We start from the raw sequence: 62065 nt of genomic DNA, 5'->3' as shown, positions 1-62065 counted from the left end.
GCTGTTTTGTCATTTAGTTGGTCATTTCTTCAAATCCTTTAGAGATCATTTTCTCAATTGAGCCAAGGCGTCTGAGCATTTTTAGGGCTTGGATAAATATTGCTATATTCTCCCAAGAGATCCCGTCTGTCTCTTTGTGCCCCGTTGAGGATGATGAGACTGCTGTGCTTGTTTATGCTGGAGCAGGATGACCCGTCTGGAAGTTTAAAGGTGACCACTGGTCACCCAAACAGTGTGACAGCCTCATGGGTAAGACAACAGACACAGCTGCTCTGATAGCGCTGCTGTCCACGGCACCAGCTTTAGAGCAAAGCTGGACGCAGTTAAGAGGAGTCTTCAGTAGCTCCATCACCAAGCACACAGCACTGAATTTTCCCTTTCCAGATACTCCACCCACTGTAACCACTGGGTTCCTGCGTACACTAGGCATTGTTCTAGGGGCTGGAAACAGCAGGGAGCAGCAGACATGCAAACTACTACCTGGTGGGGCTGATATCCTAGCGTGCAGACTGCTACCTGGTGGGGAACACCAGGGTGCAGACTACTGCTTGGTGGAGCCCACCTCCTAGTGTGCAGATGGCTGCCTTCTGGAGCTGACAGTGTACAGACCACTGCTTGGTGGAGCCCACCTCCTAGTGTGCAGATGCTGCCTGGTGGAGCCGACCTCCTCGTGTGCAGACAGCCACCTGGTGGGGCCCACCTCCTAGTGTGCAGATGGCTGCCTTCTGGAGCTGACAGTGTGCAGACCACTGCCTGGTGGAGCCCACCGCCTAGTGTGCAGACGCTGCCTGGTGGAGCTGACATCCTAGTGTGCAGACAGGTGCCCAGTGGGGCCCATCTCCTAGTGTGCAGATGGCTGCCTGGTGGAGCCCACCTCCTAGTGTGAGTGAGAGGTAAAAAGCAGAACAAGATAGGTCCTACACTAGCTCTGGAGAAAAAGCAGGGAAGGGAAATGGAGCAGGGGCAGGCAGGGTGGTAGCAGCAATTCCAGGGGCTTCTGACAGTCAGCGCTTGAGCCTACCACAGTCTCACAGCCCAGAAACCCTTCCTCTCAGGAGGCCCAGCAGTTCATCTGGGAGATAAGGGAAAGTGAGCAAGTAAAACAGGTAAACAGCATTTTGGGTTGTGAGCAACGCTACAAAGAAATTAAATGGGACAGCATGATGGAGAACTGGAGGGTCAGGGGAGGCAACTAGCAATACTGCATTGGTAAGTGCAGAGTCCCTAGGTGGCACAATGGTTAAATAAATGGTGACGTGCTGGATTGCTAATGGAAACGCTGGCGATTCAAACCCACCCAGAGGCACCTCAGATGGGCCTGGCAACCCCTGGAAAGGTCACAGCCTTGAAAACCCCATGCAGAAGTTCTACTCTGCACACGGGAGGTCGCCAGAAGTAGGAATCGGCTGGAGGGTAAAAAACAGGAAGTATGGTAAAAAAAAAAAAAAAAAATGTCCTCTCAGGGCACAGTGAGTTATTAATTCCCTTCCATTCTGCACTATTCTTGGGTGTGTCCACATCCTACTGTCAATGTATTTACGAGGATGGGTTAAAAATAAAGGATAATTTTGTGGTGCAGTGATTAACAAGAGCTCAGCTGCTAACCAAAAGGTCCCCCGCAGTTGGAATCCGCCAGCCGCTCTTTGGAAACCCTATGGGGCAGTCAGTTCTCCTCTGTCCTATAGGGTCGCTATGAGTCGGAATGGACTCCACGATTTTGTGTGTGTGTGTGTCCTACATATTTAGCACATTTTACTGATACAATTTTAACCCAACTCTATGAGGTAAATAACATCCCCACCGTACACACAAGATCACAGGTACAGATAGGCTAAACTGCCTGGAATAAAGACGGAATTTTCAGAACAACTTTGTTGAGGTGTAACTTAGCACAGACTTCGCTGGTTCGAAGCGTACGATTCAGCAACGTTTCAGTAAACTCACGGCGTGGTGCAATGAGCACTGTCACCCCACGGGACCCTCGTGTCCCTGAGCCCCCCCTTCCCGGCCCAGGCCCACCTGCCGGCACGCGCGGTGCAGGCTCCGGCGGGCATTGGCCCAGGGCTTTCCGAGCCGGGTCCCGCCCCACCCCTCCTACGCCGCGGCCCTGGGGCGGGGCGGGCGGCCGCCGGGCCTCTCCTGCCGCCGCGAACACTAAAGCGAAAGCCGGCCCGCGGCGCCATGGCCGTGCGTAGCCTGGCCCGGGACCTGCAGGACGAGGCCACCTGCCCCATCTGCCTCGACCTCTTCTCTGAGCCCGTGTCCCTCGGCTGCGGCCACAACTTCTGCCGCGCCTGCGTCGACCGCAGCCGGGGCGTCGGGGACGCGCCCTTCCTCTGCCCCGAATGTCGCAAGCCCTGCGCTACCCGCAGCCTGCGGCCCAACCGGCCGCTGGGGAGGGTGGCCACCGCGCTCCGGCGCCTCGGGCCGGCGCAGGGTCGCGGGGGGTCGTGCGACCTGTGTGCCGAGCACCTGGAGCCGCTGAAGCTCTTCTGCAAGAACGACCAGAGCCCGGTCTGCGTGGTGTGCGACCGGGCCCGGGAGCACAGAACTCACCACGTGGTGCCCGCGGAGGAGGCGGCGCAGACCTACCGGGTGAGCACAGCGGTCGCCGACGACCGGCCCCGCGCCACGCGCCGGTCCCTCCGCTCCCTGCCTGCCCGTGACCCACGGCGCCGGGACCCCCGGCCCCTCGGCGCCTAACCTGTGCCCTGCCCCGGCCCCTCGGCGCCTACCTGCGCCCTGCCCCGGCCCCTCGGCGCCTACCTGTGCCCTGCCCCGGCCCCTCGGCGCCTACCTGCGCCCTGCCCCGGCCCCTCGGCGCCTACCTGCGCCCTGCCCCGGCCCCTCCGCGCCCAGTTCCATTGCCTGCGAGGAGGTACCCTCCGCGCTCGATCCCCTCCGGCCCCGCCCAGTCCCGCCTTGCCTGGAACCCTACTCTCTTGACCCAACTGCACCACGTCCGGTTCTGCCCAAGCCGGGATCTGCCTCTCTCCCACCACCCCACCACCACCTCTGGACTTCTAGCCAGGGCCTGGCTATGTCCCCTTCTCTCTGGCCTCTGTTCAGCACTGCTCATCCCGACCCGCCGTGACTCCCCTTACTGCTGCCTAGCTCAGACTTTGTTTACCAGTACATGCACATGTACACACAGGTCCCCAGACGCCCCCGCACTTCACCCCACACCCTCTGTACCGTCCTCACACCCACCTCGACCCTACCGCCCCTAACTGCACGGGCCCAGCAGCCTGGTCCAGGTTGCTGCTCACAGAGGTGGTCAGCTCGCTTGCGGAGTGCCAGGTCTGTCATAATTATACAGACACTGATAATCTGTTTCTGCACTCCACAATAGCCCATTCACCTAACCTAGCATCAGCTGCTTGCCAGGTACCGTTCTAACTTCTTTACCTGTGTTAATGCAGCCAGTCCTCATAACAACCCTATAAGGTAGGAGTTAATACCATTTCCAGTTCATAGATGGGGAAAATGAGGTACAGAAGGGTTCCCATGTCTAATTTATAGACAGGGAAACTGAGGTACAGAAAGGTTCTTGCCTCCTGTCACACAGCTGGGATTCGAACCTAGGCAGCCTGAGTCTAGAAGAATTGCACGTTTATATGCGTTTTTCCAGCAGGTTGGGGCCCTCTTTTCCCTCCCCCGGCTCTTCGTTGAGAGAAATATCAAACCTACAGAAAAGCTGAAAAAAACATTGCACATTTAACACTGGTAAACCCTTTGCATTTTGCCATCTATTCATTCTCATTCTCTCTTTCTCGTACTTAGATTTAGGTTAAACATTCTGTCAAGAATGCTGCAGAGGTGAGGTTGTATACACTCCAAAGGGCATCAGGTCAAAAGGCCCGTGATGCCAGCTTGATGCTGTTTGACCGCTTGGTTAAGGTGGCATCTGCTTGACCTCTCCATCGTACAGTACGTTTTCCCCTTCCTAAGGAGCAAGCCATCTGTGGGATGATGCTTTGAGACAGTGTGACTATCTCCTGTTGGTTAACACCTTGTCACCCGGTGGTCTTAACAGGCATTGATGCCTGAATTGATTATTACCGTGGCACTGCACAGTCTTCTGGTTTCATTTCCTCAACATTTATTAGCTAGCATTTTTCTGTGAAGGAGAGCTTTCCCTTCCCATCACACCCCCTTTCTTTTGACTATCAATATGGAGTCATGGATTTTTATATTAACTTAGTGTGTCTTAATCTATTACATCATTCTTCTTGATGCTCATATTGTCACAAGTTTGACCAAGGGGAGTCCCTTCTAAGCCAGTACCTGTGTCTTTCTTAAGTAATTTTGGGCCAGACCTAGAATCTGCCATATTATCTGTTAGTGGGGAATGATGTTTAGAGACCAAGATCTGGGCGGTAGGTATGCTCATTGCTGCTGAGGTTAAGCACTCAGCTGCTAACCAAAAGGTCAGTGGTTTGAACTCACGCAGTGGCTCCGTGGGAGGATAGACCTGGTGATCTGCTCCTGTAAAGATTACAGCCTAAGAAACCTTATGGGCAGTTCTGCTCTGTCATATAGGGTCTGTATGAGTCAGCATCGACTTGATGGCATACAGCAACAGGCCCTTTCAATTTGCAGAATTAGGAAATATATGTATGAAATTTTGAAATCATGAGTTCATACTGCAACCTTCAAGTCCCATTCTGCAGGGGTCTTCCGTACCTTCCCGCACAGTTTGGGGTCTTCTCCGAAGGAAGCTACGCTCTCCTTAGTACCTCTGAGCCCCAGCGCTCAGTAAGTGCTTGCTGGATGAATGGATGAGCGTAACCGTAGTTTTCTTCTTTTTCCTCTGCTCTGATCCTAGGTGGAACACCTACTTAAGGAAGCATAACCTCTCTGCTGTCTCCTGCAGGGCACGTTTCCAAAGATCCTGGAAGACTTGAGGGAAAAGATGAAAAAGGCTCAGAAGCTGCAAGCTGAAAAAGTGAAAACGTCAGAAGCCTGGCAGGCAAGTGGCTGGGCCAACCTGGAAAACCTGCCCACCTAAGGGGCTCGTCCTCTGCCTGGTGCTGGCAGCTCCGGAGGATCAGTTGGGTAGCGGTGCTGACTGGTCAGAAAGCCCACTCCGCCAGCCACTTCGGTGGGCTGTTCGAATTGCGGCAGCAAAGCTACGGGTTAGGTTACTCACGTACTTTGAGCTTTTGCGGGAAAGCCGCTATTTGGAGAGACTTTTTGAAAAAGAAAAAAGATTGAAGCATTTGGGGGGAAAATTACATTTGAAAAATACCTTTCTTAGATTTAGGGTTAGATTACATATCCTAGGCCAGTGGCTTTGCAACATTTTTTACTAACATTCACTGTAACCAGAAACTTCTAACCCTCGCCCTAAAACACACCTACATATGAAAATATGTATGTAGTTGGAGGAAAAAAGATTTTATTGAATAATCTCACTTGTATGCAGTACACATGATTTCCTATTCTGTGCTGCTGTAGTCAGTTTTGTTAAAAGTAAACACACCTGACTTCTACCCCATGGATGGATTTCATGATAACTTAAGGGGTCACTATGACTCAGAGTCGACTTGACGGCAGTGGGTTTTTTAACGGAATGACTGACGATATTGAATATCTTTTCATGAGCTTGGTAAAATGTCTGTTCACATCTTCTGTGATTTTTTCATTGGCTATCTGTCTTCTTCAGTCGTAGAGTTCTTTGCATGTCCTGGATACAAGTCTTTTATCAGATATATGATTTGCAAATATTTTCATTTTCTTAAAGGCCTCTTGAAGCTCAAAAAAAGAAAGTTTTTTTATTTTGATGAAGTCTAATTTATCCTTTTTTGTTTTCTCTGATGTAGCGTGCTTTTGGTGTTGTATCTAAGACATATTTCCCTAACCCAAGATCAAAAATATTTTTAGTATGTTCTTGTCTAAAATTTAAGCCCGTTAGGAAGCTCACTCAGGGTGAGTCCCCTAGGAATGCTGTTGGAAATCTGGCAGTGGGTTTAAGTTTTAGCTCTTACTTTTAGGTCTGTGGTATCTTTTTAGGTGCTTTTGTGACTGGTGTGAGGTAATGGGCAAAATTCATCATTTTTGCATGTGTATAACCAATTTTCCCATCGCCATTTGGTGAAAATCTTTCTCCATTGAATTACCTTGGCACTTCGATTGAAAATCGGTTAACTCAATTCAGTTCCATTGACCTGTATGTCCATACTTAACGCTAGTACATACTGCCTTAATTATGTAGATTGTGATAAGTTTTGAATCGTAACATATAAGGCCTTCAGTTTTGTACTTTTTCAAGATTTTGACCATTCTCAGTCCTTTGCATTTCCATGTTTGTTTTATGATCTAATTTTTTAATATCAGGGTGAGATAGTTATCTCATTGTAGGTTGTCTTTCTTTTTTTTTTATTGTACTTTAGATGAAGGTTTACAGAACAAACTTGCTTTGCCTTAAACAATTAGTACCCGTAATGTTTTACGACATTGGTTGCCAACCCCACGGCATGTCAACACATTCCCCTTCTCGACGTTGCGTTCCCTATTACCAGTTCTGCTGCCCCCTCCTGCCTTCTCATCCTTGCCCCTGGGCTGGTGTGCCCCTTTAGTCTTGTTTTATGGGCATGTCTAATCTTCGGCTGAAGGGTGGACCTCAGGAGTGACTTCATTGCTGAGCTCAAAGGGGGCCCGGGGGCCATACTCTTGGGGTTTCTCTAGTTTCTGTCAGACCAGCAAGTTTGGTCTTTTTTTCTCTGTGAGTTAGAGTTTTGTTCTACATTTTTCTCCAGCTCTATCCAGAACCCTCTGCTGTGATCACTATGGGTGTAGTCAGTGGTGGTAGCCAGGTACCATCTAGTTTATGATCTGATTTTTAAAAAAAGCCTGCTGTAATTTTGATAGAGATTGCATTGAATCTATAGGTTAATCTTGGGAAAGTTGCCATCTTTACAATATTATTTAATCTAGGACATGGTGTATCTCTCTGTTTATTTTGGTCTTTAGTTTCGCATAGCAATGTTTTATAGTTTTCAGTGTACAAGACTTGGATTTGTTAAATTTATTCCCTAGAATTTAACTATTGGTACTATTGAGAATGGAATTTCTTTCTTAATCAGTTTTGGATTGTACATTGCTAGTATGTAGACATACAATTGATTTGTTTTTTTTTTCAGTGATTATTTTTTTATTTTTAAAAAATAGACTTGACGTTTTAGGTTTACAGAAAAATTATGCAGGAGGTACAGGATTCCAAATGACCCCCCACCGAGTTTTTTCTGTTATTAACATCCTGCGTTCCAGTGGTACATTTGTTACAGTTAAGGAAACAACATTGACGTATTAGTACTAGCTATGGTCTGTGGTTTACATTAGTTCTGTGCATTTTGACAAAGGCAGGATGTCTTGTCTCCATCATTATGGTATCATACAGGGTAGTCTCACTGCCCTAAAAATCCCCTGTGCTCCACCTCTTCACACCCCGCCCTGCCCCAGTTCCTGGCAACCACTGATCTTTTTACTGCCTGTATGATTTTGCCTTTTCCAGAATGTCATGTAGTTGTGATTGTACAGTACATAACCTTTTCAAATGGCTTATTTCACTTAGCAATATGCATTGAAGAGTCCTTGAAGTCTTTTTGTGGCTCATTTCTTTATATCGCTGAGTAATATTCCATTGTATGGATGTACCACGGTTTGTTTCTCCATCCACCTGTTGAAGGACAGCATGGTTGTTTCCAATTTTTGACAATTATGAATAAAGCTGCTATAAACGTTTATGTGAATGTTTTGGTGTGAACGTAAGTTTTCAACTCAGTTGGGTAAATACGTAAGGAGTGTGATTATTGAGTTGTATGTATGGTAAGTCTGTTTAGCTTTGTAAGGAACTGCCCGACTCCTCTAAGCATCTGTACCATTTTATAGTCCCACCAGCAATGAATGGGAGCTCCTGTTTCTCCACGTCCTCTCCATTGTTTGGTGTCAAGTTTTAGTCATTCTAATAGACGTATAGTGGTGTCTCGTTGTTGTCTTAATTTACAGTTTTTTAATGATATATGAGGAAACCCTGGTAGCGTAGTGGTTAAGTGTTAGGCTGCTAACCAAAGGGTTGGCAGTTCGAATCTGCCAGTCGCTCCTTGGGAACTCTATGGGCAGTTCTACTCTGTCCTATAGGGTCGCTATGAGTTGGAATTGACTCGATGGCACTGGGTTTGTTTTTTTTTTTTTTTAATGATATATGACATTGAACATCTTTTCACGTGCCTGTTTGCATTTGTTTATCTTCTTTGGTGAGGCGTCTGTTTAGATCTTTTGTCCATTTCTTAATTGGGTTAATGGTTTTCTTATTGTTGGGTTTGAAGAGTATGTTGTGTGTTTTGGGTACAAGTCCTTTATCAGATAAGCGTTTTGCGAATATTTTCTTCCATTCTCCGGCTTGTCTCATTTATTCACTTAACAGTGTCTTTAACAAAGCAGAAGTTTTTATTTATTTATTTTTATGGTGGTGAAAATATACACACCAAGATACTCACCATCGCAACAACTTCTGCATTTACAGTTCAGTGACATTGATTACATTTTTCTTCGTGTTGTGCCACCATTATTGCTATCCTTTTCCAAAATATTCTACCACCATTAACATAAACTCAGCTCTGCCCTAATAAAAACTCCCCCCTCCGCCCCACTCCTGGAAACTGTTAATAATCCTTGGTTTCTATATATTTCCTTGTTTCATATAAGTGAGACCATATAGTGTTTGTCCCTTTGCAGCTGACTTATTTCACTCGGCGTGTTTTTAGGGTTCATGCACATTGTTCATTTCTCCTTACGGCTGCATACCACTCCATGGTATGCATGTACCACACTTTGTTTATCCATTCATCTGTTGATGGACATTTCGGTTGTTTCCACATTTTAGCTATTGCGAAAAGTGCTGCAGCGAACACTGGTGTATAGGTTTCTGCATTTGCTTTTTCTGGGTATATGCCTAGGATGGGGATTGAGTTTTTAATTTTAATGGCATTCAGCTTCTCAATTTTTTATTTCCTTGTGCTTTTGATGTTCTTTCTAAAAAAGTCATCGCCAAACCCAAGGTCACCTAGATTTTCTCTTGTGATTTCTTCTAGAAGTCGTATAATTTTTCATTTTACATGTAGGTCTGTGATTTCCTTTGAGTTAATTTTTGCGGAGGTGTGAGGTCTCCAGATTCATGTTTTTGCATGTGGATGTCCAGCTGTCCTGGCACCATTTGTTGAAAAGATTGACCCTTTCCCATTGTGTTATCTTTACTCCCTTGTCAAGGACCAGTTAACTATATTTATGTGGGTCTATTTCTGGGCTCTCTATTGTTTCTTTGATGTATTTGTGTATTCGTTTGCTTATCCTACATGGTCTCAATCATTGTAGCCTTTCCATAAGTCTTGCTATAGAGTAATATCAGTCCTCCAATTTTGTTCTTCTTGAATTTTCTGGACCTTTCCCTCCCCATATAAACTTCAGAATTGGTTTGTAAGTATTCACAAAGAACTTGTTGGAATTTTGATTGGGACTGTGTGAATCTATACATCAAGTTGGAAAGAATGGACATAATAATAATACTGAGTTTTCTATCCATGAACCTGGAATACTTTTGCATTTGTTTAGATCTTCTTTGATTTCTTTCTTCAGAGTTTTGTACTTTTCCTCCTGTAGATCTTGTACATGTTTTGAAGAAAACAAAAAGAAGTGTGAGGAATCAATCTACCCCAAATTAAGGCCTGCTTATTAAGCTACGGTAACTAACACAGTGGTGTTGGTGGATGGGTAGACATATTACGTAAATCCATATTTTGTTAGATTTATATCTCAGTATTTCATATTTATTGGTGCTACTGTAAATGATTGGGTTTGGGTTACTGTAAATGATGTTCAATTTTTAATTTCAAATTCCAGTTGTTTATTACTGGTATATAGGAAAGCTGTTGACTTTCGTAAATTTTGTATCCTGCAAACTTGGTATCCCTTATTAGTTCCAGGAGTTTTTTTGTAGATTTCTTTGGGATAGTCTTCATAGACAATCGTATAATTTACAAAGATACTTTTAATTTCCTCCTTCTCAGTCTGTAGAGCCCTGGTGGTGCAGTAGTTAAGAGCTCAGCTGCTAACGAAAAGGTTGGCAGTTCGGATCCACCAGCTACTCCTTGGAAACTCTATGGGGCAGTTCTACTCTGTTCTATAGGATCACGCTGAGTGGGAATCTACTCAGCGGCATTGGGTTTGGTTTGGTCTCAATCTGTATACCTTTTATTTCTTTTTCTTTTCTTACTGCATCAGCTGGGACTTCCAATATGATGTTAAACAGGAGTGGTGAGAGGGGACATCCTTGTCTTGTTCCCCATCTTAAGGGGAAAGTATCTAGCTTTTTTACCATTAAGTATGATGCTAGCTGCAGGTTTCTTGTAGATTTAATTTATCAAGTTGAGGAAGTTACCCTCTCTTTGGTTACCCTAGCTGAATAAAAAAAAAAAAAAAAAAAATTTTTTTTTTTTTAAATTTTGGGTAGAGTGATTCCTCACACTTTATTCCTTTTTTTTTTCAAACTTGTTGAAAATTCTATATCCCTATACCTTTCTTATATTAGTTTTACATTAAGTTTGTCTCTATCTACAAAAACCTTCTTGGGTTTTAATATGAATTGCATTAAACCTATAGATGAATTTGAGGAGACTTGACATCTTTACAGTGTTGAGTCTTCCAAGTAAATGAACAATGTGTCTCCATTTATTTAGGCCTTTAATTTTGTTCATCTGCACTGTTACAGTTTTCGACTATAAATTCTATGAATGTTTTGCTAAGTGTGTATTTACGTGGAAACCCTGGTGGCATAGTGCTACGGCTGCTAACCGAAAGGTCGGCAGTTCAGATCCACCAGGTTTTTCTTGGAAACTCTATGGGGTGGTTCTACTTTGTCCTGTAGGGTCGCTATGAGTCGGAATTGACTCGACGGCAATGGGTTTGTTTTTGGTTTTTTTATTCTTATGTGTTTCATTTCCTTTGGAGAAAATGGAAGTGGTGTTGTGTGTTTAATTTTGGTTTTCATGTATTTGCTGTTAATATACAGAAACGTGATTGATTTTTGTATGTTGTTGTTGTTGGGTGCCATAGAATTGGCTCCACTCATAACAACTCTGTATACAACAAAATAAAATGTTGCCTGGTACTGACTGTCCTCACAACTGTTGCTATGTTTGAGCCCATTGTTGCAGCTGCTGTGTTGATCCATCTTATTGAGGGTCTTGCTGTTTTTTCTTGACCCTCTAGTTTACCAAGCATGATGTCCTTCTCCAGGGATTGGTCTCTTCTGGTAACATGTGCAAAGTAAGCAAGAGAAAATCTCACCATCTTCGTTTCCAAGGTGCATTCTGGCTGTACTTACTCCGAGACAGATTTGTTCGTTCTTCTGATAGTCCATGGTATAGTCAGTGTTCTTTGGCAACACCACAATTCGAATGTATCGATCCTTCTTTGGTATACAGATTTTTATACAGATATCAAATCTTGTGAATTTGCCGATCTCATATATTAGTTTTAGTAGATGGATGTATGGGTTTGTGCATGTATGTATTCCATAGGATTTTCTACATAGTGAACCAAGGCAGTATTACTCCCTCTTTTCCAACCTGGATGCCTTTTCATTTCCTTTCCCGATGGCACTGGTTGAATATAAGCAGAGGGAACAGACATGATTGTCTTGCTCCTGATAGTAGGGACATGCAGTCAGTCTTTCACCATAAAATACCATGTTTCCGTAGTTTTTCCTTAGATGTCCTCTACCGTAATGAGAAGTTTCCCTTTTATTTCTAGTTTGTTGACAAGTTTTGTTTTTTTTGTTTTGTTTTTAATCATGAATGAGTGTTGGAGTTTGTCAAATGCTTTTTCTGCATCTGTTGAGATTATTATGGGGTTTTTGTCTTCTATTAATATGATGTATTACTGTTATGTTAATTGATTTTCAGATATTAAACCAGTCTTACATTCCTGGGGTAGATCTCACTTGGTTCCTTGGGTTGCAGGATTTGGTTAGCTAATATTTTGTTGAGGATTTTTTTGCACCTATATTCATAAGGGATATTGGTCTATAGTTTTCTCATCGTGTATTTTTCTGGCTTTGGGATCAGGGTAATACTGGCCTCACAGAATGAGTTGGGAAATGTGCCCTCCTTCTCTGTTTTCTGGAAGAATTTGTGAAGGATTGGTATTATTTCTTTTTAAAAAGTTTTATAGAATTCTTCAGTGAAGCCATCTGGAATTTTCTTTGTGTGAAGATTTTAATTAACTAGTTTCTTTAGTATAACAATTATCAGTGTATTAGATTTTCTGTTTAATTCAGTTTTGTAATTTTTGTCATTATAGGAGTTTGTTCTTTTCATCTATGTTGTCTAATTTTTTGACAGAAAACTGCTTAAAATATTCCCTACAGTCCTTTTAATTACTATAAAGCTGGTAATGATGTCTCCTCTTCCATTTCAGATTTTGGTAATTTGTACCTTCTCTCTCTCTCTCTTTTCTCTTGGCAATCAAGCTAACATTTTCCCTTGCAGTTATTTTTTTATTTTTTTCCTTGTCTTTTGAAAGAAACAACCTTTGATTTTATTGACTGTCTCTCTTGTTTTTCTATATTTTGTTGATTTCCACCCTGGTCTTTAAATAATTTCCTTCCTTTCGCTGGCAGTGGGTTTAGTTTGTGCTTTTTTTTTTTTTCTAGTTTCTGAAAGTTGAAACTTAGGTAATAGATTTGAAAATTTCCTTCTGTTCTAATATACTCCTTTGCAATTATAAATTTCTCTCCAAGCACTGCTTTAGCTGTTTCTCATTACTTTAGATATGCTGATCTCACTTTCATTCAGATCAAAATGTTTTCTAATTATCTTTGTAGTTTCTTCTACAAATGGATTGTTAGAATTGTGTTGTTTAATTTCCAAATATTTTAAAATTTCCCCAGTTCCCTTCTTTTGTTGACTTCTAATTAATCTCTGTTTTGGTCAGAAATATACATACTATGATTTCAGGCCTTTTAAAGTTGAGAGTTGTTTTTTCACCTAGCATGTGGCCTGTCTTCCATGATGCTTATTCTACTATTGTTGTTGAGTGTTCTATAGATGTCAGTTCGGCCAAGTTGGTCGATAATGTTTAGTAAGTCTTCTATATTCTTGTAGTTTTTTTCCTAGTTATTCTATCCACCATTGAGAGGGGCCTATTGCAGTCTCCAAGTGTTGTTGAATTGTCTATTTCCTCATTTAATTCTGACAATTTTTTTTGCCCCTATTTTTTTTTTCAGTTGTACTTTAGATGAAGGTTTACAGAACAAACTAGATTCTCATTAAATAGTTAGTACGTATATTGTTTTATGGTATTGGTTAACAACCCCATGTAATTCTGACAATTTTGTTTGATCGGTTTTGAGGCTATATTGTTGGGTGTGTGCATTGGTGATAATTGTTGCATCTTCCTCATGAATTGACCTTTTATCATTATAAAATATTCTCCTTTGTTTATAGTAACTTTTTTTTGTTTTACTCTGTTTTTTATTATATAAGTATGACCACTCCAGCTGTCTTATAGTTACTATTTGCAAGATGTATTATTTTCTATTCTTTTAATTTCAACCTATTTGTGTCTTTTAGTCTAAAGTGTGTCTCTTGTAGACACCATTTATTTTTATGTTTAGTGAGTGATAAGCTCTGCCTTTTTATTGAGTATTTAAAGTATTCTTGTTCATTGTTATTTTATGTGGTTACATATTGACCCACCATTTTGCTGGAAACCCTGGTGGCGTAGTGGTTAAGTGCTGTGGCTGCTAACTGAAAGGTCGGTGGTTTGAACCCACCAGTCGCTCTGAGGGAGAAAGATGTGACGATCTGCTTCTGTGAAGTTACAGTCTTGGAAACCCTAGGGGGGCAGTTCCGCTCTGTCCCGTAGGATTGCTATGAGTCGGAATTGACTTGACAGCAATGAGTTTGGGGTTTTCTAGGTCAATTCCTTTCTCCAGTATTGTCTCATTTCTTCCTTGTTCTTTGTGCTAGTATTATTATATATATTAAATTTTTATTATACAATTTTATAATTGTTTTTATGCAGTTGTCTTTTAAATCAGTTAAGATACAACAAAAACTTATTTATATTGTCCTTTGTATCTTCCGATGTAATTATTTTTTACCATTGCTCTTATTTTTTCATGTAGATTTCACTTTCATCTGGTCTCAGTTTCTTCCAGCCTGAGGAACTTTCTTTAATATTTTTTGTAGGGCAAGCCTACACGCTGTCTTCTGGCCTCTGTCGTTTCTAAGGAGAAGTCAGCTGCTAATCTTACTGAGGTTCCTTTGTATGTGATGAGTTGTTTCTCTCTTGCAGCTTTCAGTATTTTCTCTTTGTGTTTCACCTTCATCCATTTGTCTTGTGTTTATCCTCCTTGGAGTTCATTGAATTTATTGGATGTGTATATTAACATTTTCGGCCATTATTTTTTCAAGTATTTTTCAACCCCGTTCTCTCTCTCTCTTCACCTTCTGGAACTCCCGGTACACACATGGGAATGCATTCAGCTTCAGGGAGTTTACAAGTCTGCCTGGCGGTTGCTTTCTGTGTTTTAAAGACTTCCCATTCACCCAGGAAGAAGATGCTTGCTGAAGTCCTCTTTGATCTCTGTGTAGTCTTGCACATGCACCACACAGTGCTCTAGACCAGCGGGGAAGAGTATTATTTTATCAAGGCCTACATTGGCTATGCCATTCCCCTGACCTCCCTGTTAATTTTCTGTCTGTTCTGATCTGCCATTTTGTTTGCCGCACTAGTATTGCTGTCATGTTGGTCTTCCCTGATTGTTTGCCACTCAGATTGTTACTGTTTTTGACAGCATGCCTGGCCATGGAGTTTTTTTTTTTTTTTTGCACTTTGCTCCAAAGAAAGCATCTTTCTCCGCAGGAGAGCTGCCAATCCTTACAGGCTACCCTGCCCTGGTAGAACGTCTCCATCACGGAGCTGGGGTAGAGATGGGGAAAGTAAGCAGCTCCAGGCTAAAGCGCTCCCATTCCCACTGGTCTTCACGAAGTTCAATAGATTTTCTTGAATAAACGTTTTCAATTTATTATATGCTTTCGGAGTCTTTCCAGAGATGTTTGATGCTTGTTCTGACAAGTTTGTCTAGTGTTAACGTTGCTTTTCAGGGAGAGAATTTACTAAGTTCCTCACTCAGCCATTTTTAAAAGCATGGTCTGGTATGAAATACCAATGGTCCCAATCATTGTTATCACTCTTAACTTTATGTGTGAATGTATGTCATATGTCTTCTGGAAATTTGCTTTGACCTTTGTATCCAGGGGACAGTCGATTATAGATCAAAAGCCATCCCAAGGGGTTAGAGATAGTCAGAAACAAGGAGGAACATTTTGATTCAGATGAAATCTGGTTAAAAACAAATGTGGAAGACTAAGTTTAAAATGAGAGATCTGGTGGGTATTTCTCCTTGGTGATGTTTGTCAGGGTGTTTTATATTTTTAATATTGGTGACCTTATCCATCATGAGGAAACCCTGGTGGCATAGTGGCTAAGTGCTATGGCTGCTAACCAAAGGGTCGGCAGTTCACATCCACCAGGCGCTCCTTGGAAACTCTATGGGGCAGTTCTGCTCTGTCCTGTAGGGTCGTTATGAGTCAGAACTGACTCAATGGCAATAGGTTTGGGTTTTTTTTGTATCCATCATGAATGTGCTCAGCTGCTAACTGAATGGTTGGCAGTTCAAGTCCACCCAGAAGTGCCTCAAAAGAAAGGCTTTATAATCGTCCAAAATACCAGCCATTGAAAGCCCTGTGGAGGACAGTTCTCTGACACACATGGGGTCTCTGTGAGTCAGGGTCAACTCAACAGCAACTGGTTTGGTTTTTTCTAACCCTCCCTACATGCTGTCCATGTATTATTTTCCATAGATCATGATTAAATTCATATCCTGAGTCTTAGGACTCTTTTAATTTTCTAGCAGTGAAGTCACCTCCTTTCCTTCTGAAGGCTGCCATGTAGGTTACGAATATGTCCTTGGTTGTCTTAAGGCCCAGTTAAGATGGAGCTTCCCTCCTCTTGAGGGAGTGAATTCAGCCAGGAACATTCCAGCTACTAATCTGGCATTCAGATGAAAGAACTGAGACGACATGGCTGAGGGGCTCTGAAGTCAGAGACTAGAGACATTCAGGTGAATAGAAACCTGTAGAAAGAGGACATGACAGACAAAGCCAGGACAAGGTGAGGACAGAGGGGAAGAAATGGGAGAGAGAGAGTGAGAGTTTTGGAGATAAATTCTCCTGAAGACTGAGAGAAACCCAAAATAGCAGTGGCTTAACAACATAAACTTTTTTTTTTTTTCATTTCTCATAAATATAGGCTGACAGGGCTCGTTTGGCTACTCCATTCTGGAATACCTAGTGTCCTTCTGTCTTGTTACTCTGTCCTCAGTAGTTGGATTATACCTCATTGCTCATAATGGCAGCTCCAGCTCAGGCCATTATGCTGACATCCCAGCCAACAGGAAGGAAGAAAGGAAATAAAAAGGCATATCCATGCATTTTTGAGGACACATTCCAGAAATTACACACATCAATGCAACATTCCATTAACTGTTATTTAGACACATGACACTGTCGTCTCAACAAAGGCTGGGAGGGGTTTCTCCCAACCATCCATGTGTCTGGCCCAAAACCTAGAATGTGGTAACTATAGGGAAAACAGATTTGGGGAACCACCTACCAGTGTTTTCCATATCACCTTAAAGCCCTATTTAACATTATTTTTTCTTTAATTTAGAAAGCAAAACAAGAGGCCGTGTCAGTCTTTTGTGAACGCAAAGCCAGTTGCATGTGATATATGAGCTGAGAAGCATTCATCCCTTTATCCATTAATCCAGTATTTTTTGAGAAACTTTCTTCAGTAGGCACTCTCTGAGGTTCTGTGGAGGGAGCAGGCTAAGAGTAGGGGTGGGGAAGGGTCAGATCTAGGTATATTTCTGGTATCAAAGATAAATTCCACAGTCTCCCCTGATGTTATTCCAGAGAAGCTTAAAAGATGTGGCTTGGTATTCTCCAAACTGACTCGATGGCAATACATCACTGGGTTCCTTGACTGCAGCTTCCCTGGGTGTTGATCGTGGATCCAAGTAAAATGAAATCCTTGGCAACTTCAGTATTTTCTGTTTATCATGATGTTGCTTATTGATCCCGTTGTGAGGATTTTTGTTTTACCTTGAGGTGTGATCCAAACTTAAGGCCATAGTCTTTGATCTTCATCAGTAAGTGCTTAAAGCCTTCTTCACGTTCAGCAAGCAATATTGTGTTATCTGCGTAACGCAGTTGTTAATGAGTCTTCCTCCAATCCTGATGCCCCATTCTTCTTCATATGATCCAGGTTCTTAGATTATTTGCTCAGCATACAGATTGAATAAGTGAAAGGATACAACCCTGACACACACCTTTCCTGAATTTAAGCCATGCAGTATCCCCTTGTTCGAATGACTGCCTCTTGGTCTATGTACAGGTTCCTCATGAGCACAATTGAGTGTTCTGGAATTTCATTCTTCATAATGTTGCACATAATTTATTATGATCCACACAGTCGAATGCCTTTGCATAGTCAATAAATCACAGGTAAACATTCTTCTGGTATTCTCTGCTTTCAGCCAAGATCCATCTCACATCACCAATGATATCCCTTGTTCCATGTCCTCTTCTGAATCCAGCTTGTATTTCTGGAAGTCGGCTGTAAATGTACTGCTGCAATGGATTATTATTTTTTTTTGTATGATTTTTATTCTCCTTTAAGTGAAAGTTTACAAATCAAGTCAGTCTCTCACACAAAAACTTATATACACCTTGCTATATGCTCCCAGTTACTCTCCCCCTAATGAGACAGCCCTCTCTCTCCCTCCACTCTCTCTTTTCATGTCTGTTTCACCAGCTTCTAACCCCCTCTACCCTTTCATCTCCCTTCCAGGCAGGAGATGCCAACATAGTCTCAAGTGTCCACCTGATCCAAGAAGCTCACTCCTCACCAGCATCCCTCTCCAACCCACTGTCCAGTCCAATCCGTGTCTGAAGAGTTGGCTTTGGGAATGGTTTCTATCCTGGGCCAACAGAAGGTCTGGGGGCCATGAGCATCGGGGTCCTTCTAGTCTCAGTCAGATCATTAAGCCTGGTCTTTTTATGAGAATTTGGGGTCTGCATCCCACTGCTCTCCTGCTCCCTCAGGGGTTCTCTGTTGTGTTCCCTGTCAGGGCAGTCATCGGTTGTGGCCGGGCATCATCTAGTTCTTCTGGTCTCAGGATGATGTAGTCTCTGCTTCATGTAGCCTTTTCTGTCTCTTGGGCTCGTAATTACCTTGTGACCTTGGTGTTCTTCATTCTCCTTTGATCCGGGTGGGTCGAGACTTATGGATGCATCTTAGATGGCTGCTTGCTAGTGTTTAAGACCCCAGACGCCACTCTTCAAAGTGGGATGCAGAATGTTTTCTTAATAGATTTTATTATGCCAATTGACTTAGATGTTCCCTGAAACCATGGTCCCCAAACCCCTGCCCCTGCTATGCTGGCCTTCGAAGCATTCAGTTTATTCAGGAAACTTTTTTGCTTTTGGTTTAGTCCAGTTGTGCTGGACTAAACCAAAAAGTTGTGGGTTATCTTTCCCTTCACCTAAAGTAGTGCTTATCTACTGTCTAATTAGTGAATACCCCTCTCCCACCCTCCCTCCCTCCTGCCTCTCGTAACCACAAAAGAATGTTTTCGTCTCAGTTTAAACTATTTCTCAAGTTCTTATAATAGTGATCTTATGCAATATTTGTCCTTTTGCAACTGACTGATTTTACTCAGCATAATGCCTTCCAGGTTCCTCCATGTTATGAAATATTTCACAGATTCATCACTGTTCTTTATCACTGCATAGTATTCCATTGTGTGAATGTACCATAATTTATCCATTTATCCATTGATGGGCACCTTGCTTGCTTCCATCTTTTTGCTGTTCTAAACAGTGCTGCAGTAAACATGGGTGTGCATATATCTGTTTGTGTAAAGGCTCTTATTTCTCTAGGATATATTCCGAGGCGTGGGATTGCTGGGTCGTATGGTAGTTCTATTTCTAGCTTTTTAAGGAAGTACCAGATAGATTTCCAAAGTGGTTGTGCCATTTTACATTCCCACCAGCAATGTAGAAGTGTTCCAATCTCTCCATAGCCTCTCCAACATTTGTTATTTTGTGTTTTTTGGATTAATGCCAGCCTTGTTGGAGTGAGATGAAATCTCATTGTAGTTCTGATTTCCATTTCTCTAATGGCTAATGATCGTGAGCATTTCCTCAAGTATCTGTTAGATACCTGAATGCCTTCTTTAGTGAAGTGTCTGTTGATATCTTTTGCCCATTTTTTAATTGGGTTATTTGTCTTTTTGTAGTTGAGTTTTTGCAGTACCATGTAGATTTTAGAGGTCAGGCGCTGATTGGAAGTGTCATAGCTAAAAACTTTTTCCCATTCTGTAGGTAGTCTTTTTACTCTTTTGGTGAAGTCTTTGGATGAGCATAGGTGTTTGATTTTTAGGAGCTCCCAGTTATCTAGTTTTTCTTCTGCGTTCTTAATAATGTTTTGTACACTGTTTATGCCATGTATTAGGGCTCCTAACGTTGTCCCTATTTTTTCTTCCATGATCTTTATCGTTTTAGATTTTATATTTAGGTCTTTGATCCATTTTGAGCTTGTTTTTGTGCATGGAGTGAGGTATGGGTCTTGTTTCATTTTTTTGCAGATGGATATCCACTTGTACCAGCACCATTTGTCTTTTCCCCATTTAACTGTTTTGGGGCCTTTGTCAAATGTCAGCTGCTCATATGTGGATGGATTTATGCCTGGATTCTCAATTCTGTTCCATTGGTCTATGTATCTGTTGTTGTACCAGTACCAGGCTGTTTTCACTACTGTGGCGGTATAATAGGTTCTAAAATCAGGTAAAATAAGGCCTCCCACTTTGTTCTTCTTTTTCAGTAATGCGTTACTTATCCAGGGCCTCTTTCCCTTCCATATGAAGTTGGTGATTTGTTTCTCCACCTCATTAAAGAATGTCGTTGGAATTTGGATCGTAATTGTATTAAATGTATAGATCGCTTTTGGTAGAACAGACATTTTGATTATGTTAAGACTTCCTATCCATGAGCAAGGTATGTTTTTCCACTTATGTATGTTTTTTTTTTTTGTTTCTTGCAGAAGTATATTGTAGTTTTCTTTGTATAAGTCTTTTACATCTCTGGTAAGATTTATTCCTAAGTATTTTATCTTCTTGGTGGCTACTGTAAATGGTATCGATTTAGTGATTTCCTCTTCAATGTTCTTTTTGTTGGTGTAGAGGACTCCAACTGATTTTTGTATGTTTATCTTGTATCCCGATACTCTGCTGAACTCTTCTATTAGTTTCAGTAGTTTTCTGGAGGATTCCTTAGGGTTTTCTGTGTATAAGATCATGTCATCTGCAAATAGAGATAATTTTACTTCTTCCTTGCCAATCCGGATGCCCTTTATTTCTCTGTGAAGCCTATATGCTCTGGCTAGGACCTCCAACTCGGTGTTCAATAAGAGTGGTGATAAAGGACATCCTTGTCTGGTTCCGAATCTCAAGGGGAATGCTTTCAGGCTCTCTCCATTTAGGATGATGTTGGCTATTGGCTTTGTATAAATGCCCTTTATTATGTTCAGGAATTTTCCTTTTATTCCTATTTTGCTGAGAGTTTTTTTTATCATGAATGGGTGTTGAACTTTGTCAAATGCCTTTGCTGCATCAGTTTATAAAATCATGTGATTCTTGTCTTTTGTTTTATTTATGTGGTGGATTACATTAATTGTTTTTCTAATGTTGAACCATCTCAGCTTACCTGGTATGAATCCCACTTGGTCATGGTGAATTATTTTTTTGACATGTTGTTGAATTCTATTGGCTAGAATTTTGTTGAGGATTTTTGCATCTAAGTTCATGAGGGATGTTGGTCTATAATTTTCTTTTTTTGTGGTGCCTTTACCAGGTTTTGATATCAGGGATATGGTGGCTTCATAGAATGAGTCTGGGAGTATTCCGTTGTTCTCTATGCTCTGAAATACCTTTAGTAGTAGTGGTGTTAAGTCTTCTATGAAAGTTTGGTAGAACTCTGCAGTGAAGCCATCCGGACCAGGGCTTTTTTTTATTGGGAGTTTTTTTTATTACCTTTTCAGTCTCTTCTTTTGTTATGGGTCTTCTTTTGTTATGTTTGATTACCTTTTCAATCTCTTCTTTTGTTATAGTTGTTCTACCTTTGTTTGTGTTAGTTTAGGTAGGTAGTGTGTTTCTCGGAATTCATCCATTTCTTCAGGTTTTCAAATTTTTTAGAGTACAATTTTTCATAGTAATCTGATATGATTCTTTTAATTTCAGTTGGGTCTGTTGTAATATCGTCATCTCATTTCTTATTCGGGTGATTTGCTTCCTCTCCTGTTTTTCTTTTGTCGGTTTGGCCAATGGTTTATCAATTTTGTTGATTTTTTTTTCAAAGATCCAGCTTTTGGTCTTGTTAATTCTTTCAATTGTTTTTCTGTTTTCTATTTCATTTAGTTCAGCTCTAATTTTTATTATTTGTTTTCTTCTGGTGCCTGAGGATTTCTTTCTTTGCTCTCTTTCTCTTTGTTCAAGTTGTAGGGATAATTCTTTGATTTTGGCCCTTTCTTCTATTTGTATTTGTGCATTTATTGATATAAATTGGCTTCTGAGCACTGCTTTTGCTGTGTCCCAAGGGTTCTGATAGGAGGAAGTGTTTTCATTCTCATTGGATTCTCTGAATTTCTTTATTCCATCCGTAATGTCTTCTCTAATCTAGTCTTTTTTTGAGCAGAGTATTCTTCAGTTTCCAAGTGTTTGATTTCTTTTCCCTGCTTTTTCTGTTATTGATTTCCACTTTTATGGCCTTACGGTCAGAGAGGATGCTTTGTAATAGTTCAATGTTTTAGATTCTGCTAAGGCTTGCTTTATGACCTAATATGTGGTCTATTGTAGAGAGTTCCATGTGCACTAGAAAAGAAAGTATACCTGGCTGCTCTTGGGTGGAGTGTTCTGTATATGTCTGCGAGGTCAAGTTGGTTGATTGTGGCATTTAGATCTTCTGTTTCTTTATTGAACTTCTTTCTGGATGTCCTGTCCTTCTCCGAAAGTGGTGTGTTGAAGCCTCCTACTATTATTGTGGAGCTGTCTATCTCACTTTTCAATGCTGATAGAGTTTGTTTTATGTATCTTGCAGCCCTGTTGTTGGGTACATAAATATTTAATATGGTTACATCTTCTTGGTATATTGTCCCTGTAATCATTATATAGTGTCCCTCCTTATCCTTTATGATGGATTTAAATTTAAAGTCTATTTTGTCAGAAATTAATATTGCTTCCCCTGCTCTTTTTTGATTGTTGCTTGCTTGATATATTTTTTTTCCATCCTTTGAGATTTAGCTTGTTTGTGTCTCTAAGTTTAAGGTTTATCTCTTGTAGGCAGCATATAAACGGATCCTGTTTTTTAATCCATTCTGCCACTCTTTGTCTCTTTATTGCTGCATTTAGTCTATTTACATTCAGCGTAATTAGGTAAGAATTTAGTGCTGTCATTTAGATGCCTTTTTTGTGTGTTGTTGACAGTTTCTTTTTCCCACTTAATTTTATTTGCTGAGTAGATTATATATTGTCCTTTCATCATATTGGTTGTTGTTGATTTTGTTTCTGCTGAGTCTTTATTTTTTTCTTGTATTTTATTTTGATGAGTAGGATAGTTTGTCTCCTTTGTGGCTACCTTACTGTTTACCCCTGTTTTTCTAAATTTAAACCTAACTTTTATTTCTTTGAATTGCTGTATCTTCCTCTCCATATGGAAGATCTGTGATTACGTTTCTTAGTACCTCTTTATTGTTTTAATGTTGTCTTCTTTTACATAATAACATTACTGTTACCCTTTTTTGAGCTTTTTTTTTTTTAAAATCTTTTTTTGTTTTTTCGATTTCCCTGTCTGGGTTGACTTCTCATTGCTCTGCCCAGTGTTCTATTCTTGGGTTAATACCTGATATTATTGATTTTCTAACCAAAGAACTCCCTTTAGTATTTGTTGTAGTTTTGGTTTAGTTTTTTTGAATTCCCTAAACTTCTGTTTATCTGGAAATGTCCTAATTTCACGTTCATATTAAAGATACAGTTTTGCTGGATATATGATTCTTGGCAGGCAAGTTTTTTCCTTCTATATGTTAAATATGTCATCCCAGTGCCTTCTTGCCTGCATGGTTTCTGCCGAGTAGTCCGAGCTTATTCTTATTGGCTCTCCTTTGTAGGTGACTTTTCGTTTATCCCTTGCTGCTCTTAAAATTCTCTCTTTATCTTTGGTTTTGGCAAGTTCTTTTAACATCCACCTTATGTGGAGTTCGGTGAGCATCTTGGATAGATGTCTTTTCATCTTTCACGATACCAGGGAAGTTTTCTGCCGACAAATCTTCAACAATTTTCTCTGTATTTTCTGTTATCCCTCCCTGTTCTGGTACTCCAATCACTCGTAGGTTATTTCTCCTGATAGTCCCACATGATTCTTAAGCTTTCTTCATTTTTTTAAATTCTTTTTTCTGAATTTTCTTCAAATGTATTAGTGCCAAGTGATTTATCTTCGAGTTCAGAAATTCTAGCTTCTCCTTCCTCAGTTCTGCTCCTCTGACTCTCCACTGAGTTGTCTACTTCTGTAATTTTATTGTTAATCTTCTGAATTTCTGATTGCTGTTGTCTCTGGATTTTTCCAGCTTATTAAATGTTTCATTATGTTCCTGAATAATCTTTCTAATTTCTTCAATTGCTTTATCTGTGTGTTCCTTGGCTCATTCTGCATATTGCCTCATTTCCTTCCCGATGTCTTTAAGGTTTCTGTATATTAATCTTTTGTATTCTGCCTCTGGTAATTCCAGGAATGCACTTTCATCTAGAAGATCCCTCAATTCTTTGTTTTGAGAGCCTGTTGAGGTGATCATGATCTGTTTCTTTATGTGACTTGATATTGACTGTTGTCTCTGAGCCATCTGTAAGTTATTGTATTAGTTTATGCTTGCTTACTGTGTCATAGCTTCTTGCTTTGTTTTGTTTTGGTATGCCCAAATGAGTTTCTTGAGTGAGCTAGCTTGATTATTTTAGCCTTTGGAGCTCTGGTGTCCTGTCCCAAGCTGGCTAGAGCTGTTATCAGGTATATCAGTCTAGGAGTCCATTCACTTTTCTTGTATGAATTCAGCTCAGGGATCCAGGTAGCTGATCATCAAGTGTGTGGTACAGGCTCTGTCCTACAGTCTTAGAGGGGCAGGGGTGATTGGCATATATATCGGAATCTGACTGCAGCAGGGGGTCACGCTCTGAACAAGGGAGGGGGCTGAGAACCGACTCCCCGAGTTTCTCTGAGGAAAGTGTGTCCCTGTTCCCTAGAGTGTGCAGGTGGGTGGGTTCTGCAGACGGACCATGGGCACCCAATGTTTTTGGTTGTAAGGACTGGGAGGTACCAGTTATCCTTGGATTCCTTTTGCTGGTGACCGGATGACCTGAGTGGAGCTACCAGTCCTTAGGTCTCTGATGTGGGTAGTTGAGGCCCTTGTTTAATAGGCAAAGCAATGTCAAACATCAAACACCCACCTCTCCACCACACCGCTGAAATGGTTGGAGTCTGCCAAAAAGGGCCTCTTCTCCCGAAATAGGCCCACACGGGTCCATGCAGAGGGGAAAGATGCTCGAAGTCCATGGACTGTTTATGTCTGGACAGGAGCCGCTGCTGTCCGGAACTTCCCCCTGTTAGTGGAGTTGGCAAATTATCTCTTCCCCAATTGCAAATATTTTCCCTCTCCAAGGTGGGAAGATGTCTCTAGGCACTCAACATGGCCTATCTCAGGCCAGGGAATTCAGCCGCTGAAGCCGGCTTGGGGGTGTGGGGACGCAGTAAAATATACCCAAGTACTTAGCTTTTGCTGAGAGCACTGTTCTTCTCAGTTTCTGGAGGTGTGAGTAGGCTGTGTGGCTGGGCTGCTTCTCCCTGAGGAAACTGTGGCCCAATGCTAGTACCAGCCCGCTGCAGCCGCTCTGGGAATGTTGCCTGAGGGTTCCCCGCGATTCACGTCCAGTAACTCCTCTCCGCTTCTGAATGGTCTCTTCATCCGCCTGCCCCTCAGTTCATTTTCTAAGCTTGCCTTTGAAGCTCAGGGCTCCCAGCGTGTCACGAATATACTCGTTTTACTTGTTTTTTCAGGTCTTTGTTGTAAAGAGGGCTCGCTGGAAGCGTCTGTCTATTCCGCCATCTTGGCTCCGCCTCCTGCAACTGTTTTTGAATGCTCTTCAGCAAAATTTTTCTTGCACGTGGCATTAATGATATTGTTTGATAATTTCCACATTTTGTTGGATCAGCTTTCTTTGGAATGGGTACAAATATGGATCTCTTCCATTCAGTTGATAATAGTGCTTATGAAAAAAAAATATTATAACCCCATTTTACAGATAGGGAAACTGAGGCTGGAGGGGTTAAGTTACTTGCTCATAGTGACACAGGAATAATTTTATAGAGGCATGATTCTTACCCAGACCATCTGGCCTTGAAACAAACGAGAATAATATTATTACTCTGGGCATCAGAATTTTTTCATCCATAAAAGAATCCTCTTCTTCTGGAGAAATAGGGAATCACTGATGGTAACAGCTAGGTTAGAGAACTCAACCAAGAAAGATCCTAGACTTAGAAAATATAACTGGATTCAGAAAGTGTCTTGGTTATCTAGGGCTGCTATAACAGAAATACCACAAGTGGATAGCTTCAAGAAACAGAAGTTTATTCTCTCACAGTCTAGTAGACTAGAAGTTGAATTCAGAATGTCTTCTCCAGGGGAAGGCTTTCTGTGTCTGTTGGCTCTGGAAGAAGGTCCTTGTCAGTCTTCCCCTGGATCTAGGAGCTTCTCTGCACATGTGCCTTGGATCCAAAGGATGTGCTCTGCTCCCGGTGCTGCTTTCTAGGTGGTATGAGGTCCTTATGTAGCTCTGCTCACTTCTCTAGTTTATATCTCAAAGGAGATTGGCTTAAGATACAATCTGATCTTGAAGATTGAGTCCTGTCTTGTTAACATAACTGCCACTAATCCCATGTCGTTAACATCATAGAGACAGGATTTACAACACATAAGAAAATCACATCATGTGACAAAATGGTAGACAATCACAAAATACTGGTAATCATGGCTTGGCCAAGTTGACACATATGTAAAACATATTCAACCCATCATATCATAGCAAAAGGCTTAAATCAGCTGCAAGTCCAAAATCCAAAAATTCCTCTTCATCTGCAAGATCCAGAATATAAGTTATCTGCTTCCAAAGTACAATGGCAGAGCAAGCACAAGCTAGACATTTCCATTACAAATGGGAGAGATTCGAGAGAAAGAAGGCATAACAGGCACAAGCAAGTTAGCAGAACACATTACATTAGCCCTCAAGCCTTGAAAATAATCCTCTGTTCTCTGAGACCATTTACACAATAGCCCTGCCCTCCAGACTCTAGGTACTGGCCGCACTCTCCAGATTCTGAGTGGAGGCCTCTCGGCCCTGGGCTTCAGCTCCACCTTCCAGGCCCACTGGGGCTGGCTTCAGGCACACCATTCTCCTAGTCCCATCTGAGTGGCAGCTCCACTGTTAGACATACCAGGGGCCGTGGCTCCACCCTTTGGAACTCCAGAGGTCGTGGCCATACCCTTCGAGACTGAGGCAGCTTGGCTTCCTGTGTTGCTTGTCTCTTCAGCTTTTGCTTCCTGGTTCCTTGGCCTCTTGGTCCCTCAGGCCTCTCAGCCCATGTCTGCCTTGCTGGGGCAAGTGTAGCTCCACCAGTAAGTGCCTGGAGGCACCCTACTCCGCCAGTAAACGTTAGCCAGGTCGGCAAGCCTAGCTCCACGGGTAGGTACCTAGAGGCACCCCACTCCGCCAGGAAGCCTCCTGTGCACAGGCCCTCAGCTCTCTTGCTGTGTGGGTTGGCTTCACTGTTGCCTCGTGCTGGTCCCCTGGCTCTGCTGCTGTCACTTCTCATCATCTGTGCCGTCTCCAGTGTTACAGCTCTCCTCCCTTCCTTCTTAGTCCTCGCGAGAATGTCCTTTGTTGTCCATAATTCCACCAACAGTCTCTCCAGGGCAATCTAGGCCTTTACCGTTGTTGTTGTTGGGTGCCGTGGAGTCAGTTCCGACTTGTAGCGACCCTGTGCACAAGAGAACGAAACGCCGCCCAGTCCGGAGCCTTCCTTATAATCATTGTCGTGCTTGAGTTCATTGTTGCAGCCATTGTGTCAATCCGCCTTTACCATTAGACACGTTAATATTCCTCCAGCCTCTGTCCATACAGCTTCAAAGCCACTTCCACATTTTGGGTGTCTGTTAGAGCAGCACCCTACTCTCTCGGTACCAAATTCTGTCTTAGTCATCTAGTGCTGCTATCACAGAAATAGCACAAGTGGATGGCTTTAACAAACAGAAGCTTATCTTCTCACAGTCTAGTAGGCTAGAAGTCCAAATGCAGCTCCAGTGGAAGGCTTTCTCTGTCAGCTCTAGAGAAAGGTCCTTGTTACCAGTCTTCCCCTGGTCAAGGAGCTTCTCAGTGCAGGGACCTCAGGTCCAAAGGATGCACACTCCTGGCTAGTCTTTCTTGGTGGTGTGAGGTCCCCATGTCTCTCTGCTCACTTCTCTCTTTTATATCTCAAAAGAGATTGACTTAAGACATAATCTAATCTTGTACACTGAGTCCTGCCTCGTTAACCTAATTGCTGATAATCCCATGTTATTAACATCATTCACTAAAGCCACTGCCGTCGAGTCGATTCTGACTCATAGCGACCCTGTAGGACAGAGTGGAACTGCCCCATAGAGCTCCCAAGGAGCGCCTCGCGGATTTGAACTGCTGACCTCTTGGTTAGCAGCCGTAGCACTTAACCACTACGCCACCAGGGTTTCCATTAACATCACAGAGACAGAATTTACAACACAAAGGAGAATCACATCAGATGAAAAAATGGTGGACACTTACACAGTACTGGGAATCATGGCCTAGCCAAGTTGACAAGTATTTTGGTGGGACACAGTTCAATCCATTGCAGAAAGTATTCGGAGAGTTAAAAGGCAGTCAGGGATATTTTAAATTTATTTCCAGCTGGACTTCTAGATAGACAATGCTGTGACCAGGTCAGACTGCCAGTTGGAAAGATCATGGGCTTCCTTATTTTTGTTGGGTGTGGGCCAAGGCATAAAATGTGGAGGCAGAGAACGAAGAAAATAAAGACCGGAAAGAAGAGGGAGGAGGTAATTTGTCAGAGCTAACGTGGGGGAGGGTCAAGAGAACACGTAGGAGACAGCAAGGCGGGAACAAGGATCGCTTTGGAAGCCACCACTTCTAAGAGAAGTACAATACAAGCAACATTTTAAAAAAGCAAAAGGAAACAGGTGAAACTAATTTTAATAATACATTTTATTTAACATTTGTAGTTATCGTATCAAGGTATCCTCAGTATTAAGATCATTAATGAGCTATTTTACATTTTCTTTTTCGTGCTCGGTTTTTGAAATCTAACGTTTGATTTACACCCATAGCACTCTCCTTTCTAGCCAGTAGCCACATTTCAACTGCTCAGTAGCCATAATGTGGCCAGTGGCTGTAATATTTGACAGGGTGGGTTTAGAGCCTTCAGTTCAAATAGCCATGCTATCAGATTGGGTTTTAATAAAAACAAAAGGAGTAGACTCAGCTCATTCAAGGTCTAATCTGAGAGTTGAAAAAGGAGCCTCTCTGGGGAGGGAGCCAAGAATCGTTTGCTGTCAGAGAGCGGTTAAAGCTGGTGTCTCTGTGGAGTGGTGAGCTGATTAACGGGAGCTGCCTGCTCTGGGTGAGTGGGGTGATATAGGTGTGCCGATTCCCTTGGTGTAAACTACTCTGCCTTGGCTGATTCCCTGACGTCACCGAATGAGGAGCTGGGAACAGATGCTCAGCAGTGGGCCACGTACAGTATGCCTGCCGTGCAGCTGCAGCGGACATAAATAACCTCAAGAGCGCAGATGGGAAGTGTAGCAATTAGGAAATCATGCCTTTTGAGTATGCATTAGCTCTATTTTTAATATAATTTATGTAATTGTTCTTACTATAACTTATGTCATTTAAAAAGCTCCAGTAAGGAGTTCCTGGGTGGCGCTGGCGGTTAAGCACTTGACTAGTAGCTGAGAGGTTGGCTGTTGGAACCCACCCAGAGGCGCCTTGGAGGACAAGCCTGATGATCTGTGTCCACTGCACCACCGGGGCTCCTCCAAAAGCTCACAGCCATGAAAACTCTACAGAGCAGCTCTGCTCTGCACAGATGGGGCAGCCACAAGCGGGAATCGGTGCGATGGCAGCTGACAACAAGTTTAACTGATTTAATTTCTAATAATGGTTGTTTCACAGCCAACCGGCAGAATTCCTGAAAATTTAACCATCGGCTCTTCCAGCAGGTTCAGAGAAGTGTTTTCTGTTGGTGAGGGCCTGTCTGTAGGTACCCCATGCCCCTGCTGTGGCCTGATTCTTCCCTCACCCCCAGGTGAAGGTGCAGGAGAGGAAGCAGAGGACAGTGGCCGAGTTCGAGAAGTTCCGGCAGCTGCTGGCTGAGGAGGAGCTGCGGGTCCTGCGGGAGCTGGAGGAGGAGGAGGCCGCCGTGGTGGAGGTGCTGAGGCAGGAGGAGAGCACTCTGGCTGCGCAGGGCCGCTCTGTGGAGGAACTCATCTCCGAGCTGGAGGGGCGCACTGAGCGCCCTGCCCTGGGGCTGCTCCAGGTGACACTTCCACCGTGGGCAGGGGGTGGGAGGATGAAGGAGAGGTGGGAGAGGCTGGGCTGCAGCCTTGGGCAGGTAGTACCTTCGTGGTTCCAGCTATCCTTCTTCCCTGACTTACATGGGAAGGAGGATGGGAGAAGAGCTTCCCTATGGACCTAGAAAGGAGATGCCTGGACTGACTGTGGTCAGTTGTTTTCTGGCTGTGCCCTCCTCCTCTGGCTCCAGAGCCCTCCCAGGGCCCATCTCAGGTGGTGGGACGGTGTATCACAGGCAGAGGCAGCTCTGTGCTCTTGCCCGGTGGCCATGCCCCTCCCTGCATGTGGCAGGCCCAGAGTGGAGACTCCCAGCCACCCGTGACCCCAACTCCGAACTTGGTGTGGTAGAACAAAATAGCGAAAGCTGTGGCAGCTACTTTCCCAGTATTTCATATGATTCAGACTTTATTTGTGGGTGATTCTGTGTGATTCCCTAAACTGTTTTTGGAAGAATTACTTTTACATAAGAATCTAAATAATTTTTTGTTGCCTGCATGATGCAAACGGTTAAGCATTCGGCTACTAACGGAAAGGTTGGCGGTTTGAACCCGCCCAGAGGCACCTCAGAAGAAAGGCCTGGCGATTGCTTCTGAAAGGTCACAGCCTTGAAAACCGTACAGAGCAGTTCTACTCTGCACACATGGGATCGGCCTGAGTCGACGTGGTGGCACAGAGCAGTCCTACTCTGCACGCATGGGCTTGGCCTGAGTCGACGTGGTGGCACAGAGCAGTCCTACTCTGCATGCGTGGGCTCGGCCTGAGTCGACGTGGTGGCACAGAGCAGTCCTACTCTGCACACATGGGCTTGGCCTGAGTTGACGTGGTGGCACAGAGCAGTCCTACTCTGCACGCGTGGGCTCGGCCTGAGTCGACGTGGTGGCACAGAGCAGTTCTACTCTGTACGCATGGGATCGGCCTGAGTCGACGTGGTGGCACAGAGCAGTCCTACTCTGCACGCATGGGCTCGGCCTGAGTCGACCTGGTGGCACAGAGCAGTCCTACTCTGCACACGTGGGATCGGCCTGAGTCGATGTGGTGGCAGCTAACAGCAAGAACCCTTTAACGCACAGCTGGAGACGTGCTTTTGTGAATCATGTCACTATAGATGTTAACTGAAGCTGTGGGCTTGGGTGGGATTGCTCTGGGGGAGAGCTCAGTGGACCTGAGGAAGGCCACCAGGTTAGGGCTGAGTAAAGGATCCTACAAAAGGCGCTGAGGAGTAGCCAGGAGAGGCTGGAGGAGAACCAGCAGCCATTAAGGAAAAGTGTTGTGAGGGCAGAGAGGGCCCTGAGGCATCACTGCATGGTCCAGAAAGATACAGACTGAAAACCACCACTCAGTTTACAACATGGAGACCATCAGTGACCACAGCAAGAGCTGTTTAGGTTGAGCAGAGAGGAAGGAAGTCAGGCTGGAGTAGGTCAAGGTATGAGTGGGTGGTGGAGGACACAGAGATGAGAATGGACAAGTTGTACAAGACATCTGACTTTGAAGGGGAGGAAAGGGAGCCCCTGGAGGCTGGTGGGGGGTCAGCCTGCAGAGGAAGGTTGGCAAGGCCCAGATCGGGAGGTCTCTGCAGAAGCTCTCAGTGATCTTGAGGTCAGGAGAGTGGTGGTGATGGAACTGACCATTCTCTCCGCTAACCCAGCGTTTTTGTCTTCTCCACAGGGTATAGGAGAGATTCTGAGCAGGTATGTTTTCCGTAGGAGCCAAAGGGTGCTCTTTGTAAACCACGTGGTCCCTGGATCTTGCTGGCCAAAGTGGTAACAAGCCATGTCCTTCTTCTAGGATTAAACGTCTGGAGCTTCAGACCCCAAAGGCCATTTCCATGGAGCTAAAGACTGTGTGCAAAGTTCCAGGGCTGGTGGAGACCCTGCGGAGATTCCAGGGTAAGAGGCTGCGTGGGCTGTATTTTAGGAGGCCTTGGGTGGCAGAAACAGCTAAGCACTCATCTACTAACTGAAAAGTTAGGGGTTTGAACCCCCACAGAGGCACCGAGGAAGACAGGCCTTGAAAACCCTGTGGAGCAGCTCTGTTCTGCACACATGCAGTCACCATGAGTCGGAGTCCACTTGATGGCAGATAACAAGGGTGTATTTTGGGACCTGAGAGGTCTCAGATGCTGTGATGCCAGGGCCAGCTAGCCGGTCCTCTCTGTGCAGTGAGTCTCTAAGGAACATTTCCCAAAGATCCCAGCCTTGACCTTAGATGGAGGCCATCTTCCAAGGTTTAGGGTCCAAGGAAGCCCTTTTTTTCCTCCTTTCATTTCCCCCTTCTGTGTAGCACTTCATCCTGCTGTTTTGTCCCCATCCAGCTCTAGCCAGACATAATCAATGTCATGGAGCTTCCTGGCTCAGAGATGATGGCAACAGTTGGAATTAAAAAGTAGGGACAGGGGGGCATTAGCTTTAAGGCCTTCATTATGTAATTATTAAGCGCACAGTCACAATTCACTCATCATATAGTTATTATATGCCCAGCACTAGACTAGCACCCTAGACAGAGTGGTAGACAGTTTGTGGGGTCGTAGTTGACGCAGACAGTGAACACATGGACAGGTAGCTCTTTGTGTGTGTACTCTGAGGAGAAGCATCAGGTTGTTAGATGGGGGACCACTCACGGGGTGGGGGAAGGCCCTGCCAGGGTGGTGACCCTGGGGCAGACTTTGTTCCTGTCCCCATGGCACCTCTGGAAATGGCTCCTGAAGACTTTAGTGGCCCTCTTGATGGCCAGCCCCAGTGGCATCTTGTTCTTTTCCAAGGTTTTTATTTTGAAAACTTTATAACTTACGGAGGTGTTGGAAAAAAAAAAAAAAAGCGAACTCTGTTTATTCTCCACGCCTTTTGTTTTGTCCTCACAACCCAGGGTCTCTCTACTGAACTAACTCCTGTTTTCTTTACCGCTTCCTCAGTTTTCAGGGGTGACCCCCTCCCACCAGCACTCCTGGCCTGAGCACTCGCAGTTCCAGCCCTCACTCTCTATTCTCTCCACACCCCCCGCCCGTGGAAATCCCACCTTACTCTCCTGACTGTCCCCTCCCACTGCCGGTTCCAAAATCCTGTCCATCTTGTCCTGTCACTCCAGTGTCAGCTCTGGTTGCCAGGCGACCCCTGTGGCCTCTTCCGTAGACCTGTGGATGTGGTACCAAAGCATGTCCATTCTCCAGGGCTCAGAAGTCTAGAGTTCTTAGTCAGCCACCGTCTTTTCCAAGATGACCAGCCTTTGAAAGGCCAAGATATAAGTACAGCTTTACAGATGGCAGGGTGAGCCCAGAGCAGGGGGAACGAGAACCCTTTCCTGCCCATTTGGGGTACTGTCCTCCCCTCAATTTGGGAAGAAGCCTCCCTCAGTAAGTAGCTCCAATAATAAAAGGCCCACATTTATTGAGCGCTTACTGTGTGCTGACCATTGTGTCCAACTTTTCCTGTGTGTAATCCGCAGTGGTGGTGACCCTGGACCCCAAGAGCGCACACCCCTGCCTCACCCTGTCTGAGGACCAGAGGTCCGTGTTGCAGACCCGGCCCTGGAATGGCCAGCCTGGTGCAGAGGGGCTGTTCGGGGTCTTCCCGAGCGTGCTGGGCTCCGAGCAGCTGTCTGCTGGGAGGCACTACTGGGAAGTGGAGGTGAGAGACAGAGGAAGATGGCTCATTGGGGTGTGTAAAGAGGACGCCGACAGAAAGAACTCTCCCACCTGGACCTCTGGCTATGGGTTCTGGAGCAAGGGGGACCTTTTTCCTGCAGGTGTCTTCAGCCCCCAGAAAACGCCCCACCCTCGGGTTGGGGTTTTCCTAGACTATGAGGCTGGGGAGCTTTCTTTCTACAACGTGAATGAAGAATCCCACATCTACACCTTGCCTCGGGCTTGCTTCTCTGGGCCCCTGCGGCCCATCTTCATCACACCATCCTGGTGTCAGACCCGTCTGACCGTCTGTCCGAGGCAAGGGAACGAGGCCAAGGATACCCCCTCTGCTAATGGAGAGAAGCCTCTGAGGGGCTCGTTGAGGCCCCCTCTGTTTGTGTTTGGAGGTGCCCCTGCCTTAGACCTGGGTCTTCCTTCACAGCTGAACCCCTGAGCTCAGAGCAGCCCAAGAAGGAGATGCATGCTGGAGGAAGAAGTTAGGGGATCTGACCAGCTGGGTCTCCCCATGTGGTGGATTGCTAATTCTTCACAGCTCTTTGCTGCAGATAACTCCATTTCTTCTCTTTTCTGGTACTTCTACTCTCGGTTGAGGGAGCACCATGGACTCACATACGGATCGGGGTGTCAGCCTACCCCCGTCACGGGTGGTGTTGGGTGGCTGAGGTGGGCATCCTGAGTGGGTGGGCTCAGGGAGGGTGGGGCAAGTGGATGATGAGTCCTGGTGTCATGGTAACGCCCGCAGAGTTAAGGCAATCTCAGTGCAGAGAACAGGAACCAGCTACCACAGGATACACCGGCCAGGGCCCCTCCACAGGGCTGTGTTCCATTCTATGTCCACATTCCGAGAGGAACATGGAAAGCAGAGTTTTTCAGAGGAAGGCAACCGGAGGAGAGAGGAATGGCTGCAGACCTGGGTTGTTTAACCAGGAGAAGAGAAGGTTTGGGGACTTGTTAGCTGTCGTCAGATACAGGAAGGCCTGAGCTGCCCCAGCCCTGGAAGGTTGGACCCTCACCTGTCAGTGATACTGGAGAGAGAGGGTGCAGTGTGGGGCGGGGGCTGCGTGAATGGTGGGAGGCTTGTCAGTCCCAGTGCCCCTTTTCTTAACAAGGATTTCATGTCCCCCTTTACTATCAAAAATGAAAATTATAGATAACAAATCCTCCCCATAAACAAACAAAAAATCATCATGAGCCCTGCCTATAATATAAAGAAAAAATAACAAGGAAGTGTTCAGTAGTAGAATAGTGTCTTCCCATATGTTTGCTTGGTCGCAGCTGTGCCAGGAGGCGTACTGGAGCCATCAGAAAGAAAGAACTGCCTGTGAGAATTACTGAGCCACAACTGTGAGCTCTGTGTGTGTGTGAACTGTAGCCACAAAGCCCTGGCTGAGGACAGAAGCACTGAGGTTGTAAATGCCACAGGCAGCGCTACCCTCCCTGAGGTGCTTTTCTGGAACGATGAATAATTCTCCGTCGCATTCCAAGCTAAATGAAACAACAGTCTTTCCTCAATTAACCAGTAATTGCGTTCCTTATAAAAGCCACAAAAACATTCTGTGTTTGTATATGTAGAACAGCTGGGGCTCAGATCGTTCTAAGCAGGGTTCTGCCCTAAATGGATGTCAGGAACAAGTCTGCTGTGTAGTGTTGTCCTGCTCATTTATCGGGTGTGGTGCTGGCTGCAGGTCACTCAGCGCCCCCCAGTGAATGGTGAAGCAACATACCCTCATGGGTTCTCACCACTTCCACTGAAACCCCCGGGGTTGTGATGACCTCTAAGAGTCCTCTCTCAGGTATGAATGACTGTATTTGTAAATACAGTTAGTATATACTTCAGGTAGCAAAAGGGAACCCTACAGTAGGAAGAGACATACAAGGAACCACGCCTTCACCTCTGTGCTAGAAGATTAACCTTGCTCAAAGAAAGGTATGGCTCTTTGCCCCTGGCTCCCAGGAGGTAACCTTTAAGCCCTTGGAATATGTTGCCTGTTAAGAGTGTCTTTGTTTACCTGGAGGCCTTGGGCGACACCAAATAGTCTATACTAACAGCGTGATTTATGGTGGGAGACTGGGGTCACGCGTATCAGTTGCCATCTGGAGGGATTATGTGGTGTCTGAACTCTGGGCACCAAGCCTTGGGTGAGCTTCCATTGTTGACAATACTCTGTGCACGTTGTCCCAGGAGAGAAGGAAGTACTGTCTGTATGACACCCCTGGGGGGGCGGGGGGGACAGCTGGAAGCTGGCACCTGGACTCTCCTGGGCCCTGCCCTCTGCTTCTTGCACCTTTGCTGATCTCATTCTGTCCTTTCGCTATAATAAACCATAACCATGTGTGTAACTTTCTGCTGAGTTCTGAGTTCTTGTAGCAAATCACTGGACCTGAGGGTGGTCTTGGGGACCCCGAACTGCATTCTCTTTTCCATGGCCTCTGCTCACACAGAGCTCTGACCTCAGGAGGCAGCATATTCTATTTTCAAACACCTCTTAGAAAGTTTGATTTTTCTCATTCTGAGATGAGCTCACTTCCACTTGGAATGCAGATTCCTTTCTGGGAAGTTGTATTTGTCAGGCCTTATGCTCCAGCTCACCCACCCCTTCCTGGGAGCCCTCTGGTCCTGCTGACTCCTGTGAAGGGAAACTGGTTCATGACCATCATTTGTAAAGTCAGTCATTTCTCAGAAAATGAAAGCTTTAAATGACAAATTAAACTTGTAATATTATAGGAATTGAATCAAGAATTTGTAAAGAGAAAACTTTTAAATGTCAGAAAATTTTTCCCCCTAAAAACCATCCCCTTCAGTCCTAATTTGTCATTTTTATTAAAATATAAAACATAAAGAAAGCAGTGGGAAAGGGAAGAAAATAAAGAACTCTGTGCCATTAGAGTGAAGAGTAGATGGCACTTAGTATGCTTATATTTTCTGAACCCAAAGTCAGGATAGCTAACTAGGGTTATGAATACACTTAAGGGAGTCGGCTGTGGATTGAATTGTGTACCCCCCCCCCCGGTTTTAGTCATCTAGTGCTGCTGTAACAGAAATACCACAAGTGGGTGCTTTAACAAAGAGAAGTTTATTTCCTCACAGTAAAGTAGGCTGGAAGTCCAAATTTAGGGCATCAGCTCCAGGCGAAGGCTTTCTCTCATCGGTGTTCCCCCAGATTAGGAGCTTCTCCATGCAGGGACCCCGGGTCCAAAGGACGTGCTCTGCTCCCGGCACTGCTTTCTTGGTGGCCCCCAACTCTCTGCCTGCTTCCGTTTCCTCTTATCTCTTGTAAGATAAAAGGTGGTGCAGACCACACCCCAGGGAAACTCCCTTTACATTGGATCAGGTGACCTGGTAAGGATGTTACAATCCCACCCTAGTCCTCTCAACATAAAATTACGATCACAAAATGGAGGACAACCACACAATACTGGGAATCATGGCCCAGTGAAATTGTTAACATTTTGGGGGGACATAAGTCAGTCCGTGATACCCCCAAATATATGTTAGAATCCTAACCCCTATACTTGTGGAGGCGGTCCTATTTGGGAATAGGGTTTTCTTTATGCCAATAAGGCTGTATCAGTATCGTGTGTGCCTTAAACCTAATGATTTTTGACATAAAAAGAACAGATTAGGCACAGTGCCAAACAAGCCCAAATGGAGGAAAGATGATGCCACAGGAGACTGCCAGGGAACTGAGGAACAGAAGCTGAGACAAAGATTTTCCCCCAGGGCAGACAGAGCTGAATTCGAGCTTCTAACCTCTTAAACGGTGAGGAAACAAATTTCTGCTCGTTAAAGCCCCCTACCTGTGGTGTTTTTGAACAAAACCACTGTATAACTAAGATGGAGCGAAACAACATACCTAATATCGTCAGCACCCTGAAAGTGAACATGGATATACGCTAACCTTGTTCTCTCCAGTCACACCATCTTACACTCGTTTTTTTTTTTTTCTTATATATTACTGCTCTTGATTAAATTTCCTGAACAATGGTTTCTTGAAGACCCCATCTTATTCACCTCTGTTTAATCTCTTGACTGTGCTGACATGCGTTGTAGCTGCTTAAAAAGTGATTGCTGAATTAGGGAACAGAACGAATGCTTCAGACATGATGTCTGGCCCCAGTGTACCTCACTGCAAAATGGACACGTTATAAATTGGAATCCTTTACCTTGTTTGTTTGATTTTTCTAGACTGTACTAGCCTGATCTTTTTTGCTTTCAAGTTAAAACTGCACCACTTTTCTGTGCACACGAGGCTGGCCAGCCTGCAGTGACCCGGGACAAATCTAAAGTTTGGAAGTCTCAGGTGTCAACGACGTGCCCTCCAGCTCTGAAATCACTCCTACAATGGCATCCTGCTCGGCCCCTCTCCCACCTTTTTAACTCAGACCCATCCACTCTGGGCACCTCATCCAGGTTGCTTCCTGTAGGGAGCCGTTCCCGGGAGCCCCTGGATTGCCCAGGCTTTGGGCATGCCTCTCTGCCTGGCCAACCCTAGAACTTCCTGAAGGGGCAAAACTTGGGATTTTAGTCATTTATTTTTGTAAGTACTAGTACCGGAACAGGGTTAGGGGCTGTTATGGATTAAACTGTGTCACCCAAAAATACGTGTTGTAAATCCTAACCTTTATTCTTATGAAAGAGCTTGGGTGGCTCAGTGGTTAAGAGCTTGGCTGCAGACCAAAAGGTCAGCAGTTTGAATCCACCAGCCACTCCCTGGAAACCCTATGGGGCAGTTCAACTCTGTCCTATAAAGTTGCTGTGAGTCAGAATCAACTGGATGTCAGTGGATTTGGCTTGGTTTTTATACTTGTGGATGTAATCCCATTTGGGAACAGGTTTTCTTTGTTATGTTAATGAGATCATATCAGTGTAGAGTGTATCTTAAGCCAATAACCTTTGAATATAAAAAGAACAGATGAGGCACCGAAGCAAAGAAGCCCAGATGGGGAAGATCGATGCCAGGCCACATGAAGATCTCCAAGGAATGGAGGAACAGCAGCTGAAAAGAGACAAGGACCTTCCCCCAGAGTGGACACAGAGAGAAAGCCTTCCCCTAGAGACAGCACTCTGAATTTGGACTTCTAGCCTCCTAAACTGTGAGAAAATACATTTCTGTTTGTTAAAGCCACCCCCTTGTGGTACTGCTGTTATAGCAGCACTGGATAACTAAGACAGGGATATAAAAAGGGGACAAACCACGTTCCGTGAAGCTTCTAGAGAAGCTCTACACGTTCAGGAGTAACTGCTCTAGTCTCTGGCATAACCGCTACCTTGTCAACCATACAAGAGCTGCCGCAAATGGAAGGTCATCTGCCCTACATGGCTTTTGAGTTAGAAGGGAAGATGGGGAATTTTACGTGTCTCTTAGACCGAAGTTGATACATGTGACTGTGAACTTCTATCTATTTTCAAGGACAATGACCTTTTTCAAACCAAGATTCCATGATTCACTGTATTCCAAGCCCCATCAGTTAAAGACGTTGACGTTGATGTGGGTGTTTCTCCTCATGTCTCCTCCTAGGAGTTGACCCTCCTTCACAGCTGTGACGAAGCCCCATGTCAGTAAAGCCAACTCTCCTTTATCATCATAAGATAAGCCTCCAATAAATGCAGCTTTTCAGTTCTGCTTAATCATGCTTTAATCTCTTATACAAGCTGACCCCCGTTTTTTCTTCTTTAAAAAAAGAAATTCCTGCCAGATACTGTTATGTCTTTGGATGATGACGGGTGTGAGCCTGCATGTCAACACTCAGAAGGCCGAAGGACCTGTCATGAGCCCGTTTTGATGACAAGAGGCAACATTCCTCCAACATCAGGGTACATCTCCCTCAGAGCAATGCTGAAACTCAAGGGTGTTTTGAAACACAGAGGGAAAAAAAAAAAATACAAGGATTTTCCGTCCTTCCTGCTTACCTCCTGCAAAAACATAGTCTCATCACTTCCAGTCACTCTGAAGTTCCAGAATTCAGAGGAAGGTTCACACGCTGGTTATGCCAGGAAGGAGAAAGGAGTGTGAGTGAGAAGGTCGTCTAACCTCTCAGGACCTGTAGTGCCCCTTCTGGGAATGGATGGAGTTCCTGAGCTGCCTGATGCTGTTGTCCACCATTCTCAAAAGGGCAGAGGCAGGGAAAATTGGTAGCCTTCACTGGCATTGCTGCTGCGGGTCTAAGTAATTTTTGGAAGGGAGAAGGAAAAGAGGGACTGAGAAGGAGAAAATGGAAAACATGAGAGAAGTTGGAGCCACCAAGGAAGGCTGTGCCAAGCCCAGTGTCTTCATCTGGGTTCTCCAGAGGAGCAAAACCACTGAGACATGAGTGTGTATATGTGTGTGTGTGTGTGTGTGTGTGTACATACCAAGCCCTAGTGGCATAGTGGTTAAGAGCTCAGCTGTTAATCAAAAGGTCAGCAGTGCAGACCAGCCGCTCCTTGGAAACCCTATGGGGCAGTTCTGCTCTGTCCTATACGGTCACTATGAGTCGGAACTGACTCGACAGTACCTAACAACAACAACATATACATACATGTATATACGTCTTAATATGTATGTGTATATATGTATATTTATATGTTTATATATATAAATGAGGAAACCCTGGTAGCATAGTGGTTAAGTGCTACGGCTCCTAACCAAAAGCTCAGTAGTTCGAATCCACCAGGCGCTCCTTGGAAACTCTATGGGGCAGTTCTACTCTGCCCCATAGGGTCGCTATGAGTCGGAATCGACTCGACAGCAGTACAGGTAGGTGACATCACAGGCTATGTCAAACTTGTTTAGGACGTGACTTCTTTCCCCAGGTTGGACTATTGGGGCCAAAAGGTCTGCATCAAGCAACAGGAGAAATGCCCCCCGCAGAAGTTGTTGCCTCAGGACTTGGACAGGCAGGCTGGGTAGCTATACCAGGTAACCTTTTATCTCAGGTCATAGGGCAAAAGCATAGCAACATGCAAGTCCCCACTGACAGACAAGTGGTGGCTGCACGAGGTACACTGGCATTGGCGTAGGGCAAGTCGTAGGGGAGGGGGATTGATAATGTTGTCTCTCTGTCTTCCCAGGCTACCTCACAGTGATGGATAAGGCCCTCACCCATGGGCCCCCGTGATAAAGGTTTTTGCTAGATCTACTTACCAACTAGACCTACTGCTGGCTGGGTCTGTCAGCGTTTGAAATGAGATGACAAGTCATCTCTCCACATCATACCAGCTGATCTGAAGAGTTTTTCCTCTTGGTGAGGTCCCCTGTGGCTGTTTGCCAGGGAGGTGGATCTTCCCAGCGTCTGTGCCACTGTATCAGTAAGAGTTCCATTCAAGAAACAGCCAGTAGGAGATATATATTCAGAGATTTGTTGTGGGAGATTGACTCTCATGCAATTGTGGGGACTGGCTAGCCAAGTCCAAAATCTGTAGGGCAGGTGACAGGCTAGAAACTGAGGTAGGAGCTGAAGCTGTAGTCCATGGGTGGAATTTTTTCTTCCCAGAGAAACCTCAGTTCTGTTCTTAAAGCTGTTCAGCTGATTGGATCAGGCACACCAGGTTATTGAGGTTAATCTCCCTTACTTAATTAAGTCAACTGATTATGGGCTTTCATTACATCTACAGAATACCTTCACAGCAACACAGAGACGAGTGACTGATCAAATACTTGGGGATTGAATGTTAGCTAAGATGACACATCAAACTGACCATCAGTCACCGTGGAGGCCACCCCTGGTCCTGATGACCCAGGCCTTTGGCTTCCCCATTGTGCCTGCTCTGGTCATGGTGAGCTCAGCCCTAGCAACAGGGTGTCGAAACTTCTGCTGCTCAGGGCCTGTGCCCTGAACATAATGAACCTGCTGGTCCTGGACTGGTCCAGCCCCACTGTTAGGGATTGGATTGTGTCCCCCAAAAATGTGTGTCAACTTGGTTAGGCCATGATTTCTTGTATTGTGTGACTGTCTACCAGTTTGTCATCTGATGTGATTTTCCTCTGTGCTGTAAATCCTACCTCTCTGATGTTAATGAGGCAGGATTAGAGGAAGTTATGTTAATGAGGCAGGACTCAATCTACAGGATTAGGTTGTATCTTGAGTAAATCCCTTTTGAGACATAAAAGAGAAGTGAGCAGAGAGACAGAGGCATCTCCTACCTCCAAGAATAAAGAACCGGGGGGAAGCGTGTCTTTTGGACCCGGGGTCCCGGTGCTGAGAAAACCCTAGACCCGCTCAAGGGAAGATTGATGACAAAGGCCTTCCCCCAGAGCCGACAGACAGAAAAAGCCTTACCCTGGAGCTGGTGCCCTGAATTTGGACTTCTAGCTTCCTAATCTGTGAGAGAATACATTTCTCTTTGTTTAAGCCATCCATTTCTGGTATTTCTGTTATAGCGGCACTAGATAGCTAAGACACCCACTAACAGCGCACTGGGTACTTCCCTCACCTCAGAAATGGTCTGCCCTGGACTTCCCTCTTTATCTTCCCTTGAGCTCTAAACCTGGAAGAAGGCAGAATATGCACGCGTGGTTCCCTCTGCACTGGAAGGATGAGGAGGAGGGAGAGAGGACCTTAGAAACAGGGCCGAGGAAGAGGTACAGGGACTTCTCTATTCTCAACCTCTGTGGGGATGGACTGCTTCTCAGATGACTTGCTTATGATATGTGTTGTCGTTAGATGCTGTTGAGTCGGTTCCGACTCATAGTGACCCTGTGAACCACAGAACAAAACGCTGCCCGATCCTGTGCCATGCTCACCATCGTTGTTATGCTTGAGCCCATTGTTGCAGCCACTGTGTCTTATGATATAAAAAATTTTTTGATATAGAGACTTTAAAACTGTATAAGGCATTGACCAGAGTAAAAGAAGCTGGGATGGGGTCCAGGCCTAGAAATCCATTTTGTATAGAAAACCTGTAGAACCTGAAAACGGAACTGGTTAGGGCAGTTCTGCCTGTGAAGAACAATGTTGTTAGTTTGTTTCCAAGGAGCCTTTATGTAACCTTTACATTTCCAGAAATGAATGTCTGGTAAATATCCTGTGATCTCTGTGAACCCCCTGTGGTCAATTAACTGGTAACTAATCAACAAGACACACATATTATTAGGCAGTAACTCGTCAACAAAAACTCTGTAAACCTATGACCCCATGGTAACTAAGTCAACAAAAACTCTTAACCTACCAGCGTAAGGTCCCTGCTTCCGTTATCCCATCTTTGATAATGATGTATTAATGAATAACCAATTAGAGTTTTTCCTAAATTTACTTCTTTCTGTAGTAGTAGAGACTCCCTGACTGTAATTCAGTATATTCTGCTGGGTTTTGTGCCTGGTGCACACTGGCAGATCCCTCATTCAAATTATTATCTTTGTCTTGGCTCAATAAAAATCTCTTTTAATTCAGTTTGAGTCTGGGCTCTTTTCTGCCTACCACACCATCAAAACACAGTTGCTGTGGGGTCAACTCATGGCGACCCCGTGTGTGTCAGAGCAGAACTGTGCTCCACAGGGCTTTCAGTGGCTGATTTTTCGGAAGTAGACCATTAGGCCTTTCTTCTGAGGTGCCTCGCGGTGGACTCGAAACCTCCAGCCTTTTGGTGAGCACCCGACCGTGTTAACTGTTTGCATCACCCAGGGACTCCATTTACAAGTATAGGGGTTAGAATTTTAACACATATTTTTTGGGGACGCAATTCAATCCACACTGTTTCTCCTTTCTGTGACAAGAGGCGATGGAGCTGAGACTGTTCATTAACAACTGTCGTCTTCAGTTGCCTCTGAGTCGAGTCTGACTCAGCGATCCCGTGAGTGTGGAGCGGAACTGCTCCGTAGGGTTTCAAGACTGTGACTTTTTGGAAGTAGACAACTAGGCATTTCTCCTGAGGTGCTTCTGGGTGCGTTTTGAGCTGCCAGCCTTTCAGCTAGTAGTCAAAGCGCTTAACCATTTACGCCACCCAGGGACTCCTCATTAACAATTAGCATCTTTAAATTTAGTAAACATAGTTATGTAAAAAGGCCTTCATAAAATGCTTATGCACTGATACAGTTACTGTAGTTATTCCCTTCACGCCTATAAACCAAAAAACCAAACCCGTTGCGGTGGAGTCAATTCCAACTCACAGTGACCCGACAGCACAGAGTAGAAACGACCCATAGGGTTTCCGAGGAGCGGCTGGTAGATTCCAACTGCCGACCTTTTGGTTAACAGCCGAGCTATTAACCACTGCGCCACCAGGGCTCCATACCTATAAACCAGGTTAATTGAATTTAAACATTAAACGTATTAAACCGGTAGGTGAGCAGTTTTTTGTCCCTCCCTGTCCCTCTTGTGAAGGCCCTCTAGTATTTTTCTTCCCTCATGCTGAAGTCTCACCTATTGGCAGGTGGACAGTGAGCACAGATCCTGGTGGGTGAAGCCTGATTTCAGCCCCTTCCTGTCAAGTTACCTGCTGTGATAGACACCACTAGCTGCCCCCCAACAGCCATTCTTGCTTTCTTCCTTGAGAATCAGACCCCAATTTTTGGCTCAGGATATGGCCACCCAGCTAGAGGACTATCTTCTCCAATCACCCTACTAAGTGTGATCAGCTTCTGTGTGAGACCTAAGTGGACGAAACATATTTTAAAACAAGATGGTGGACATTGAGTGTGCATTCCTGCCCCCTGGCATGCTGACCCCATGGTTCTACTTCTTTGCTCATGACTGCCCCACACAAGGGAGCCTTCTCCATCCAACTCTTACCCTTTAGCATAATACTGTACCTTCATCAATACTGAGTTGCACATCTTTTCACAATTTAACGTGTCTAAAACAGGGTGCATCTTACAAATGATGACGTCTTGGCACAGAACCATGTTAGAGTTGACGGCATCTTAGATTGTTGTCCTCCAATCACAGAGCATGTAATTCTGAGAAACTGGATCACTTACGTCTTTGTCCTTGGGGTTACCCACAAGTTCCTAAGGGCAGGGGCGTGTCACCGTTTTGTCTGCACAAGGCCGTGCGTGCAAGGCCATGGGTGACTGGTTGGCAGTTAAGGGACTTGGGAAATGGGAAGACTCAGGCTCAAGGAAGCTTAGAAACAAGAAGTAACAAACAGTTCTCAGACATAGGAAGTTCCTCAAGCCATGATGCACTGCAGGTCAACGTGGGTTATAATAATTTCCCATTAGAGGCAGGGCTTTCAATGTTACATATTGAGGAGGGAAAAGTGATGAGATTTTCTTGCCCCCAGTCTCAACAATCAAATATATGGCTGTTTCACAAAACCTTCCCTAAATGTGATACCCTGAGATTATTTTTTTCAATCTATGAACTCTAGTTTCAGGTATTGGTCTCATCAGCCATTAGTTACATATTGCCCTATAGAGATCTCAGGGCCCTTTGTGGTATCAATATATATAAATATGATATATCTGTGTGTGTGTTTGTGTGTAATTACATCTATACACCCAAGAACTGGGAATTTTATTTCTTTGAGAGACCCTACTTTGATATGTACACATTACTAGCTCAATACATATTATCTCTGTCTTCTGTTATCACACCATCACGTGGCATTTCAGACGAGAGCTTGACTTAAAACAGTCAATGGCCCTAGGTCTGCTGAATGGACTTCCTGTAGAGTTTCTGCTGGATGGAGCTCAACTGTCCTCCCAGATTCTGCAATGCCTGGAGCTGCAAGAATTTGGCCTATAAAGTAATAAAAAGCGCAGGTGGCTTTGAGGGCATCCCTACCACTGCCTACCTTTCAGCAAGTTTTCTGAAAAACTAGACAATATTATTTACTTCTATTTTCTCAAGACTCACTTCCTTATTTTGTAAACCATGACAATCAGGTTTCAACTCACATTACTTTTATGTAACTACTGAAAACTCTCCACTGACCCCCTCATGATGGATTCTAAGCTCCTGTGGGGCATCTCTGCATAACTCTGATGAATTCGCCTCTTCTGTCTCTGCTTCTCTCCCGCTTCCTCTTCATCTAATGCCCATCACTGCTTGCCCCAGAGTTCCTTTTTGCCATCTCTACCTACCCGTCCATCTGGTAAGTTGATCGGCTCCCATGGGTTCAGTCTCTGGGGTTCAGTCTCATCAAGACCTGTCATCTGTGGTTAGGTGTGTTCCTTATGCGTATAGGTATTATTTAAAATTTTTTTTCCAAGAAAATTAATTTGGGGAAATATTGAGACAGATTTCTTTACTGATAGCCTTCTTCAAGCTATTAATATTCTGACCTCTTAGAGGAGATAGGAATTTATACCAGATCCCTAGAATGCATGGGCTGTGGGGGCAGGAATTTGTCTATCTTGTAGAACACAGTTCTTGCAGAACACAGTTCCTTGCAGATGGGGTGCTCCGTAAGTGTGTGGAAGGACAGAAGAGAGGAGAGGTTGGACAAACCAGCACCTTTGAAAATCACAGCCCCAGCATCAGCATTTCCTCTCTTAGGTCATATCTCTAGCAGCTTCTTGAATTCTATAAGTTCCACAAATTCAGCATGCCCTACAGTTAACCTCTCCATAGACTCAGATTCCTTACTTCGCAAGGAATCACCCACCCCCAAACTTAACTGTAAGATCCTTTTATCTGTACACAGCTCGCACAGCATGTATCTAGTCATTAAACCTCCACAGTGTCTCCAGAAAACACCTACTAGGTGCGAGGTCTTCTTCTAGGCACTTGGGATATAGGGAACAAAAGAGACAAAAACCTTGCTCTGTGGAGAGAGACAGACCATTAACAAATAAATAAATTATATAGTGTGTCAGAGGGTGGTAAGTGTTACAGCAAGAACAGAGCACAAAGTCAGATGAGGAGTGCTAGGGCAGATAGTCTGCCGGTTCCCATGCAGGGGCAGGGGAGGCCCCAGGGGGAGGTGGTACTGGAGAGGGCAGGGGAGGCCCCAGGGACAGGTGGTACTGGAGGGGATCACGGACGGCATCAGAAGAAGGTAGTATTCGAGGAGGTCAGGGTTCCCCTGTGGGAAACTGGTGTTGGTGTACCTTCTTTGCAACCCTATTGCCATCATCCTCAAAGCCTTTGCCACTTCAAACCAAGCACTACTTGGAGCACATATCCTTTCTTTCTCCATTCCACCCACCCATATATTTTCATGAACCAGGTTCCTCCCAGTGGAATATTCCTTGTCCTTGTTTTGTCTTCTGGCATGACAGTGGGAACAGCAGTGGAGAAACTGCATTGCAACATCCCGCTTTGGGGTGAAAGTGGCAAAGTGGTATCAGCCATTTCTACCAACAAAGGCCCTGAAGGATGGAAACCCAGCAACAGGAAACCTTGCCTGAAGGGTCAGAAGGAGGCGGGAGTGTGTCCAATCCTCAAAGCTATGTAGTTATGGTTGCTGAAATGGGATAGATAAGACAGAAGTTGATGGGATACATACAAAAGACCTCCACAAGGACAAAGAGGATGATCCTCCTCACATGTACCCCAACTTGGTTGTTGGCTGCCCTCAATTCTGCCCCTGACTCATGGTAACCCCATTTACAATGGAACAAAACACTGCTCTGGACCGTGCCATCCCCATGATTGGTTACAGTTTGTAGCATTGTGATCCACAGGGTATTCATTAGCTGACTTTTGCAAGTAGAGTGCTAGGCTTTTTTCCCTAGTCCGTCCTGGTGTGGAAGCTCTACTGAAACATATTCAGCATCATAGCGACATGCAAGTCTCATGGTTGCGCTGAGGTGCATTGGCCAGGAATCAAACCCTGGTCTCCTGCATGGAAGGCAAGGGTTCTACCACTGAACAACCACTGTCTCCACTCTGACCTTACTCCCTTTAAAAAGAATGATTAGGGATGGGGCCAAGGTTTTCATGTTCCCTCTGAGGACCAGCAGCCCTATGCCCCTGTAAGCTAGAGAGAGAACCATGAGAATTTAGACATTTATGGGACTAGATGTTGGGGCCCAAGTGACCATCATCCCAGGCTCTTCTAGAGGCAAGAGGAAGCTGATGGCATTGTTAGATTTGGGAGTAGACATGGTGACCCATGGCAAGGAGGTGTGCATGTGCTTATGGGTGGGGCCTGTTGGGCCATTTCAGGTGCAGACCCCAGGGGTATTTTGTGGCTTAGGCTACAGTGGCACCACCAACAGGGTCTCCTGATTCAAACCTGGAGGCAATGCTACCCTCATGTGCCCCTTTCCTGTGGGACCCCAGAGGGATGGGGAAGAGAGCGACAGAATGCCAAGGCATTGGGCTTCCTCTGGTCATGACCAGGATCTCCAACCACTCAGTACAGGTAGGTGACATCACAGGCTATGTCAAATTTGTTTAGGACGTGACTTCTTTCCCCAGGTTGAACGATCGGGGCCAAAAGGTCTGAATCAAGCAACAGGAGCAATGCCCCCTGCAGAAGTTGTTGCCTCAGAACTTGGACAGGCAGGCTGGGTAGCTATACTAGGTAACCTTTTATCTCAGGTCATAGGGCAAAAGCATAGCAACATGCAAGTCCCCACTGACAGACAAGTGGTGGCTGCACGTGAGGTGCACCGGCATCGGCGTAGGGCAAGTTGTAGGGAAGGGGGATTGATGATGTTGTCTCTCTCTCTCTCTCCCCAGACTACCTCATAGTGATGGATAAGGCCCTCACCCACGGGCCCCAGTGATAAAGGTTTTTGCTAGATCTACTTACCAACTAGACCAACTGCTGACTGGCTCTGTCAGCGTTTGAACTGAGATGACAAGTCATCTCTCCACAACATACCAGCTGATCTGTCAACATGGTGGACCACGCCCACCAACTGGATATATTACCTGGTGTCTTGAGGAGCTCATTCTGTAGAGGAATATGGTAGGCTCCATTACTCAGGGGAAACATCTTTTGAAGCACAAGGACTACCTGTAAAGACTGCCCCAACCTTGGAGAGAAACTTCTCCCTCTGTGGTAAAAACCTAAATAGAACTGGACTGAATTTGCAGAAGGTTCCAGGTGGCTATTGTAACCAAACGATATGGTTTGACTCTGAAGACAGTATTTTTGAGTCTGAGTGTAATGTTATCACAAAGGCAGATGAACTTGCAGAATATGACCTGGTGGTCTACTGTACACTGACTGGTTCCTATAGTTGGCACAATGGGGAAACTGCTCACTGTACAACCAGATTATGGAACCCCACGAGTGTTCCCCTTGGGCAGAGCCCGACGCAATTGCCTGGATGGACATCAAGGCTGGATTAACCTGGTCTGGCAACGGCAATATTTTGTTCAGTCGTGCTGCTAAGAGGAAGACCCTTCTGTATCACCTGCACCAAAATGTGTACTGTTCATACGATGCGATTGGATGGAACTTCACTGAACACCATGGGGACTGGGGATGTGCTGATGCCCAGATGACTAGATTCGGGGGGAGAGGCGCCCACTTGTCATCTAATCGTTGGGTCAGGGGGCCTACCTTAACCTTGGCTTTGGGAAATATAGGATTTCTCATTGTGTGTGGAAATCACCTATATAAGGGCTTTCCCCTGCAGAGACAATGTGGCCTAGGGTATATGGTCTCCAACATCACCAGAGAAGATAGTATACAATTCTCTAAAATTCCTAACCCGGGTTCTGTTACACATCACAGATATCGCCCAACAGACAACCCCCTCTTGCAAGGACACACAGTATCCTGATCTCTGGAATCGTGATTCATGACTTAAAGAAGGCTATGCATGATATGCCTATTGTTGTTGTGTACCATAGAGTTGATTCTGACTCATAGCACTCCTATAGGACCCTATATGTAAACTGCCTCATAGGGTTTCCTAGGCTGAAATCTTTATGGAAGCAGATTGCCAGGTCTTTTCTCCCACAGAGTAGCTGATGAGTTTGAACCACTGACCTTTCCATTAGCAGCCAAGGCTCCTTATAGCATGCACAAACAGTAATAAACACACATCCTTCCCCACACACACCTTTCCTGTCTTTAGATTCGTGGCCTCTCAGAAACGTGAGCAGAGCAGCCTTCACCCACTGTGACATCTGACTAAAGGGCAGGTTGCATTAATTTGACTTCATTCATTCCATCACTTATTCCAAAAATATTTATGGGGCGCTTTTTTTTTATTATTATTTACTATGTGCCGCCTTCTTAGATACAGACAATCAGAATAAATAATTGTATAAGTGATTGATTCTTACTGGAAACCGTGTTTGAAGGAGAAGTGCAGCTGCTGTGAGCCCTAGAATTGGGGGCCTAATTTGGTTTGGACACATGTCAGGGCAGCTCTTCTGAAGAGCTGATGTTTGAGCTGAGACCTCATATCTCCATTCCTCTTCCTCATCTCTGCAGTTGCCTTAGATTATTGCATTGCAAAATGTTTCTAACAGAACCAAAATGTAGGAGGCAAAAGTAAAATTCCCAATTATCATCTCCTGCTCAGTCTCACTCCTTAGGTGTCGCCACTGTTCCGTATATATCTTCCAGCTTTTACAGACCTTCTCTCTTCTCTCTCTGTCTCCTCCTCTCACCCTCCTCCTAACCTTGTCCCCATGTAATCATCCCTCACTTGTTCTAAGTTTGTGCTTTGCCTCTGTTAAGTGGCAAACAGAATCAACAATAAGATGCTTCCTCGGAAAATCTGGAGCAAGCTGGTGGTGTGAACAGCGCCACACTCCTGTTCCACTCCCCCACCCCCCCACACCCCACACACAAGCCAAGCAGAAACTGGCAGAACTAACTTTGTCAGAAAGGGGTATAGCAATTAAGCAAACATGAATCAAGAAAACACAATGTCAAAATGGTAGGAAAGCTTTGTTTTTCTCTGAGCCTCACCCCATCTCCTCCCCAGGTCAGTGCTCTCTTAAAGCTGCAGAGGCACACACTCCCAGGGAGGGAGCCTGGTCTCTGGCTCCAGAGTGAGCAGAGCAGACTTTATTCTCAAATTACTGTATATCTGTTATAACATGTATGGGGGCTACATGAAGGACTGACACAACGCATGTGTCTCAGTTTGGCTCGTCTTGGAGCTCCTGCCGGGTAGAGTGGCAGGGGGCCACAACCTAAGGCTGTAACCACATGTAGCCATGTGGTGCTAAAAAAGTGTTATTAAGGTATAAAGTAGGCATCTAAAGACTGGAAGGAGAAGCGGGGAGAGAGTTTCTTTCAGAAATTAAGGCCTTCAAAAGCACTATGTATATTGGGGAATTGAGACGGGCACATGTATGCCAGGGCAAGATGCAGGCTCAGAAATTAACTAAAAAGACCCTACGCTTTTTACCTTGGATTGATTCCTAAACTCAATGAAAGCCTGGGTAATTGTTGTGCAACCATCAGAAATCTGCTCTGGTCTTTTACTTCATTTCTTTACTTCTGTTAAGCTGGTCTGTGTTCAAGGGCAAATTTCAGAGTCTCTTCTGACATTTATTTTGGTCTTTTCTTCCTTTTTAAGGACCTTTTGCTTTCTTCCAGTATGATGTCCTTGATGTCATCCCACAACTCATCTGGTCTTTGATCATTAGTGTTAGCGTGTCAAATCTATTCTTGAGATAGTTTCTAAATTCAGGTGGGATATGCTCAAGGTCATACTTTGGCTCTCATGGACTTGGTTTCGTTTTCTTCAGCTTCAACTTGCACTTGCATATGAGCAATTGATGGTCTGTTCTGCAGTCGGTCCCTGGCCTTGTTCTGACTGATGATATGGAGCTTCTCCATCATCTCTTTCCTCAGATGTAGTCGATTTGATTCCTGTGTATTCCATTGGCAAGGTCCACGTGTATAGTTGAAGCTTACGTTCTTGAAAAAAGTATTTGCAATGAAGAAGTCATTGGTCTTGCAAAATTCTATTATGCAATCTCTGGCATCATTTCTATCACCAAGGCTATTACTTTCCAACTACCAATCCTTCATTCCCAGCTTTCACATTCCAATCACTAGTGATTATCAATGAGTCTTGATTGCGTGTTTGATCAATTTCAGACTGCAGAAATTGGTAAAAACCTTCATTTCCTTTATCTTTGGCATTAGCGGTTGCTATGTAAATTTTTTTTTTATATTAACTTTTATTGAGCTTCAAGTGAACGTTTACAAATCAAGTCAGACTGTCACATATAAGTTTATATACACCTTACTCCGTACTCCCACTTGCTCTCCCCCTAATGAATCAGCCCTTCCAGTCTCTCCTTTCGTGACAATTTTGCCAGCTTCCCACTCTCTCTATCCTCCCATCCCCCCTCCAGACAGGAGATGCCAACACAGTCTCAAGTGTCCACCTGATATCATTAGCTCACTCTTCTTCAGCATCTCTCTCCTACCCACTGTCCAGTCCCTTCCATGTCTGATGAGTTGTCATCGGGAATGGTTCCTGTGCTGGGCCAACAGAAGGTTTGGGGACCATGACCGCTGGGATTCCTCTAGTCTCAGTCAGACCATTAAGTATGGTCTTTTTGTGAGAATTTGGGGTCTGCATCCCACTGATCTCCTGTTCCCTCAGGGGTTCTCTGTTGTGCTCCCTGTCAGGGCAGTCATCGATTGTGGCCGGGCACCAACTAGTTCTTCTGGTCTCAGGATGATGTAGGTCTCTGGTCCATGTGGCCCTTTCTGTCTCTTGGGCTCTTAGTTATCGTGTGACCTTGGTGTTCTTCATTCTCCTTTGATCCAGGTGGGTTGAGACCAATTGATGCATCTTAGTTGGCCGCTTGTTAGCATTTAAGACCCCAGACGCCATATTTCAAAGTGGGATGCAGAATGTTTTCATAATAGAATTATTTTGCCAATTGACTTAGAAGTCCCCTTAAACAATGGTCCCCAAACCCCCGCCCTTGCTCCGCTGACCTTTGAAGCATTCATTTTATCCCGGAAACTTCTTTGCTTTTGGTCCAGTCCGGTTGAGCTGACCTTCCATGTATTGAGTATTGTCCTTCCCTTCACCTAAAGCAGTTCTTATCTACTAATTAATCAGTAAAAAACCCTCTCCCACCCTTCCTCCCTCCCCCCTCGTAACCACAAAAGTATGTGTTCTTCTCAGTTTATACTATTTCTCAAGATCTTATAATAGTGGTCTTATACAATATTTGTCCTCTTGCCTCTGACTGATTTCGCTCAGCATAATGCCTTCCAGGTTCCTCCATGTTATGAAATGTTTCACAGATTCGTCACTGTTCTTTATCGATGCGTAGTATTCCATTGTGTGAATATACCACAATTTATTTACCCATTCATCCGTTGATGGACACCTTGGTTGCTTCCAGCTTTTTGCTATTGTAAACAGAGCTGCAATAAACATGGGTGTGCATATATCTGTTTGTGTGAAGGCTCTTATTTCTCTAGGATATATTCAAAGGAGTGGGATTTCTGGGTTGTATGGTAGTTCTATTTCTAACAGTTTAAGATAATGCCAGATAGATTTCCAAAGTGGTTGTACCATTTTACAACCCCACCAGCAGTGTATAAGAGTGCCAATCTCTCCGCAGCCTCTCCGACATTTATTATTTTGTGTTTTTTGGATTAATGCCAGCCTTGTTGGAGTGAGATGGAATCTCATCGTAGTTTTAATTTGCATTTCTCTAATGGCTAATGATGGAGAGCATTTTCTCATGTATCTGTTGGCTGTCTGAATATCTTCTTTAGTGAAGTGTGTGTTCATCACCTTTGCCCACTTCTTGATTGGGTTGTTTGTCTTTTTGTGGTTGAGTTTTGACAGAATCATATAGATTTTAGAGATCAGGCGCTGGTCGGAGATGTCATAGCTGAAAATTCTTTCCCAGTCTGTAGGTGGTCTTTTTACTCTTTTGGTGAAGTCATTAGATGAGCGTAGGTGTTTGGTTTTTAGGCGCTCCCAGTTATCAGGTTTCTCTTCGTCATTTTTGGTAATATTTTGTATTCTGTTTATGCCTTGTATTAGGGCTCCTAAGGTTGTTCCTATTTTTTCTTCCATGATCTTTATCGTTTTCGTCTTTATGTTTAGGTCTTTGATCCACTTGGAGTTAGTTTTTGTGCGTGGTGTGAGGTATGGGTCCTGTTTCATTTTTTTGCAAATGGATATCCAGTTATGCCAGCACCATTTGTTAAAAAGACTATCTTTTCCCCAATTAACTGACACTGGGCCTTTGTCAAATATCAGCTGCTCATATGTAGATGGATTTATATCTGGGTTCTCATTTCTGTTCCACTGGTCTATGTGTCTGTTGTTGTACCAGTACCAGGCTGTTTTGACTACTGTGGCTGTATAATAGGTTGTGAAATCAGGTAGAGTGAGGCCTCCCACTTTCTTCTTCTTTTTCAGTAATATTTTGCTTATCCGAGGCTTCTTTCCCTTCCATATGAAGTTGGTGATTTGTTTCTCTATCACTTTAAAAAATGACATTGGAATTTGGATCGGAAGTGCATTGTATGTATAGATGGCTTTTGGTAGAATAGACATTTTTACTATGTTAAGTCTTCCTATCCATGAGCAAGGTGTGTTTTTCCACTTAAGTATGTCCTTTTTAGTTTCTTGCAGTAGTACTTTGTAGTTTTCTTTGTACAGGTCTTTTACATCCTTGGTAAGATTTATTCCTAAGTATTTTATCTTCTTGGGGGCTACTGTGAATGGTATTGATTTGGTGATTTCCTCTTTGATGTTCTTTTTGTTGATGTTGAGGAATCCAAGTGATTTTTGGATGTTTATCTTATAACCTGAGACTCTTCCAAACTCTTCTATTAGTTTTAGTAGTTTTCTGGAGGATTCCTTGGGGTTTTCTGTGTATAAGATCATGTCATCTGCAAATAAGAGATAATTTTACTTCCTCTTTGCCAATCCGGATGCCGTTTATTTCTTTGTCTAGTCTAATTGCTCTGCCTAGGACCTCTAGCACAATGTTGAATAAGAGCGGTGATAAAGGGCATCCTTGCCTGGTTCCCGTTCTCGAGGGAAATGCTTTCAGGGTCTCTCCATTTAGAGTGATGTTGGCTGTTGGCTTTGCATAGATGCCCTTTATTATGTTGAGGAATTTTCCTTCAATTCCTATTTTGGTGAGAGTTTTTATCATAAATGGGTGTTGGACTTTGTCAAATGCCTTTTCTGCATCAATTGATAAGATCATGTGGTTTTTGTCTTTTGTTTTATTTATATGGTGGATTACATTAATGGTTTTTCTGATATTAAACCAGCCTTGCATACCTGGTATAAATCCCACTTGGTCGTGGTGAATTATTTTTTTGATATGTTGTTGAATTCTATTGGCTAGAATTTTGTTGAGAATTTTTGCATCTATGTTCATGAGGGATATAGGTCTGTAATTTTCTTTTTTTGTGATGTCTTTACCTGGTTTTGGTATCAGGGAGATGGTGGCTTCATAGAATGACTCGGGTAGTATTCCGTCATTTTCTGTGCTTTGAAATACCTTTAGTAGTAGTGGTGTTATCTCTTCTCTGAAAGTTTGGTAGAACTTTGCAGCATAGCCATCCGGGCCAGGGTTTTTTTTTTGTTGGGAGTTTTTTGATTACCGTTTCAATCTCTTTTTTTATTATGGGTCTATTTAGTTGTTCTACTTCTGAATGTGTTAGTTTAGGTAGGTAGTGTTTTTCCAGGAATTCATCCATTTCTTCTAGGTTTGCAAATTTGTTAGAGTACAATTTTTCGTAATAATCTGATATGATTCTTTTAATTTCAGTTGGGTCTGTTGTGATGTGGCCCTTCTCATTTCTTATTCGGGTTATTTGTTTCCTCTCTTGTATTTCTTTAGTCAGTCTAGCCAATAGTTTATCAATTTTGTTAATTTTTTCAAAGAACCAGCTTTTGGCTTTGTGAATTCTTTCAATTGTTTTTCTGTTCTCTAACTCATTTAGTTCAGCTCTAATTTTTATTATTTGTTTTCTTCTGGTGCCTGATGGGTTCTTTTGTTGCTCACTTTCTATTTGTTCAAGTTGTAGGGACAGTTCTCTGCTTTTGGCTCTTTCTTCTTTTTGTATGTGTGCATTTATTGATATAAATTGGTGTCTGAGCACTGCTTTTGCTGTGTCCCAGAGGTTTTGATAGGAAGTATTTTCATTCTCATTGCATTCTATGAATTTCCTTATTCCCTCCTTGATGTCTTCTATAACCCAGTCTTTTTTCAGGAGGGTATTGTTCAGTTTCCAAGTATTTGATTTCTTTTCCCTAGTTTTTCTGTTATTGATTTCTAGTTTTATTGCCTTGTGGTCTGAGAAGATGCTTTGTAGTATTTCGATGTTTTGGATTTTGCAAAGGTTTGTTTTATGACCTAATATGTGGTCTATTCTAGAGAATGTTCCATGTGCGCTAGAAAAAAAAGTATACTTTGCAGCAGTTGGGTGGAGAGTTCTGTATAAGTCAATGAGGTCAAGTTGGTTGATTGTTGTAATTAGGTCTTCCGTGTCTCTATTGAGCTTCTTACTGGATGTCCTGTCCTTCTCCGAAAGTGGTGTGTTGAAGTCTCCTACTATAATTGTGGAGGTGTCTATCTCACTTTTCAGTTCTGTTAAAATTTGATTTATGTATCTTGCAGCCCTGTCACTGGGTGCATAAATATTTAATATGGTTATATCTTCCTGATCAATTGTCCCTTTTATCATTTTGTAGTGTCCTTCTTTATCCTTTGTGGTGGATTTAAGTTTAAAGTCTATTTTGTCAGAAATTAATATTGCTACTCCTTTTCTTTTTTGCTTATTATTTGCTTGATATATTTTTTTCCATCCTTTGAGTTTTAGTTTGTTTGTGTCTCTAAGTCTAAGGTGTGTCTCTTGTAGGCAGCATATAGACGGATCGTGTTTCTTTATCCAGTTCGAGACTCTCTGTGTCTTTATTGGTGCATTTAGTCCATTTACATTCAGCGTAGTTATAGATAAGTGTTTAGTGTTGTCATTTTGATGCCTTTTTATGTGTGTTGTTGATAATTTCATTTTTCCACTTTTTTTTCATGCTGAGACGTTTTTCTTTGTAAATTGTGAGATCCTCATTTTCATAGTATTTGACTTTATGTTTGTTGAGTCGTTACGTTTTTCTTGGCTTTTATTTTGAGTTATGGAGTTGTTATACCTCTTTGTGGTTACCTTAATATTTACCCCTATTTTTCTAAGTAAAAGCCTAACTTGTATTGTCCTATATCGCCTTGTATCACTCTCCATATGGCAGTTCTATGCCACCTGTATTTAGTCCCTCTTTTTGATTATTGTGATCTTTTACATATTGACTTCAATGATTACCTGTTTTGAGCATTTTTTTTTTTAATTAATCTTAATCTGTTTTTGTGATTTCCCTATTTGAGTAGGTAGCAGGATGTTCTGTTCTGTGACCTTGTGTTGTGCCGGTATCTGATATTATTGGTTTTCTGACCAATTTCCTTCAGTATTTCTTGTAGCTTTGGTTTGGTTTCTGCAAATTCTCTAAGCTTGTGTTTATCTGTAAATATCTTAATTTCGCCTTTATATTTCAGAGAGAGTTTTGCTGGATATATGATCTTTGGCTGGCAGTTTTTCTCCTTCAGTGCTCTGTATATGTCATCCCATTGCCTTCTTGCCTGCATGGTTTCTGCTGAGTAGTCTGAACTTATTCTTATTGATTCTCCCTTGAAGGAGACCTTTCTTTTCTCCCTGGCTGCTTTTAAAATTTTCTGTTTGTCTTTGGTTTTGGCAAGTTTGATGATAATATGTCTTGGTGTTTTTCTTTTTGGATCAATCTTAAATGGAGTTCGATGAGCATCTTGGATAGATATCCTTTCGTCTTTCATGATGTCAGGGAAGTTTTCTGTCGGCAGATCTTCAACTATTTTCTCTGTGTTTTCTGTCCTCCCTCCCTGTTCTGGGACTCCTATCACACGCAAGTTATCCTTCTTGATAGAGTCCCACATGATTCTTAGGGTTTCTTCATTTTTTTAAATTCTTTTATCTGATTTTTTTTCAGCTATGTTGGTGTTAATTCCCTGGTCCTCCAGATTTCCCAGTCTGCATTCTAATTGCTCCTCTGACTTCCTATTGCATTGTCTAATTCTGTAATTTTATTGTTAATCTTTTGGATTTCTTCATGCTGTCTCTGTATGGATTCTTGCAACTTATTAATTTTTCCACTATGTTCTTGAATAATCTTTTTGAGTTCTTCAAATGTTTTATCAGTGTGTTCCTTGGCTTTTTTCTGCAGTTTGCCTTATTTCATTTCTGAGGTCATCCCTGATGTCTTGAAACATTCTGTAAATTAGTTTTTTATATTCAGTATCTGATAATTCCAGGATTGTATCTTCATCTGGGAAAGATTTTGATTCTTTTGTTTGGTGGGTTGTAGAAGCTGTCATGGTCTGCTTGTTAATGTGGTTTGATATCGACTGCTGTCTCCGAGCCATCACTAAGATATAGTAGTGTTTTTTTCTATATTTGCTCACTGAGTCTTATCTTGTTTTGTTTTCTTTCAATATACGTGGATGGGCTACTAGATTGTGCTGTCTTGTTTGTTGTAGCCCTTGACTTACTTATGACCTATTACCAGCTGGTTTGGGCTGTTGTCAGATATATATGCCTGAGTCTATTCACTATTCTTGAGTAGAATCTGATTTGGGGTCATCAAGTGTGTGCTGCACCCTAACATCTATCCACCTTGAGAAGTAGTGGTGATAGTTGTGTGCACCAGATTCTATTAGCAGCTGGGGTTCACACTCCGGGGGAGGGGGGGCAGGATGCTGACAGGCTTCCCCCAAGTGTCAGTGAGGTAGGTGTGTCTTTATTCCTATAGCACCTTGGTGGGAGGGCTCTGCAGCTGTACCTTAGGCCCCGAATGCAAGTACCTCTACTGATTGGTAGGTGTCACCCTCCTTAGACCCCTAAGGCAAGAGGCTAGGTGGTCTGGGGGGAGCTTCAGCCCTCAGTTCCCTGTTGTGGGTCAGTTAGGGCTCTGTTGAATAAGCAGAGATATCAGACCTGGGAAACTTGTTTTTCCAGTAAATCCGCTAAAAAAAATGCAGTCAGATCCCTATTAGAACTGCCTTTGCATTATAACAGCCACCTTGATCCCTGTAACGGTGAAAGTCCGATATTTGGATCATATATGCTTGGCTGGAGCTGGTTCTGTGTTTTTAGTCCAGTTAGGGAAGGATTTTTGGTCCCTGGGTTTTTTGTGGTTGCTTCTCTCAGGCCAGAAGAATGGGTTAGGAAAAGACCAAAAAAAAAAAAAAAGGGAAAAGCAAAGCTGCGGAGCCGGAGCCGTTCTCCCTCTGGCTCAGGAAATTCCAATGTTAATGAAGCTGCCTGGGTAGGGTAGGGGAGGGTTCAGAAACACAGCAGAGAGTAGCACCCCGGAATATAGCCAAAGTTGCTTATCTTGCTTGGGATGACTCTTTTATCTGAGATTCCCAAGGGGCGTGTCGCCTATGTGTGCTGGCTGAGTGGAGATTGTCCCCAAGGGTCTGGTCTGCTGAAGCCACGGTCAGATCCTCCGCTGCCAATCCAAAGCCCAGCATCAAGGTTCCCCTGCTGGGACGCTGTACTCCTGGCTCCAAAATCAGTCGCTGCCTCCCGGGGACTTCTCGTCCTGCCAGCCGCGTTGCAGCGCCGCCCCCGTGGACCGGCTGGGCCCCCATCCCGGGGTTAGTTCAGGGGAGTAGGGCTGCTCCCGGGGTTAGTTCAGGGGAGTAGGGTTGCCCCCGTGTTTGCACCGTGACCAGATGCCGCGTTCAGCTCCCCTGTGCCCAGTCCAAAGCCCAGCGCCAAGGTTCCCTGGCTGGGACACTGCACTCCCGGCTCCAAAACCAGTCACTGCTTCCCGGGGACTTCTCCTCCCGCCAGCCACGTCGCCACGCTGCCCACGCGGACTGGCTGGGCCCCCTCCTGGGGTCAGTTCAGGGAGCTAGGGCTGTGCCCTGTGTTTGCGCCATCACAGATGTCGTGTTCAGCTCCCCTGGGCCCAATCCAAAGCCCAGCGCCAAGGTTCCTCAGCTGGGACGCTGCACTCCCGGCTCCAAAACCAGTCACTGCCTCCCGAGGACTTCTCCTCCCACCAGCCACGTGGCCGTGCCACCCACGCAGACCGGTTGGGCCCCCTCCTGGGATCAGTTCAGGGGGTTAGGGCTGTGCCCCATGTTTGCGCTGTCACAGATGTCGTGTTCAGCTTCCCTGCGCCCAGTCCTAAGCCCGGCGCCAAGGTTACCTGAGTGGGACACTGGCTCCAGGCTCTGAAAACAGTCGCTGCTTCCCCGTAGTTGTTCATTCTCCGTCTCTGTCACTCAGGTCCACTCTTTAAATCTGTGTTTGTTGTTCAGCGCTCGTAGATTGTCATGTATGTGATCGATTCACTTGTTTTTCCGAGTCTTTGTTGCAAGAGGGATCCGAGGTAGCGTCTACCTAGTCAGCCATCTTGGCCCCCACCTGCTTTGAATAATATAGTTGTATTAACTGGTCTTCCTTGTACGCATATGGATATTATCATATTACTGACAGCATTGTACTTCAGGATAGATCTTGAAATGTTCTTTTTGACAATGAATGCAATGCCGTTCCTCTTCAATTTGTCATTTCTGGCCTGGTAGACCATATGATTGTCTGATTCAAAAGGCCCAATACTAGTCCGTTTCAGCTCATTAATGCTTAGGATATTTATGTTTATGCATTCTACTTCATTTTTGACAACTTCCAATTTTCCTTGATTCATACTTCATACATTCCACATTCCAATTATTAATTGGTGTTTGCAGTTGTTTCTTCCCGTTCTGAGCCGTGCCGCATCAGCAAATGAAGGTCCCGAAAGCTTGACTCCATCCACGTCAATAAGGTTGACTCTACTTTGAGGAGGCAGCTCCTCCCCAGTCGTCTTTTGAGTGCCTTCCAACCTGAGGGGCTCATCTTCTGGTTCTGTATCAGTGTTCCACTGCTATCCATAAGGTTTTCACAGACTGATTTTTTTCAGAGTATATCACAGGGTCCTTCCTCCCCATTTTTCCTAGTCTGGAAGCTGCGCTGAAATCTGTCCACCATGGGTAACCCTGCTAGTATTTGAAATACTGGTGGCATAACTTCCAGCATCATAGCAAACCACCACAAACTGACAGACGAGTGGTGGAACCAAAAAATAGCATCTTAATTTGTAAAGGATGTGTACTTCGAGCACTGTGCTCTTTTAAAGAAATCTTTATGTGAGATCAAACCGACAATGGCAATTCAAAAGGTTGGATGGGAAGCTTAGGGGGCAGTGAGTTTAAGGTAATGGTGGTTGAATAATTTGGAAAAGCATACCAAGAATGGTAGCACAACTTAGAAGAATGTAGTCAGTGTCCCTGAATTGTACATGTATAAATTGCCGAAATGGTTTATCTTTGGCTATGTATGCTTTCACTAAATTTATAAAATTAAAAAAAAGAAGAAAATAGAGAAACAGAAATAATCCCTGTACAAGTCCACATAATACCAGATAGTGGATTTGCTAGATAAAGACTTTAAAATAACAGTATTAAATATGCTTAAAGAGCTAAAGGAAAACACAAATAACTGAAAAAGAAACCAGGAAAATTATACATAAAAAAAAACTAGAACATCAATAAAAAGACAAAAATTATTTTAAAAAACAAGCAGAAATACTGGAGATGACAAGTACGATAACTGAAATATAAACATTCACTGGAGGAGTTCAATAACATTTAGCAGTCAGAAGAAAGAATCATCAAACTTGAAGACAGGACAACTGAAATTATTAAATCTGAGGAGAAAAAAAAAAGGAATGAAGGAAAATGAACAGAGCCTAACGGACTCGTGAGACATCATCAAGCTGACCAACATACACATTATGGGAGTCCCAGAAAAAGAAGAGAAAGAAAAGACACAGAAACAACGTTTGAAGAAATAATGGCTGAAAACTTCCAAAATTTGACAGAAGACATGAATCTACATATCCAAGAAGCTCAACAAACTCAAAGTAGGAAAAACCCAAGGGTATCTGCACTGAAAAAACCCATTGCCGTCGAGTCAATTCCGACTCATAGCGGCCCTATAGGACAGAGTAGAACTGCCCTATGGGGTTTTCAAGGAGCGGCTGGTGGATTCAAACAGCTGACCTCTTTGGTTAACAGCCAAGTTAATCAAATTCTTTAAAGCCAAAGAGAGAGAATCTTGAAAGTAACAAGAGAGAAATGAATCATCACATGCAAGATCTTCAATAAGATTAAGCACCAACTTCTCCTCAGAAACCATGGAGGCCAGATGGCAGTGTTGTTGTTGTTCGGTGCCATCGAGTCAGTTTTGACTAAAAGTGACCCTGTGTACAACAGAATGAAACATCGCCCAGTCCTGCACCATCCTCACAATCATTGTTATGCTTGAGCCCATTGTTGCATGTGTGAATCCATCTCGTTGAGGGTCTTCCTCTTTTTCGCTGACCCTCTCCTTTACCAAGCATGATGTCCTTCTCCAGGGACTGATCCCTCGTGATAACATGTCCAAAGTATGTAAGATGTAGTCTCGCCATTCTTGCTTCTAAGGAGCATTTTGGATGTACTTCCTCCAAGACAGATTTGTTTGTTCTCTTGGCAGTCCATGGTATATTCAGTATTTTTTGCCAGCACCACAATTCAAAGGGGTCAATTCTTCTTTGGTCTTTTTTATTTGTCGCCCAGCTTTCACATGCATATGAGGCAATTGAAAACACCATGGCCTGGGT

At 44.0% G+C, this 62065-nt stretch overlaps 1 protein-coding gene across 14 annotated transcripts; it reads left to right on the top strand.

Annotated features, from left to right (window-relative positions):
- The first annotated feature begins 2152 nt into the window (after positions 1-2152).
- On the top strand, positions 2153-52650 carry LOC100660920 (E3 ubiquitin-protein ligase TRIM11-like). 14 transcript variants are annotated; one of them, XR_010321092.1, is made up of 10 exons: positions 2153-2595; positions 4877-4972; positions 29622-29852; positions 31556-31578; positions 31676-31776; positions 33329-33510; positions 39212-39342; positions 40321-40426; positions 40579-40751; positions 41122-47919. XR_010321092.1 is itself a non-coding variant. In XM_064279657.1 (9 exons), the coding sequence occupies exons 1-8, from the start codon at positions 2182-2184 to the stop codon at positions 40415-40417; spliced, it is 1275 nt and encodes a 424-aa protein (XP_064135727.1). In that variant the 5' UTR covers positions 2153-2181; the 3' UTR covers positions 40418-40426; positions 40579-47919. The 14 variants fall into 14 exon arrangements, 11 of the variants coding, with proteins under 11 accessions (XP_064135727.1, XP_023396110.1, XP_064135728.1 ...); XM_064279657.1 differs by having other exon boundaries at positions 40579-47919; XR_010321090.1 differs by lacking the exon at positions 41122-47919 and having other exon boundaries at positions 39212-40426; positions 40579-40596.
- The last annotated feature ends 9415 nt before the right edge of the window (positions 52651-62065 follow it).

This window comes from Loxodonta africana, chromosome 2, assembly GCF_030014295.1.
Source record: "Loxodonta africana isolate mLoxAfr1 chromosome 2, mLoxAfr1.hap2, whole genome shotgun sequence".
In the NCBI taxonomy this organism is placed as follows: domain Eukaryota; kingdom Metazoa; phylum Chordata; class Mammalia; order Proboscidea; family Elephantidae; genus Loxodonta; species Loxodonta africana.
This window is presented reverse-complemented; position numbering and strand designations above follow the sequence as displayed.

Coding starts and splice junctions, on each gene's coding strand:
- LOC100660920 (XM_064279655.1), top strand. CDS start 2,182: ATGGCCGTGCGTAGCCTGGCCCGGGACCTGCAGGACGAGGCCACCTGC. Junction 4,973..29,621: donor AAACGTCAGAAGCCTGGCAG/GCAAGTGGCTGG, acceptor CCTCACCCCCAG/GTGAAGGTGCAGGAGAGGAA. Junction 31,777..33,328: donor GACCCTGCGGAGATTCCAGG/GTAAGAGGCTGC, acceptor TGTAATCCGCAG/TGGTGGTGACCCTGGACCCC.